General features: G+C 35.3%; 4 protein-coding genes and 1 long non-coding RNA gene across 5 annotated transcripts; 1 reads left to right on the top strand and 4 right to left on the bottom strand.

The window, feature by feature from the left end:
- Nucleotides 1–15,015: 15,015 nt before the first annotated feature.
- LOC103491734 (transcription factor ICE1) lies at nucleotides 15,016–18,679 on the top strand. The gene is made up of 4 exons (XM_008451796.3): nucleotides 15,016–16,414; nucleotides 16,677–16,901; nucleotides 17,790–17,960; nucleotides 18,305–18,679. The coding sequence occupies exons 1-4, from the start codon at nucleotides 15,308–15,310 to the stop codon at nucleotides 18,386–18,388; spliced, it is 1,587 nt and encodes a 528-aa protein (XP_008450018.1). The 5' UTR covers nucleotides 15,016–15,307; the 3' UTR covers nucleotides 18,389–18,679.
- Nucleotides 18,680–19,314: 635 nt separating this feature from the next.
- On the bottom strand, nucleotides 19,315–21,328 carry LOC127143777 (light-regulated protein, chloroplastic-like). The gene is made up of 3 exons (XM_051086724.1): nucleotides 21,035–21,328; nucleotides 19,717–19,887; nucleotides 19,315–19,556 (listed from the first exon to the last, which is right to left on the bottom strand). Exons 1-3 carry the CDS (start codon nucleotides 21,217–21,219, stop codon nucleotides 19,481–19,483), a joined length of 432 nt encoding a protein of 143 aa, XP_050942681.1. The 5' UTR covers nucleotides 21,220–21,328; the 3' UTR covers nucleotides 19,315–19,480.
- Nucleotides 21,329–28,424: 7,096 nt separating this feature from the next.
- On the bottom strand, nucleotides 28,425–30,397 carry LOC103491736 (pentatricopeptide repeat-containing protein At3g26630, chloroplastic). The gene is made up of 3 exons (XM_051086723.1): nucleotides 30,285–30,397; nucleotides 30,068–30,161; nucleotides 28,425–29,992 (listed from the first exon to the last, which is right to left on the bottom strand). Exon 3 carries the CDS (start codon nucleotides 29,954–29,956, stop codon nucleotides 28,679–28,681), a length of 1,278 nt encoding a protein of 425 aa, XP_050942680.1. The 5' UTR covers nucleotides 29,957–29,992; nucleotides 30,068–30,161; nucleotides 30,285–30,397; the 3' UTR covers nucleotides 28,425–28,678.
- A 24,782-nt stretch (nucleotides 30,398–55,179) lies between these two features.
- LOC103491737 (uncharacterized) lies at nucleotides 55,180–57,091 on the bottom strand. The gene is made up of 3 exons (XR_538113.3): nucleotides 56,924–57,091; nucleotides 56,677–56,763; nucleotides 55,180–55,491 (listed from the first exon to the last, which is right to left on the bottom strand). It is a non-coding gene; the product is annotated as an uncharacterized LOC103491737 (long non-coding RNA).
- Nucleotides 57,092–67,785: 10,694 nt separating this feature from the next.
- Nucleotides 67,786–71,851, bottom strand: LOC103491738 (sialyltransferase-like protein 1). Its single transcript, XM_008451801.3, has 11 exons — nucleotides 71,562–71,851; nucleotides 71,382–71,464; nucleotides 70,824–70,910; nucleotides 70,659–70,736; nucleotides 70,488–70,579; nucleotides 70,177–70,378; nucleotides 69,611–69,701; nucleotides 69,470–69,528; nucleotides 69,091–69,239; nucleotides 68,747–68,828; nucleotides 67,786–68,679 (listed from the first exon to the last, which is right to left on the bottom strand). Exons 1-11 carry the CDS (start codon nucleotides 71,686–71,688, stop codon nucleotides 68,287–68,289), a joined length of 1,443 nt encoding a protein of 480 aa, XP_008450023.1. The 5' UTR covers nucleotides 71,689–71,851; the 3' UTR covers nucleotides 67,786–68,286.
- Nucleotides 71,852–72,089: the final 238 nt, after the last annotated feature.

Raw genomic sequence — 72,089 nt, 5'->3', positions numbered from 1 at the left:
ATTACAAAATGAAATTAACCTATCAAAAGGTTATTTAAGAGAGTTACGTTTAAATTGGCAGAAAACATCATATTTATACAAAAAAAATAAATAAATAAATAAATAAAACAAATGAAACGGTTATCTTAGTTGTCTTTTAATCATTTTGTTGATTACGTGAAGAAAAAGAATGGATACAGCGGTTACAAATACATCTTTACAACAAGGAATTAAAGTAGTTGTAGATATCATTTTGAATTCTTCTTCTTCTTCTTCTTAATGATTGTATAACATACAACTTATAAATTTGAATTAGTAATTTTGGCCAATATGAAAATTGGCTTCATCCATAATTATTTTAAATTCAAATCTCCATAATAATACTTAATAAACAGAACGAAAGAAAAAATAAAATGAAAGAATTTGGCTTCCTTTTTTTTTTAAATTATTTTTCCTCTAATCAAATTTTAAAAGTTTATTTGTTTTTTTATTTTTCCATTTTCACTTCCTTCCACTAGACTACTTTGATTGATTAATACCAAAGCTTAACATTTTATTTCGAGTGTAAATATCGAACCAGTTGATTTGGACCAATTAACTACTTTTTAGTTGAAACTTATTGGAATGGATACAATTTGGTTCGATTTGACTTGGTCTGCCCAAACTACATAATTTTACTTGATTTGCTATGAACCACATGATTTGTGCATGGATAGACACTGATAGAAATTTATCGATGGTTATCAATATCCATTGTTGCTAGAATCTGACTGTCAACAATTGAAAATAACAACTAGACAATTAACAGTAGATCTCTACAAACCAAAGACTCGTTAATGCCTAAGTCACGGAGCTCGCTTTCTTTAAGACGCTTCGCGACTCTGCACTTGGTTGTGCAAGCAGCTCTGAAGGTACCACAACATCCCTAAGATAAATAGCTACAAAAAATACGACCAGTTTGCACGAAAACTGGTCAACAAAACCAAAACCTTCTCGAAAATAAAAATTTGATGAAAACCATAAAAAGATAAAGAAGAAGGTGAAGATGAGATGGTTGTGAAAAGTAGGAGGAGAGCTATGGCTTTTATAGCCTCTGTGAAGCCAATGAAAGAAAATGTAAAGCACGTTCCACAGCACGTGCGTTTATTTTCATATGACACGTGAAGGAGGATCATTCCATATAAGACATATGGATGATCACCATTGAATGTGAAGACTAAGTGTGAAGACTGGTTTTGTAAAAAAAAGGTAAATAAATAAAAAAATTATTTTACCCACTATACTCGCATTTGTCTAATTCCTCGCCCTTTCCAAAACATGGGTATCCACATTTTCTTTGCTAATGTTGTGCATAAGCAAAGACATCTTATTGAGCCTTTACATAGTGTAGATGATTTAGGATATACTAGAGTAACTGATGGTTTTGAACTCTACCTCTAACAACATCTCACACCATAACATTTATAAGGTATAGTTCGAAAATCCGTGCTTTAAAGCCTAGCATTTATATCCCAGTTTAGTGAATGCTCTAGAGAATTTGCCTAAAAATTCATAGGAGGCAGCTTTGACCCCCACATTCACATAGGTGAGTCTATCATGAATACTCCCGTACCTAGGTATTCTACTTGACATCAAGTATAGATCTCATTAAGAACGCAATTCAACCTTTTCATATACTTCAGTATATCATGATGTGACCCTAGGTCATATAAATAAACTCCTGTATCATTTTTGCACGATTCATTTCATATCGCTTGTGATCAGTTATTTCTCTTCGAACTGGTTTCTTAAGTTGGGTTTTCCTTATAGATGATTTATTTTTCTATGAGCATGAGTCTTATCCTTTCTAGGTTTTAAAAACATTTTGTCTAGTCAGTCCTTTCGTCAAATTATCTGTCAGGTTCTCATCAGTCTATATATAATCCACTCTAACAGCATTAGTTTTGGGGAACTTTCTAATAATATTATGCTTACGACAAATTTGTCGTCTCTTTTCGTTATAATAACAGATCTAAACTTTTGCGATTATTGTAGTACTATTGCTTGCTTATATGTGTTCAATGAGTTTTGAGCTATCGTGAATGTGGAATTTTTGTTCTAAGTATGTGACTAGACCATATGACTGAGCTAGGGTTATGCGATAAAAGGAACTGACACCTACTTATCCGTTGCTCATGTCTAATGATACAAAAGTTTTTCTATCTTTTGCTCAAGTATAAATGAAAGGAGAGGTTTCCTAGATAAGCCAAGGTCGAACATAGTGAATCATTGTTATTTAAGGTTATAACATGTGATTTTAACTTCAAGTGGTGTCTGTACAATATAAATATATTCACAATATCATCTATTCTAAGTATGACTATACTACATGCAAGGAGAAACAAGGAGAAACAAGATGGAAGTGAGTTTAGTGGTTAAGCATGATACGAACTTAGTTTTGTTTGGGCGATCTAAATGAAGGAATATCTATGTGAATCGGGTGCATTACAAGGTTAATTAGTGATTCTGGTGATACGAATCATTTGTTAACTTCAAATTTAGGATGAGCCTTCTCTCGGTGCCTTCATCATACTTACTCGCCTTTTCGGATGCAAATACTCGAAATTACCATATGAATTTATCTAATCTATATTGATCGTATTATCTATAACTTATCCTTTATTGAGACGAGTAATCTCTCGGTGTCTCATTGCCACACACTCACATTTCTGATATGTATGTTAAGGAAGAATTCAGTGATAAAATTGTACTTTTACAATTGTATCACCGTCTAATTAGTTAAGTTCAAGTTGTTACTCTTTCAAGTGACAACATCTAATACTTCATTCTTTCTCTCGAATAGAATTTTGTATTGATTAAAGCATCTAACTAAACAAGATAAATAATACCAACATCCAGATTCTTTAGTAACTAATTATGTCTTGCATTGTATCATGTTTACAAAGAAGTAATGCTATGGAGGGATAAAGAAATGGGAGAGTGAAAGTAGTAGTAAATTTCATTTATAAATAAAAATGTAGGCCTTTTGACCATAGAGTTTAGATTACAAATACAAAATCAAAAGAAATTACAAGTGAAAGCCTAAGGAAAGGAGTCGAGCCTCTGACCATAATTTCTTGTGCTCATTGGCTCCATTTTTGCCTAATACAATGGAGGGAAAAATTGGATATGGATTTCTTTCAACTCTCTTCTAAGCTCTCACCTTAAATAGAGAAGAAAGGTAGTGGATGAAGTTACACTTGATCTCTAGTTTTTTCCACACGTTTTCTTAAGGAAAGAGTTCTGTATTTATAGGTGAAAGTTGATGGGACTTAACATCGTTTGGACGTCATTAATTCTCTGATAAATTTGCACAGCACCGCAAACATTCCTTTCGTCCTTTTCTAAAATTCACGCCAACCATTCTTGTCTTCTAGCGATATAGATCACCTAGCCTCACTCTTTTGCCTTCTCACCTAGTTGATGCGCGCCTTCTCAACTGACTTTTGTCACTCTTCTATTCCTATTTCTTTTGCCTAAAAATCATGAATTTAGACATGAAAACCGGGATAACCAAATGTTTTACTTGTTAGAATAAATACTTTAAATCTATATAATAGATTAACCCAAGATCATTCATGCCAAAATGTCCAGAATAAGTTACATACCAGATTCTATTGTCAAGTATAAATTACATACCAGAATCATTCTCTTTGAATTGATGATGGCTATAAAATGGTTATTGTCTTCCTCAACCAAAACCCCAAATGTCCTTAGTGGGATCTTTCTCTTGATGGGATAAAAGAATGATTGAGTGCTTATTGTTTTGGTATATTGGGGACCACAGCCTTAGGGTTCTTTATATACTAGTTTAATTAGGATCCCCATTAAATCTTAATCAATCTAGGAATAGACTTCTATCCATTTAGTCCATACTCAATTAGGAATTCTGGGCCTTATAATTAAATAGATCACATGATAAGCCTAATAAAAATAAAATAACCCAATGTGATAAATTATTCATTTACATACATAGCTCACACTTTATACGTATTATTTAAATACATCTAACAATCTCCCACTTGGGCTATGTTTGTATTCCTGATATAATTAAATCACATAAACCTTAAGCGCGCATAAACAGGTTATTTTAATAATAGAATTCCTCTTTAGCTCAATCTGGTCCATCTCTTGTATTAGCATGGAACCGAGGCAGCTTTTGTCACTACTCCTTATAACTAAACCTTTCTTGATCACCAATTCCAATATATTCAATGACATAGTTCAAGTATGAATGGATAACATGGAAACTACATGCAAAGTGATCTAGATCATGCCTGTTTCCAACTGATCCAAATTCTTTAGTGAGATCATTCTTAAAAAAACTTTATGATAAATCGCATTTGCAAACTACATGCATGATAAACAAGTTTAGATGATAAAACATAAACCATCAACTTTATTCTATATAGAAAATAAATAAATTATGGTCAAAGAACATCCTTAATAACAAACTCCCACTAAACTATGGAATTAGAAATTGACTAACACCAATATGAGCAACGTACTCAAGGAAAACTTTAGTGGTGTACTTTTAGTCAATGGATCTGTCTGTATCGAGTTTGTTCTTTATGTGTTCTATCAAAAATTTGACCATTATGAACTTTTTCTTTCACAACTAGAAGCTTTACCTCTACATGCTTTGACTTTGTATTGTTTCAGTTGTTATTGGAATACATTGCTCTTGAGTTATTGTCACAAAATAATTTTGTTGGTTTTTGTCAACTACTATTTATAGCCTAGTGACAAAATTTTGCAACCATATTTCATGACTAGATGCCTTATAACATGCTATAAACTTCACATCTCTGGTAGAAGAAGCCATAAGTTTTCGTTTAACATTTTTCCAAAATATAACTCTTTCAACCAACATGAAGTAATAGCTTGAAGTGGATCACAAATTGTATTGACATCCAACATAATCGGAATCAAAATACCAAATGATCTCCAAAATTTCTGATCTCCAATAAGTGAGCATATAACCTTTTATTCTTTGTAAATACCTTATAACTCGATTGGCTGCTCTCTAATGATCCATTCTCAGATTGCTCAAATATCTGCTTAATACTCTAACTATGAACACATTAGACTTCCAATAGCTGATGCATAGGAACCTTATGCATCTTCTTAATCTCAAGTGTGGTCTCGGGGCATTGACCTAAATGAAATTTATCACTTTTAGCAATGAGGGTATCTCTTGGTGCACAATCTTTCATGTTAAATCCACTCAAAAAATTTAATGTAGTTCTTTTGTGATAATCTCAAAATACCAGAGCAATCTCACAGTATTTCTATTCCTAATACAAAAGAAACATCACCAAGATCTTTAATCTCAAAATTCTTTTTGAGAAACCTCTTAGTGTCATGCAATAAACCTACATCATTACTTGCTATGAGTATGTCATCAACAAATAACACCAAGAAAATAGATTTACTCTCGCTGAACTTGTGATATACACAATCTTCTACTATATTCACCTCATAACTAAAATAGGTAATTACTTCATGAAATTTGTGATACCGTTGACGAGAGGCTTGTTTGAGACTATAGATGGATTCCTTCAAATTTGCACACTATAGACTTTGAATTATTAATTACAAAGTTTTCTGGTTGTACTATATAAATTGTCTCAACAATGTTTCCATTGAGAAACACAGTTTTCACATCCATCTAATGTAGCTTCAAATCTAAGTGAGCTACTAATGCCATGATTACCTTGAAAATAGTCTTTTGATGAAACCAGAGAGAAAGTCTCTTTGTAACCAATGCCTTCCTTTTGAGTAAAACCCTTTTGGTTTTAAACGTTGATTTACAACCTATGATTTCACTCCTGATGAAAATTCGAAAAGTTCCCAAACGTCATTGTCTTTCATGGATTTTATTTTCTCTTCCATAGTATTTATCCACTTTTGAGAGTTAGAACTTTGTAGAGCTTGTTGGAAGTTGGTTGAATTATCTTCCATTATGCCAATGTCATTCTAATGTTCTTGAAGAAACACAATATAATCATCTGAAATTGCACTTCTCTTTTCTAGTGGATCTTCTTAATGGCACTTCTTGAGATTATTAAGTTTGCACTTCAGGGACTTCATTGTTGTCTTGTTCTATAAATGGTTCCATAGTGAAGTCAAGAATTGGAGTTTGAACATCATCTATGGCCACATTAGGAAAATAAACTAATTCCTCTTCAAAGACAACTTTCTTTATGTTATCTTCCCCTTCAAACTCAACATCCTCATGGAATTTGGCATTTTTAGTCTCAAAAAATGATTTCGAGGTAGGATCACAAAATTTGAAACCCCAAGAATGCTCATAATACCCAACAAAAATAGCAGCTAATAGTTCTTGGGTCAAATTTTCTTTCGTTAGGCATGTAAGGCCTAGCCTCAGTTGGACAACCCCATACGTGAAGATGCCTAATACTAGGCTTCTTTCCTATCCACGACTCATAAGGGGTTTTAACTATTGCTTTAGTAGGTACCTTATTGAAGATATATGTTGCAATCTTTAGTGTCTCACCCCAGAGGGATTCTGGTAAAAAAGAATGACTAATCATACTTCTTACCATATCCTTAAGTGTTCTATTTCGCCTTTCCGCTACACCGTTCATGCTGAGTTTTCTTGACATGGTGTATTGCAAGACAATTCCACATTCCTCTAGGTATTTGGCAAAGGGTTCTGGACGTTGTTTACTTGATCCATCATATCTACCGTAGTATTCACCACCACGATCAGACTTGACAGACTTAATTTTCTTTCCAAGTTAAAGTTTAACTTCAGCTTTAAAAGACTTGAAAACGTCCAAATATTGAGACTTCTCATGAATTAAATATAGGTACTCATATCTTGAATAATCGTCTATGAACGTAATAAAGTATTATTGTCCATTCCAAGGAGTCGTAGGGAATGGATCACAAATGTCTGTATGTATTAGTTTTAAAACGTCTGAACATCTGTTGGCACCTAATTTCTTATGTTTGTCTGTTTTTCCTTAATACATTTCACACAAACTTCAAATTTGCTTAAATCAAGGGAATCAAGAATTCCATCTGACACAAGTCTCTGAATTCTCTGTTTAAAGATGTAACCTAAACGCTTGTGCCACAACATGACATAATTCTCATTTAATTTACGCTTAGTACCACATGATTTAGACAACAGGACCTTGTTATATGAAGCATAAGAATCAAGCATATATAGGTTATCAATTAAAGAACCGATACTAATAAGCTGGGAGTTTTGAAAAAGACTAACTTTATTATTTCCAAAAGAATAAGAAAAACTAAACTTATCCAAACTGGAAATAGAAAATAAGTTCCATCTAAATGACAGTATAATAAAAGTTTCATTCAAATCCAAAAAACAATCAGTTTTTAAAAGTAATCTAAAATTTTCAATAGCTTCAACTTCAACTGGTTTGCCATTGCCCAATCTTTCAGCATCATTTGACGGTCAGCTCTATAGGCAACCGTGTATGAATATACTTGTGTGAGTAGTAGCACCAAAATCTACCCACCAAGTATCTGTAGGTACAACAGTTAAATTAACTTCATAACAAACCAAAGTAAGAAGTTTACCCTTCTTTATATGCCATTTGACGTACTTGAAACAATCTTTCTTGAGATGACCTTTCTTTTTTGCAGAAGAAACAAGGATTCTCCATAGCTTGTTTCTTATTCTGCTAAGATGTCCTTTCTACAGCATCCGTAGTTTTCCTTTTTTTCTTACCATGAAAGTTAGTTGCCAAGTGAGCACTTTCTGTCTTTTCTCTTTTAATCCTATCTTCTTCTTGCACACATTGTAAGATAAGTTCATTAATACTCCATTTATCCTTCTGAGTATTATAGCTTATTTTAAATTGAGTGAATTGTGTAGGAATAGAGATAAGTACCAAATGCATGAGTAATTTTTTATTTATCTTGATAGTGCCTTTAGTTTACCAGCGAGATTGAACATTTCCATAATGTACTCCCTGATGTTTCCATTGCTCTTATACCTCATGGAAGTTAAAGTAGTCAAAATACTACTTGCTTTTTCATTTTTAGCAAAATATTTTTCAATATTAGCAAGGAACTTTTTGGCATTTTTACTTTTAGTGATAGAACCCGGAAAAGACTCTGGAATGGAGTGCCTAATAATCTCCAGACACATGCGATTTGATCATTCCCACTTCTCAATATTAGCCGTATTTAGCTGTTCCTTTTAGTAGAAGCAGGTTTATCAGTCCTTAATGCAAGATCCAAATCCATACACCCGAGAAGTATCTCTAGACTTTCCTTCCAAATCTTAAAATTCAATCCATTCAGCATAAGGATTGAACTCATATTACCAGATATTTGAGCAAGACCAATTGAACAAAGAACAAGCAAATAAATTATATACTCGCAATTAATAGGTGTCATAAAATAAAATATGACAAAATAATTTAACATATATGGTAGGCCTCTTTTACAAGATACCTAACACAACATTGATGTTCAACCTTTGGGTAAAGACATCAACTATAAACGGTACTCTCAACGTAGTAATCAAAGTACTGACGGTAAACTCTGTAAAAAAATTAGCCTTTCTTTGGACTGACTATTTTTCGCACATGAGGAATCCTTATAACTATCACCTACTCATTACCACACACATGCTCATAATTTGGCCAAATAATTATCTTCCTTTGGGCCAATAATTATTCGCATAAATCAATGAATATGCACATCCTATATTTTCGAAGCTACTTTGACAACATGTTATTTTGACCAATTCAATCTAAAATATAAGACACAATAATAATAATTTTATTATTGCAAAAAATAACGAGGAAGAACCCTAAATAATCTTTACCAAATTTCACCCAATAATTGGGTACAATTAATGCAACATAAACATGTGAATATATATATATATATATATATATATATATATATATATATATATATATATATATATATATATATATATAAATCATCATTCAAGTTTAATCTACGGGATGATCAATTAATCTTGATTTAACAATATGATCAATTAAACTTGTTTTTACAACATGGTTAATTAATCAAATCTTGAATCTACAACATGATCAATTAAACTTAAATTCACAACATGATTAATTAATCAAATCTTTCAATCTAGAATAATAAACTTAAAAAACTCAATATGATTAATTAAATCTTGAATCTAGAATGATTAAACTTAAAACCACGATATGATTAATCAAATCTTTAAAACTGCAATATCTTAATCAAATCTTAAATCTAGAATAATTAAACTTAAAACCACAATATGATTAATCAAATCTTGAAACTACAATCAGATCAGAACATGATTAATCAAATCTTGAATCAAGATCAATTAAACTTAAAACCACAACATGTTTAATCAAATTTTGAATCAAGAACCCAATAGAAAACAAACAAATTTCAACAATTTAACATGAAATTCACGCTCTGATACCACTTGTTAGAATAAATACTTTAAATCTATATAATAGATTAACCCAAGATCATTCATGCCAAAATGTCAAGAATAAGTTACATACCAGATTCTATTGTCAAGAATAAATTACATACCAAAATCCTTCTTCCCTTGAATCGGTGATGGCTATAAAATGGCTATTGTCTTCCTCAACCAAAACCCTGAATGCCCTAAGTGGATCTTTCTCTTGATGGGATAAAAGAAAGACTGAGTGCTTATTGTTTTGGTATGTTGGGGACCATAGCCTTAGGGTTCTTTATATACTAGTTTAATTAGGATCCCCATTAAATCTTAATCAATCTAGGAATAGACTTCTATCCATTTTGTTCATACTCAATTAGGAATCTTGGGCTTTATAATTAAATAGATCACATAATAGGCCTAATAAAAATAAAATAACCCAATGTGATAAATTATTCATTTACATACATAGCCCACACTTTATACGTATTATTTAAATACATCTAACATTAGTGTCTTGATACTTGTAACGCGTAATCATTTTATTTTGTCTATTTTTCTATACATTTTATTTCTTTTTCTCGTGTTAAGGCTTCATTATTCTATCTAAAAGGCCATGATAACTTGTATTTCTACAAGTTATGAATTATCGCAATGGATCAAGATGGTTGGTACTGATTTTTACCATAAGGAAATCTTTAATAGCAAACTTCTAAGCCAACCTGCTTCTTCACACATAGTTGCTAGTGCTATCATCTCTAACTCCATCGTTAATTTAGCCAAAATAGTTTGTTTCTTGGATTCTAGGAAATAACTCGTCTTACTATTTTAAAGATATAACCACTAGTAGCCTTTGAGTCATCCAAGAGGGAGTTCCAATTAGTATCGTTATAGCCTTTGACAACAGCGAGAAACCTTTGATAGTGTAATTCTAGGTTTTGGATTTTCTTTAAGTACCTCATAATCCTTTTTATAACATTCCAATGCTCTATACCATGTCTGCTTATATACCTACAAAGTAATCCTACAACATAAGTTATATCAAGCCTAGTGCAATCAGCAACATATTTGAGACTACTTATGATGCTCACATAATTGGATTGTTTAATACTATCATCAGTGTTCTTGAACAACTTTACGCTAGGGTCATAAGGAATATGTGCTGGTTTCTATTCAAAGTAATTATATTTCTTTAGAATATTTTCTATGTAATGAGATTGATCCAAAGAAATTCCTTTCTTAGACCTAGTTACTTTTATTCCTAAAATTACACTCACTTCTTCTAAGTTTTCCATTTTTATCACTTCTTCCAACGTTTTAGTGTGTCGGGAGTCCCTTCGCTTCTTATAGTGTATTGAGCTTCGTTTTTTAAAAAATTATAAGCTGAGCTTTTTTAAAAAAAGAGATATATAAATAAAACAAAGTTGAGAAGATATTCATTCAAGTCGTTTAATTACGAGAAATCGTAGTGAGTGACAATTTGAGTTTAGGAACTTATAAGGTTGTCATACACTTTTTTCAATTTTGCACGTATGATAAAGGAAACACAAGTCCAATATTTGGTATAGTCGATACATCTTATACACATATTTATAAACATAAATATTGAAAACGATAAACTATTAAAGGATTTTAAGTTAATTGCAATTAAGTAATATGTCTAATAACATATGGGTAAATAAAAAAAAATGTGACCTTTTTGTAAATAAGTTGATATTTATCAACTTTAGGACCAGTAAAGAAATTTTTGGTATATCACTTGGGTATCAAGTGTATATCAAGCGTATATCAAGCGTATATAATAGTGTATTAACTTTGTTGACTGCATCAAGTGTATCAAGTATATCAAGTATGTAACAATTGGTATATCAAGTGTATATATAAGGTGTATCAAATGTATTAGGTATATGAGCTTTTTTTTCTTCTGCATTCAGTAAAAGTAAATAAGTCTGTGTCATGAGCTTAAAATTTTTAAACTTATTTTATAAGACATGCAAGAAGTTCTCTTTAGTTTTCACATGACATTATTAAAGATATAATTTTTTCGAGTTCAAATATAGAGTATTGACCAGATTATATATCTTAATCGATAATGATAATAATTTTAAACTTATAATTATTACATACATTAAAATTTTAAACTCATTCCCTCTTTTGCTTTGAAATGAAAGTATCGACCGATACGATCGCGAAAGAGATAGTCTGAATCAATTTTTTTAAGCAATTCAGAATCAGAAAGAAATGAAGTTTTTTGAAAAAATAGGAAAGATCCATTTTTTTCATTTATATGAATAAATTAGTCTAATTCTAATTAGTAAGAGCTTAATGGGACCTACCCCTTTTTTTCAAAGAATTTGAGAAGTTCATCGAGTAAGGAATTATCCTTTATTATTTTTAGAAGGAGCCCTTCAAATTATAAATAACTCAGGTCAAGAAAATAGGGTGTGAAGCAGCTCGACTAAGAAGGAAAGACGGAAAGAATTTGAATTATCACATATATAAAAATTTTCATTAAAAAAACTCTAAAGAAATTAATTTATACTTAAAATTAAACCATCTAATTAATAAATTAAAATATAAGAACTTTTATAGCTATGAAAAGTATGGGTTTAGCTCAACATTAATATAACTTTTTATCCTTGAAGATTCAAACCTAATTCCAATAATTGTACTAAAAAAAGTCACCAAACTTTTGATATGCAATAAACTGTTAATCAAAATGAAGGAGAAATAACAACTCTCCACTTCCAACAGATGTTGATAAAAGTAAAAGGAAATGTCGGGTTCAATATAACCTAACGTATTGACCAAAATAGAATTATTCGACACAGACTCGTATTTAATGGCTAAGTAAAAACTTAACTAGAAGTTATTGTAAATGACAAAGAAGTTCAATTAAATTTTAGATTATATTAATATTGAATACAAATAAACAGAATTCTACCGATGTCTATTAGTGTCAATTAGGAATAAAATTTGAAAGTTATGATTCTTATAAATATTTTTTATTATTTTATTATGTTTAAAAATATATTAATTAAATAAGAGAAGAACCCATAAAAAGTAAATATATAAAGAAGTAAAAGTTTGAATAGGATATCCCATCAAAATAGTTAAATAAACAAGTATTTCTCGAAGAAAAGAGACCGAGAATACATACAAATTGCACCTCACAACTTCACACTTATCTTTAATTGTTTTTTATGCTACTTTTGTTTTATAAAATAAAATAAACATAAATCATTTTTTTATAAAATGCACCGTCTACCTCTTCAAATACCATAATTTATTTTAAATAACAAACTTTCTCATCAAAATATTCCTAAGTGGTTTTTTAAAAAATATAATAAATTGGAAAAATATTTACACCGCAAATACAATAATTTCGAAAACGGAAAAAGTCCATAGGCTCACAGTAGAAAATACAAAAAATGTCTCATCAACTATGCTGTTAACAACGCGCGCGTAATATATTCGGTACACAATCGTTTAGATTTGGTTATTCTTTGGTATACGGTTATTTAGATTTGGTCGTTTAGATTTTTTGTTATAATTTATTTTTTCAATCCTATCGTTTAATTTTGATACACGATTGTTTAATTTTGTTAGTTTAAATTTGGTTATACGATAGTGTAGATTTGATCGTTTAGATTTGGACGCAAATATAAACGATTTTTTTTCAAAGTTTGGTACATTTAGATTTAGCTAAACTTTTTTTTGTAATTCTTTTGGTACACGATCATTTATTTTTTTTACACAGTTGTTTAGATTTGTTTACACGATCGCACAATCGCTTACTTTTTCAAGATTCTTTAGTACACGATTGTTTAGATTTACCTAAATGGTTTTTTTTAATTCTTTTGGTACACAATCGTTTAGATTTGTCTGCACGATGATTTATTTTTTTACACGATCGTTTATTTTTTTTTACATGACCATTTATATTTGACTACTCCAATTTAAATGATTTTTTCAAGATTCTTTATACACGATTTTTTAGATTTTGCTGTTTTTTTTGTACACGGTCGTTTAAAGTTGGTTACCCAAATTTAAAAAAAAATTAAAAAAAGAAGAGGAAAAGAAGAAATACGCTGGAAAGAAATAGTAGCAAAAAAAAAAGAGAAAAAGAAAAAAGACGATGGAAAGATTAAACGACATTAAAAAAGAATAGGAAAAGAAGAAAGATGATGAAAAAAACTGCAGCGAAAAAAACAGAAGAGGAAAAAAAGAAAGACGATAAAAGAAATCGCAGTGAGAAGGAAGACGATGAAAGAAATCACAACAAGGAAGAGAAAAAAGATGAAAGGGCAAACCTAGAATATTTAAAAAATGGCTAATTTCATGGTTTTGTTACATAAGCCGTAAATAGTTTGGTGTTTTGTTACATTTATGAAAATTAACCTATTTATAAATATAACAAAACACTATTATTTATTTTTAATGGACGACAATAGACCAAACACAGATAATAATATATCTTGATTTATTAATGTGTATAGTAGATAAACTATAATAATTTACTAAGTTATGTAAATATTTTGGCTCATTTGATTATATTTGAAAATAGTCCTTATATTTGGTAGGTTTTTTTTCAAATTTCTAGTATATAGTTAGGTGTGTTAAATACCAAGTAGACTAACTTGAAAAATAAAATCAGATACATGTTAAAATTTAAGTGTCAAATTTGTAATTTAATATAGTAAAAAGATTAGAAACTAATGATAGATATCTTGAGTTATTAAAAAAAACGGATAAATAACGATATATATAATAGTTTATGTGAGAATAGCTAAAATTGTTATAGCTCCTAGTTTAAAGATTTGGTCAAGTAGCTAAGCAACTTGGTGAGAAAGATATTTATGTGTATTTTCATGACAACACACTTCACGATGTTTAAGTTAGTGTGCGTGAATGAAGAAGTGTCGAGTTGAAGTACGACAATATTAGATTCCTCCGTAGTGTGATTGAGATCGATTCCCATCAATTTTGAGTTTAAGGATTTGGTTAAGTAGTCAAGTAGCATGTAAGGAAGATATTTGTATGTAATGTTATATGATGTTATGGTAACACACTCCAATGATGCTTAAATTAATCCATAAAATAGAGAAGTATCAAGTTGAACTAGGTAGTATCACATACCTCTCTAGTTTGATTGAGATGAACCCCTTTTTTTTTATTCTTTTACTTATCTTAGGATCAATGTCGTACTTAGCAGAATCATATGAAATAAGGAGAAGAGAAACAAGTGTCTTAACTTGATTGATGTTAAACTTGGGTACGTTGTAGTATCATTATTGATTGTTTTTAGTACAATTGAGAATGAGAATTCAAAACATCGTGACCATTCCAATTGAATTATATTATATTTGGTTGTGCTCGTTGTTGTCATTACCCTGATTTAATTTGATTCTGGAAAGCTTCATTAAAAAGTTAGTCATATAATTATTTGAAATCAAGAGTGGGACGTAGACTCCATAGTTCACCCATAAGTGTACTTTCATATACAGACATATATGTGTGTACGTAGGTATATTTTGGTAATAAAATTGGTTTGTGGCATAAAATTTTTTTGTTGGGAAGAGGAGAATTGAGGGAGAGAAAAAGAAAAAGAAAAAGAAAAAGAAAGGAATGGAGAGGGAGGGAGAGAAAGGGAGAAAGAGAATATTAGAGATTGGCGGTCTTCTCTTTCTGTTTTTGCTCTGAATTTCTGATACGTAACGTTCAAACTTTGGAATATATTTCTCTTTCATTTCTTCTCTCTCTCTCTTTTAAAAAGCCTTTTCCCTTTTTTCTCTCTCTTTAACGACCTTTCCTCCTCCTTCTTCCCCCCTCCTCTCCTCTGCAGTTCTCTCCCTCCACCAAATGCTTCCCAAATCCACCGGAATCCTCTGGCTCGACGGCGACCATGAAGACGCTACTTCTTGGACAACAACAACCAACCACGACAACCACCACTCCCTCCCCATTCCTCCCGCCCCCTCCATTTCCTCCTTCAAATCCATTCTCCCATCCGACTGCTACATCAACTCTTCTACTCCTCTCAATCCTTCCCACCAAGATTTCCCTTCCCTTTCTTCTCATCCCCACCTTCCTGACCTTCCTTTCTCCTCCAATCCTTCTGATGACTTCCTCTTACACCCTTTAGATTCCTCCTCTTCCTGCTCTCCTTCTCACGCTTTTCCTCTCCATCCTTCCCATTCCAACTCCATCTTACCTTCTCACAAATCTTCCTGCTTTTCTTCTCTTCTTAACGTTGTTTGCGGTTCCAGTTTTGATAATGCCTTTGATTTAGGCGGTGAAAATGGTCTGCTTGGATCTTACCAGGGTAACCAAGCTTTGATGGGTTTCACTGGCATTTCGTCTCTTCCTCAAATAGCTAATCAGGAGCTCACCTTAAACAACTCCGACTTTCCCGTTCCCGATAACTCTCCGGCATTTGGTCCTGGATTTAATTCGGCGGCTGCTTTTGAGAACTTCGATGCCTGTGGGAATGCTCTGTTTCAGAACAGGTCTAAGGTTTTGAGACCTCTCGAAGTGTTCCCGGAGGTCGGTGTGCAGCCGACCCTGTTTCAGAAGCGGGCGGCGCATCGAGTTGGCTCTGGTGGACCTGATAAACTAGAGAATTTGGAGGTTTCGGGGTTTAAATTAGGAGAAGGCTCAATGTGGACGCCGAATTTAGAGAGGCTGAGGAAGATGAACGGCGACGAGGACATTGAGGATGGCAGCGTGGATGTTTCTCGCTTGAATTATGATTCCGACGAACCCATTGAGTATAATAAGCAAGAGGATAATGTTAATGCTAAAAAATGTGGAAGCCATTCCAATGCCAACAGTACTATCACTGGCGGAGACCAGAAGGGGAAGAAGAAGGGGCTGCCGGCGAAAAATCTGATGGCGGAGCGGCGGCGTAGAAAGAAACTGAATGATAGACTTTACATGCTTAGGTCCGTCGTACCCAAGATAAGCAAGGTACGGATTCAGGATTTTGCTCGTCTCGATCTCATGGTGGATAGATCTTGAACCACTGGTGGCATAGAATAAATGTTCTCAAGTTCATAGTAAAAACGACTGTGAATTATTAGGATTTGTGGCATAATTGTATCTAATTTGTAATCGTTAAGCTCATGTGTTTTCTTGGGAATTTGGGCAAATAATTCCTGTTGTTTCAATGTTTAATTTTTCTCTGATCCTCTGTTAAAACACCAAATCTCTACTCTCCTTGTGTACACAGATGGATAGAGCTTCAATACTTGGAGATGCCATTGACTACTTGAAGGAGCTTCTTCAAAGGATAAATGATCTCCATAATGAACTTGAGTCGACCCCTCCTGGTTCTGTGTTGCAACCTTCTGCGAGCTTTCACCCGTTGACGCCGACGCTGCCGACTCTTCCTTGTCGTGTCAAAGAGGAGCTGTGTCCAAGCAACTTGTCCAGCCCCTATGCACAGCCTGCCAGGGTAACTATCCAACTTCTTCTTTTTTGCTTCTTTTAGGATTTAGTGGTATTTTTGTGTTTCGTCACTTTTGTATATCTATGCAGCTAGACGTTCTTCCTTTTTGTTTGTTCTTAATTTTCCTCAACAAGTGCTTGCAGCAAGAGCTAATATTTGATTCTGAAAGAGCTAAGAATATTTCAATGCCTTATGATATTAATGATGCAAATGATTGCTTAGTAATTTTTTGAGCTTGCTTGTTTGTATGTAGAAACTACCAATGCATGAACAATTTTTGCCTTGTTCGAATGAGTTACTTCTAAAATTTCAACTAGATCTATAGTCAAATGTATCAGTTTGAAGTCCCCCTCCAAATAGTGAGGTCCAATGAACTGTCTGATGATACTTGTATGGGATGTGGGCATGGAGCAGTAACATGTGCTCTATGCTACTTTGAAGAATCATACCAAACACATTTTTAATGGTGTATGGTCTACAGTTTCTTAAACTAGCAGTTATCATGTGAGTTACAGTCTCTTCGTCTTATTGTTATAGGCTGTAGAAAATATAATCAAGTTTAGCAGATGAATCCCTATGTCTTAATTAACTGAGAGATGCTCAAGAATATGTCGTGGGTAAATTTCTTGGACAGTATGATTTTTTGTTAGTTATAATGATATTGGTAGAACACTTGCATCTCTTTTTTGTTTTTTTTTCATCCGAGGAATTCAGTTCAACTGGATACTGAACATGAAAATCATGTTTTCGATTCATTTTCTGAGCGTATCTTTATGAAGTTAGTTTCATTCTCGAACATTTATGAGATTTGTATGCATTTTCCAATGTGCATGTGTGCTCATGTGCATATATTTATGCTTCAAATCATGATTGGTATCCTGCATAAATAAACAGGTTGAAGTCCGGGTCAGAGAAGGCAGAGCTGTCAATATTCACATGTTTTGTTCTCGCAAGCCAGGTCTCTTGCTATCCACCATGAGGGCTTTGGATAACCTTGGGTTGGACATCCAGCAAGCTGTAATCAGCTGTTTCAATGGATTTGCTTTAGACGTGTTTCGCGCCGAGGTTCGCTCTCCTTTCGTTTTCATTGGCCCTTTGTTGACTTCGATCTTTCAAATTAGTTGTAGTGGATGTTTGGAAATGATTTTGAGATTGTTAAAATCACTTTTGTCAGGCTTAAATAAACCTTTTTACTTTAATTTCTCAAGACTAATTTAATATTTAATCTTACGGCTTTGGATACAATTTTCATATATGAATCATTAAAAGAAGTTTGATTGTCCGCAATAGCACATTCATGTATGCATATGTGGGTTTGGAACTCCCCATTTCTCTTCTCTTCAATGGGCTGTTTTGTACTATTAATCTTATATCCTGCAAAGATTCAATATCTTTTCATTTCTTTTCAGCAATCCAAGGAAGGTCAGGAGATCTTGCCTGAGCAAATAAAAGCAGTGCTGTTGGATTCAGCTGGTTTACATGGTGTTGTATAACTGAAGCTATTAACAAAACTGAAGCAGCTCTTCCCATTGATGGATGGAATAATTGATGTGTTTTTATGCATCAACAAATTCTGTAAATCCAACAAACATTCAGCTTAGCCCCGTCTTATTCTCGAAGGCAACAACCACAAGTAGGTGTGGGTAACATTTTGTGGGTTTAGTATTTTACCTCTCTTGCTTTCGGAACATAATTGCAAGATCAACCTCATGTGTCACACTTCATTTGGTTGAGTTTTTTGGAATAAGATTTTTCTTCTTAAATGTAGTTTACTTCTGTTATAACCTTTTTAAATTGCCTTCATCTCTCTGATTTTGCCCCTAGGTTTTAATCTTTTTTTTTTTTTTTTCCATTTGGTTCATAAATTGATACTTTTATCTCTATAATTTTGATTTGGTTTTCAATTTTCAATATATTAATTCAAATATTTTATACTTTTACTTTTGAGTTTTTACTAACGTCCACTTGAATGCCTTAATATTAACTTTTAAATAACTAACTATATTAGTTGGGGGAGAATTATTTCTAAATTTTGAAACAAACTTAAGTATGAACTCGAACTTTTATAAGTTTAAAAGAATTTAGATTGAAAATGGTTGTATGACACTAATTGAATTTATAAATGATTGAACTAGTTAGAACATCTTCTAAGATTATATTTGAAAATGATCAAGGCACCAATTCTTAGAAGTATGGAGGAGACTTGTTCAAATGTGATTTAACATTGTGGAAACATTTTTAAAAAATTGCTATGATAAAATGATGGAGTATCCCTGGATAGAAAAAGTTAGAGAGGGTTGTGTAGAGTAATTGAGACGGTTGAATGTATGAGTTTTGTAACAAAAATGTTAATGAAGTGATGTACAGGTATTAGAATGTTATCATCAAATGAAACCTTGATTGGAAAAAGGAAAGAAAATAGCTAAAACATTTAAGCATTATTATTTATAGAGAATAGTGAAAAGGATGTTACAGACTTTAAGTTACAATTAGAGAAGCTATGATATGGGCATATGGGGGCTAATCAAACAACAACTAAGAAGCCTCTAGTATTTTATTTTTGTGCTTGTTATGAAATAAAAAGACTAGAAAACCCCATTTAGGAACTCAGCTTCACAGAATTCTCCACCAAGATCATCGCAAGCCTCTCCTCGGAAAACACTGCATTTTGAAATACATGATAAAGATATTGTTGTGATGTGAGTTAGATTTTGAATATTGAAATAATAAAAGGATTGTTGTTCATATAGATGATTATATTATAATATGGTTCGAAGTTTGGAGGATAATGAAAAAGAAAAGGAAAAAATAAGTGAGTTACGTCTTTGAATCGGCGGCATAATCAAGATACTCTCTATCAATCTCCTCCAAATTTGCAACGGCGGGGTTTTGATTATTGTTAAGTGAAGGCTGAAGCCTTACTTCTGGAAACATATTTGCCCAACAACATGCCTCTCCACCTATTGTCTCACATGCTTCTGCTGGAAACACCCTGTTCTCATACCATATACAACCTTCATCAAAATATTCTTAAAATATCCACCTTCATACCATAAAGAAATTAAAAAAAAAAAAAATACATCATTTCATTCCTCATCTTCTCATCAAATTTGTTAAAACAGAAAAATATATATATATATATATCAAGATGCCGGTGAAAATTTAAAACTATGAATTCAACCAACTTAAATTTATTAAATCTTCATCATATTTTTATGTTTTTGATAAGTTTGACATCACCATAAGACATAATCAAATATTTTCATTATAACATACCAATGATGGAATTATACAACCAAAAATATAAAATTTTCTTTTAAACCTAATTATGTTAACGATAAAACATTGGAAAAAAGATCCATTTTAACTCCAAATTTGTCAGATTGTATCCATTTTAGATTATAGAGATTTTTAAGTAATAAATTCTCACTTCTAATTAAATATCAATAGAAAAAAGTTGTTTCATACATATAAAATAATAAAATCATACAATATGTATATGAAGTCGATAATTTCCTTAGAGAAAGACAACGTGAGAGATTCTTTTAATTTTTGAAATTTATGAATTCTGACATTGGTCAAACTTTTTCTTTTATAAATTATTTCATTGCAACTATGAGTAAAAATAATTTACGATTAATGAATGAATCAGTTAAAATTGAATTATGAGTTAGGAGGATAAAACTTTGAGTAAGTTTAGAGTGAAAATGGATGTTTTCTCCGATATTTAAACTTATTTTAAAACGGTAATGTTTATTCACACTTTATATTTTTTAATATTATCTTTTAATATTTCCACATAATTGAAACTTTGATATTTTCGTCAACAACAACGTTTAAAACCTCGTAGATTACAAGAATACACTTTTATTCACATTTTATGGCACCATCAAAACCATAAGTTTTCATATTTGTCTAATAATTAAGTTAATGATTTTCAATTTTGTATTTAATAATTTCTTGCAGTTAAAAGATGTCAAATGAGTCCGAGTAGTTTCACTTATGTATTAAATGATGTATAATTTAAAGGTCAAGATCCAATATGGAAAGATATAACTTAATCGAGGAGTTTGGTGTAGTGCTTCAAATTTAATTTCAATACAAAACAGAAGCTAAGGTTGCAAGAGAAAATAACTTACGAGATAGCAGAGCTATAATCAACTACAGATGTGTCATAGACGACCGAGGCGGTTGCTTTGATGGCCGAGGGACGTGATGAGTTAGAACCAAATGTGATGAAAGGGAAATGAGAATGGCTACTATTGGAAAGTGTTGAGCTGGGAAGAAGGGAAGGAACAGCAATGCTAAGAACAGCGGCCTGCATTTTGGATTTTGATGATATGTTGTAAATAAGGTTTTGAGATTTGAATGAGCATAAGTAAGTTATAATTAACTCTTTATATAGAATACACTGGAGGGTGTCTCTCTAGATAAGATTGCTTTGCTTCTTCTTCCTATGATGTTTATTCATTTATAGGAAGCTTTCAAACTTTCCCATCATCTTGGAGATATTTTTTAATCTCTCCAAGATATTTTTGCCCAAGGCCCATTATCTATAATGTCTTAACTCAATAAAGTTACACATACAGCTAAATTGCCAGTCCCCACTGAAAATAACATATAATGGAATGGATTAATTTGGATTAGATGGAAGGCCAGTTCTACAGCCAAATTCTCATTCTCCCATTAAAGGACAATAGACCTCTCCCATATATTTGGATGGGTATCTTATTCATGCCTTCTTCCTTCTCTAGTCTAGATACCTTGTTAGTATTAAACTACCAATTCACCTAAAAATTTAAACTAGTGGGCTTGAAATATTTGAAAGACTCAACAAATGAAAATCAAAAGCTTAAGCTAATGGTTAAAGACAAATTTAATTATATATCACTAACAATTAGAATAGTTACGCCAGTGTAGTATCAAGTCGATCAAGTGCACTTCGATGCCCAAATTAGTACACAAAGTGCTCGGTTCAGCTAAAGAGAATTGCTTGCGTTGCCATTTAATTATATGACATGTTGACTATCTCTTGCTTGGGAACATCTATACTGATTGTGTGAGAGTAGGCGCAGCCCTCCAGGTTACAGAGTGTCAATAGCAAACTCTTCAAACTAGCCTCAATTGTTTTTCTTTTTGGTGAAATAGGGTGAGCTTAGCTTGTTGACTAAAGACATAACTTTCTTTTTTGGTAGATAACCTAAGATAACCCTCAACCATATGATATTATTTTATGGAGATAGTTATCTATTTTTTTATATACTATAAAGATCCGATTTACTTGGATTAATTTGTAATACAGTCTGAGATTTCTTTTTCTTTGTTTCTGTTCATTAGCCAAAACAGTGAACGAACATTTTAGCTCAGTCTTTTACAAGAAGTCCTAAGAATGATTACGGATTCACTATCTTTCCGAGGCTAAAATACAAGGACCTATTCGTACAAAATATAATCCAGACCTAAGGTTTGATGAAGCAACCCAATTTAGATATTCGAAAGAAGGTTGAAAGAATAATTTGGGCCAAATGTTTCGGGCTAGGCCCACAATCCATGGTTCCTTCTATTCTTTCTTAGAAGGTTAGTAGTACAAGCCTAGTTAATCTGCCCATTATGACTCCAACTTCTAACCTAGATTTCAAACAAAAACAGTCACATATTTGCTCTATCCAATCAATCAACCTTGTCCAAGGAGTTTGTTTTTTCTTTTTTAATTAAATTTATTTCTTAAAAGTGAGAGGTTGACAATCAAACTTGTTAATAGTAATCAATATCTTATTAACTAAGCTATGTTTGAGTTAATCTCATCATAGAAATGTATATACCATAGCTATTATTCATCCCTTGCATATATACAATGATCAACCTCTGACAACATACATACTTGTAATAGTTGAGTTTTATATTCTATCTTTTCGACTATCTATTATCTTTTTGGTAGATAATGAACTAACCGAAATTAATTCTGTGGTTTATTGATAAAATGGAATTTGATTACAATGTAAATTGAATTTGCAACTCAATTAAATGTCTAGGGCCTTCTTGTTTTCTTCCTCTCAAGAAGAACAAGCCAACTAACTCTTCCAACTAAACATGAGATCCTTTTTCCGCCCAAATCTCTCTATTTATACTAACTCACACTAACCTACTTAAAGAATAACAGACTACTAACAAACTTACTACAATCTGTCTTTTATTACAATTCTGCCACTCATACTAAACCTTCTTCTTATTCCTTTTACTGTACTGAAATACTATTGGAGGTCTATCATTACTCCTCCCTTCCAAATTCACCTTGTCCTCAAGGTGAAGACTTGAATATTTATGTTGCACTTCCTCGTACATTTCTCAAGTTGCCTCATGATTCGGCAATCCTTCCCAGCTCACCATAAGTTCCCAGCCTCTTGCTTTATTTTTGCGATAGTCAATAGCTTCAACAAGATTAGTCTCCCACACAAAGTTCTCTTCCAGCTGCTGTATTGTTGGTTGCGCATCAGTATGCTCTTCCACCACTTTCTTTAGTTGAGACACATGAAAAATAGGATGGATTACGGAACCTGTCGATAATTCCAGCCTATAGGCCACTGGACCAATCCTTTCAAGGATTTTATAAGGTCCGAAATACTAGGAAGAGAGCTCATTTCTTTTTTCTCTCAAGGAAAATTGACGATATGGTCTTATCTTAAAAAACACAAAGTCCCTAACTTCATACTCCACATGTCGTCTTTTCTGATCAGCATATTTTTTCATCTGATCCTGTGCCAGCCGTAAATGGTCTCTTAAGGACATTAATAACATATTTCTTTCTTTCAACTGTTCATCCAATGTAGCATTGGATGTTACCTGATCGCCAACATCAGAGAAGGAGGTTTGTGCCCATAGACCACTTGAAAAGGTGTCATGCCTAAAACCCTCCGAAAGGTGGCATTATACCAATACTCGGCCCACAGTAACCAGTTAATCCATTCTTTAGGCTTTTCGCTGCAAAAACATTGCAAATATACCTCAACTCCTCTATTCACCACTTCAGTTTTCGCAAATATACCTCAACTTCTCTATTCACCACTTCAGTTTGTCCATCGGAGTGAGGATGATATGCAGAACTTCTATTCAATTTTATTCCAGCTAATCGAAACATCTCCTTCAAAAAATTACTAAGGAACACCTTATCTCTATCCGACACAATGGATTTGGTAAATCCGTGAAGTCTCACTACCTCCTTGACAAACAATTCAGCTATTGATTTTGCAGAATATGGATGCTTCAGTGGCAAAAAATGGCCATATTTACTCAGTCGGTCTACCACTACAAATATTACTTCAAAACCTACTACCTCAGAAAAACCATCCACAAAGTCCATAGATATATCACTCCAAACCTATGTAGGAATCTTAAATGGCTTATAACCCTGTTGGAGACAAGAATAAAGTTTTATTCCGTTATAATTTTATACAGCTGCTCCTATCCCCCACATAACTCAGTTATAATTTTATACAGATTCTCATCCTCTTCGACTTCTTCTTTAATCGTCTTTAAATCAAGAAAGATCGGGGCTATCATACTACACAATTGTGCAGTAGAGGGGATCCTTGAGAGAGCATCCGCTACTTTATTCTCAACTCCGGGTTTATACACTAACTCAAACGCATATCCCAAGAGTTTAGCAATCCACCTTTGATATTGTGGTTGTATCACACGCTGCTCCAACAGAAACTTCAATGACCTTTGATCAGTCCTCACAATAAACCTCGTTCCCAACAGATATGGTCTCCATCTTTGCACAGCCAAAACCACGGCCATCAGCTCTCTTTCACATACCGGTCATCCCCTGTCCCTTATTGCCAATGTGTGGCTATAAAAAGCTATAGGACATTTATCTTGGATTAATACTACTCCCACTCCAAAACAAGATGCATATGTCTTAATCTTAAAGGGTCGGTCAAACTTTGGTAACGGTAAAATAGGTAGAGACATCATTGCCTCCTTCAGCTTGTCAAAAGCCTCGTCAGCTTCTTTATTTCATTTGAACCCTCCTTTCTTTAGTAGCTGAGTAAGGGGAGCAGCAATGGCTCATACTGATGCACAAACCTTCAATAATACCCAGTTAATTCGAGGAATCCACGTGTTTCCCGCACATTCGTTGGTTTAGGCCAATCTGCTATAGATTAGATTTTTTCTGGGTCTACTTCCACCCCATCTTCAGATATTATATGCCCTAAATACTCTACCCTTGCTTTGCCAAAACTGCATTTTTTTCTATTAGCATACAACTCATGCTTTCTTAGCACAATCAACACTACTTCTATATGCTTTAAATGATCATCAATATTCTTACTATAAACCAATATATCATCGAAGAAAACTAAGACAAACCTCCTCAAATAAGGCTTGAATATGGTATTCATTAATGATTGGAAGGTAGTCGGAGCATTAGTTAGCCCAAAGGGCATTACTAAAAACTCATAATGGCCTTTGTGCATCCGAAAATCAGTCTTTTCCACATCTTCATCTGCCATTCTAATATGATGATAATCTGCTTTCAGATCAATCTTAGTTAATAAGGAAGCTACACTCAATTCGAAACAATTCTTCAACCACCAGAATTGGGAACTTATCCGAGACAGTGACATTGTTCAGGGCTCAGTAGTCCACACAAAATCGCCAACTACCGTCTTTCTTTTTAACCAATAATACTGGGCTTGAATATGGACCTACACTCGGTCATATATCCTCCGAGGCTAACATCTCGCCAACTAGCTTTTCCATTTCTTCCTTTTGATGGTATGCATAGCGGTATGGTCTTACATTTACAGGGTTAGTATCCATTTTTAAATGTATATGATGTTCAACGCTCCTTCTAGGTGGAAGCTTCTCCGACCATTCAAAAACATCATTGTACTGATTTAACACAGAAGCGATTAACCCCTTTGTTTCGTCACTTTCCTCTGTTTCCTTAGAAATTGTACTATTCAATTCGATCAGCCCAAGAGATCTACATTCAATAAAATATCCATGATCTTGATCCTCCTAAGTCTTCGATAAATTTTTCAAACTCACTCTTGACTTCGTAAGACTCGGATCACCTTTGATACATATTTGCTTCTCATTATCATGAAATGTTAATGTTAAGTTCTTCCGGTCTACAATTGTCACCCTTAGTGAATAAAGCCATTGCATTCCAAGAATAATGTCTACCCCTCCTAGTTCTAATGGTAGAAAATCCTCCCTTACACTCCATTCATTCATTTTCACATCTAAAGACTCACATACTCCTTTTCCTTGAACAGCCGCCTAAACCAAGTATAACGCCATAATGACCAGTCTCCTTAATTGGTAATTGTAGAGATTTTATCAATTTTTCAGACACAAAATTATGTGTGGTGCCACAATCAATCAAAATTACCACCTCCTTGTCTTGCAACATACCTCTAACTTTCATTGTTCCCAGAGCAGTCAAGTCAACCCAACAACAGAATTAATTGATAACTCCACACAGGCTGCAGTGTTATCTTTTACCTCCACCATTCTCAGTTCTTTACTTTCGGCTTCAACTTCTTCAATAATTTCAAGTTCTTCATTGTTACTGTTGACCAGAAACATTCTAAGGTCTCGCTGCTCTTTCATTTTGCACTTGTGACAAGCCGAATACTTCTCATTACATTTAAAACAAAGTCCCTATTCTCTTCTCAATTGGAACTCTAGGTCAGGTAGCCTTTTAGAAGTTCCCTCCTTGCACACTTCACCGGCATTTGGGCTCCTCGGCGTAATCGTCCTTATAGGAAACAACGTATTTCCTTTATTTTCACTTGTAAACTGATTTGCTGTAGGTTTTGCATTCACTGAGGATTGCGATGGGTATTTTTCGCTAGAAAACCCGTTCAAATTCGCTTCACCTCTAATAATCTCTCTATTTTCAACCAATTGAGCTATCAACACCATCTCGGCTAAGCCTTTCGGTCTACAGAATGCTACTTCTGCCCGTATCCATGGAAATAATCCATTCATAAAAGTTTCTTCCACAACTATTTCTTGTAGGTCGGACAAAGGAGTTACCAACTTATGAAACAAGTTTCTATATTCTTTTACCGTAGTTTCCTATCGAATTCTAAGGATCGGCCACAAATAGATCCTTCTCTAGTAGATCTAAACCGTACTAATAGCCTTTCTTTCATATTGGACCAACTCACAAATTTCTCCCTCTCCTCTTGCGAACAGTACCAATTTAATGCTGGACCATCAAAGCTAATAGTAGAAACTAACATTTTCTCAGATTCAGATAGCTTATGTATTTGAAAATACCTTTCAGCACGGAAGAGCCAGAAATCGGGATCCTCACCGATGAAAACCGCCATTTCCACTTTCTTAAATTTGCTTCGATCTGCCGAGTTATCGTCTGAATCACTTTTCTTTTCGGCTCTGTTTTCTTCGATATTTTGACTGGAAGATGCCTCATTCTCTTTCGATTTCATCGTCGACGACTCCTATAGAACCGACTCAGTCATCCATTCACTGATCATTGATCACTCCTTCGCATTTGTTTCCATGTACGATAGAATGGCCTGCTGATGTTTCTCAGACTGCAGACACATTAGTTCTATATTCTTCGTTTAATCAGTGTTGCTTCAATTATCGACATCTTACTCAACTCCTTCTTTATTCCGACGATCTCTTGTTTGCACCATCGTCAACTTCTCTTTTTCGGATCGACGAGCTCTAATACCAAAATGGTACCAAACTAATCGAAAGTAATACTGTAGTTTATTGATGAAATGGAATTCGATTACAATGTAAATTGAATTGAGTGAAACTCAATTCAATGTCTAGGGCCTTCTTGTCTTCTTCCTCTTAAAAAGAACAAGCCAACTTACTCCTCAAATTACACATGAGACCCTTTTCTCGCCCAAACTTCTCTATTTATACTAACTCACAGCGACCTACTTAAAGAATAATAGACTACTAACAAACTTACTACAATCTGTCTTTTACTACAATTCTGCCACTTATACTAAACCTTCTTCTTATTCCTTCTATTATACTGAAATACTGTTAGAGGTCTATCACTTCACTACTTTTTTTTTAAGTCCTCAAAATTTTATGAGTTTAAGTTTTTCAAAAGAAGTTGCAACTTGAAATCTATTTTGAGGATTAAAGCAAAGATAGAAATATGAACAAAATGTTAAACTGTTTCCATCAACCCTTTTCTTGAACTTAAATTCATTTTAATTTTATGTAGGTTGTGTGAGCTACATGTGGTTATGGTCATGTCTCTAAGCATGAATGATAGAGTTGAGCATTGTGTTTTTTATATATGTATATTACACCATCATGATATATTAACAACTATAAGGAGGGGTTGCTTCCACCAATGGAGCTTTGTTCAAGAACTAGAAAAATTAACCAACTTCTACTTCATAAGTTTATTATGTTTTACTTATAACTTCAAATGGAAGAGAAGTTTGTCCATGTGGGAATTGCAATTTGCACAAGCATAAGAATAATGAATGCACGTTTAACCCTTGTATATTACACCTATTTTGCTATCAACAATTTCAAATTCATTGAAATCAACAGGGTATATCTATTGCAATGAAAATCAATAACAATTAATGTTTGTCGTATACCATGCAAGAGCATGAAAAGCAAGTAGTAAGCTCACATAATCAACAGAAAATACCGCACCTGCTTGGCTCTGGCATCAAAGCAAAGAGAAGGGCTTTGGCCAAACTTCCCACTTCCTGCATTTGGATATTTCTTTACTCATTATTCAACAGAAAAGCCAAGGAATCCTAATCGGGTTCTACCGATATCGCTTTTGTTGATTTGAAGGCTTTATCCAAGTTATTAGAACGAGCATATAGCTCAGTCATGCACTCGTAATGCTCAGGAATTGGTGCAATACCATAATGTTGTGTCATTCGTTTGAAGTAAGCACACCCTTCCTTGACATTCTTCATATGTACACAAGCGCATAAAACGCCTACGAAAGTGATTGCATCTGGCTCCACATTTACCCTTTCCATTTCACTGAAAATATTGAGAGCTTGCTGCCCCAACCCATGTACTCCTAAGCTGGTGATCATCGAGTTCCAAGTCGGCAAACTTCTTCTAGGCATCGTCTCAAAAACTTCTATTGCATCCTTTATACTACCACATTTGCTGTACATGTCAATCAGGGCCGTGCCGAGATAAACACCAATTTCAAAACAGTTCTTGATTGTATAGTCGTGAATCCCTCGACCAAGACTTAAGATTCCCATTTCTGTACATGCTTTGATCAAGCTTACCATTGTATACTCGTTTGGGAAAATATTCTCAGCCTGCATTCTCTTAAACAGTTCAAGAGCTTCTTCAGGTTGTTGATTTCTAATATACCCATTTATCATTGCTGTCCATGAAACAACATTTTTAGATGGCATCTCATCAAATATCCTTCTTGCTTCCAGTAAATCACCGCAAGAGATGAGCCCAGATATCACGGTTGTCCATGAAACCACATTGCAAACACGCATTTTCTCAAACACCTTCAAAGCACAATGTTTATGTCCACACTTAAAGTAAAAATCTATCAGATTGTTCTGCACGAATGCATCCCCTGAAAAACCGTATTTGATTGAAGACCCATGAACTACTTTTCCTAGGTCAATGGATAAGAAATTTGTACAAGCTTTGATGACAAATGGAAATGTAAACTTATCGGCTGCAATTCCTTGACATACCATGTTCTTATACAACATGAGAGCTTGTTCAGAGAGACCATTGATAGTGTTGGCCCTGATTATCAGATTCCAAGTAAACGTACAAGGGTTTTGGATTTGATAAAATAGAAAAATCGCATATGCTATTCTTCCATGAGTAGAGTAGAGATGAATGAGTTTCCTAGTAAGTAATTGATCGTTAGAAAGGCCACTACGAATGATTTTGGCATGGATTTGCCTGAGGTGTTTGAAATTCTTGCAGTTTTGAAGTAAGAAGAGAGCCTTCTTCGCTCGTATGTTCCCTCTTGGGGTCAGGGAAAAATTCTTGCTCGGAAAAACGTCATGGGTATATGAGAGACATGGAACCATTATACAACTAATTCAAGAATCTTCAGATTACACAGTCTGCAAGGAGCAAGCAATCAAGAAATTGCGAGATATGGAGAGAAGAAATAAAATATTAATTCCCAAACCTCATACTTCAGAGACAGCAGAAGCAGCTCTGCAATTGCTGCATTTGGACATTTCTGAACCGGACTTTTATTGAAAAATGAGAATCCAAGGGGAATTTAATCTGAGATTGTGAATGAAGAGAGAAGGATTTAGTTCACCATTATTAGGGAATTGAGAACGATGAGAGTTCCAGTTTCGATTGAAGTGCGAAACAGCGTTCTGGGTTTGGAGTTGAAGATCATACCGATATACACCCATTTGTGTGGGCTAAATTTTTCTTAGCTTTTCCCCTTCGCAATGAATCGCTCCCAATGCATGAACGTTGTTAGTTTGTTAAAATTATAAAAGGATAACTAAATTTTCTTCCATAATATTATCGGAGACCATGATTGGTTAGGTAGGTATCTCAAAATGCTTCTCTAATCTCTCCACTACAAAATTAACATTTCACTGTAATGTTAAAAAAAATTATGAAACATAACAAAAACGGTCTTTTCAAAAATATAAAAAAACTGCAAAGTATTTACACTATATAGAAGAATTCCAAAAATGGAAAAAGTTGAGAGTCGCACCCTGTAAAATACCAAAAATGCGCGCGTAATATATTTGATACACGATCATTTAGATTTGACTGACTATTGTTTGGTACAGAATCATTTAATTTAGTTACGTTTAAATTTGGTTACATAATCGTGACCCAAATCTAAACTATTTTTCTTTTCAAAATTTGGTTACACGTTTAAGTTTGGGTAAATGATTTTTTTTTAATTCTTTTTTACACATATTGTTTAGTTTTGGCTAAATGATTTTTTAATTTTTTGGTACACGATCGTTTAGATTTGTCTACAGATGAATTTTTTTTACATGATCATTTACATTTGGCTACTCCAACCTAAATGATTTTTTTTTCAAGATTCTTTATACACGATTTTTTAGATTTTGCTATTTTTTGTACACGATCGTTTATATTTGGTTATCAAAATTTAAACGACGTAAAAAAAGAATCAGAAAAGAAGAAAGATGATGGAAACAAATTGCAGCGAAAAACAAAAAGAAGAGGAAAAGAAGAAAAATAATAGAAAGGTTAAACGATGTAAAAAAGAAATCACAAAAGAAGAAAGACAAAATCGTGGCAGAAAAAAAGAAGAAGAAAAAAAGAAAGACAATGAATCCTAGTAAGAAGGAAGATGATGAAAGAATCACAGCGAGGAAAATAAGAAAGGCGGAATGACAGACTTGGAATATTTAAAAATGGCTAATTTGCATATGCTTTGTTATACGGGACAGTAAATAGTTTGGTGTTTTGTTATACTTATGAAAGTTTCCCTAACAAAAAATAATAAACCTCATCAAAATGTTGTAATACAAATAACAAAAACAAATTTTCATAAATATAACAAACCGATAAAATATTTATGGCCCGTATAAGGTTATTCATTTTTTAAATATTCCAAGTCGGCCTTTTTTTTATTGTCTTTCTTCTCCTCTTCATTTGCGATTTGATTTTTTTTTTCTTTCCATCATCTTTCTTTTTTCTTTTTTTTTTTCCAAATTATTATTTGGTTCAAGATCTCATTTTTTAAAAAAAATTTATCTGGTTGTTCAAGATTGTGTAGACTTAAAAAAAATGTCGTTTAGATTTGGCTTCAAATCTAAAAAATCATGTAAAAAAAAAAGCCAAATCTAAACAATCGTCTACAAAAATCTTTAAAAAAATTGTTTAGATTGGGGTAGCTAAATCTAAACGATTGTGTGTAAAAAAAACGATAAATCTAAATGATCCATCTACAAAGCAATCTTTAAAAAATTGTTTAGCCAAATCTAAACGATCGTGTACCAAAGAATGTAAACGATCGTGTACCAAAACAATTTTGAAAAAATTCATTTAGCCAAATCTAAACGATCGTGTACCAAATTTTGAAAAAACATTGTTCAGATTTGGAGCAAAATCTAAACGCTCAAATCTAAAAAACCGTGTAACCAAATCTAAATGATCATGTAACCAATAATCGATATTGTACAGAGAATTGAAAAAAATAAATCTTTTAGTTTTGGCTATCCAAATCTAAACGACTAAATCTAAAAGACTGTGTACCAAGCAATAACCAAATCTAAACGATCGTGTACCAAATATATTATGCGCGTTATTGACGGCGTGGTTGACGAGACATTTTTGGTATTTTTCATTGTGGGCCTATAGGTCTTTTCTGTTTTTGGAATTTTTCTATATAGTGTAAATATTTTACCGTTTTATTATATATTTGAAAAGACCTTAATAATAAACTTCTAAACTTTTTTTGAAAAAAAATAAAGGTTAATTTATAAAAAGTGTCGAATTTTGTAGTTTGAATAAAAAATATTCCTAAAATTTTAAAAGTTTTAAAAATGTCCTTAGCCTTTGAATCGTTGTTTCAAAGATAACCTTCAACCATACAAAAGTTTAATAAATATCTTTGAACTTAAAAAAAAAAAAAAAGTTAAAAAATAATCTCATTTATCCCAAATTTACACAAATTTTCTCCACCATCAAAACAGAAACCAAAATTTGAAGTTAAAACATAGAAATCCAAACAATCTAACAAAAATCTTGAAAAAAGGTTTCTCCAACATACTAAAAGAATAACTAGTCAAATAAAAATTAAAATGTATTTGACTATTAAGACACGCTAAATTTTTAAAAATACCTTTAAATTTTCAAAAGTTTCAAAAATACTCGTAAACTTAAAAAAATAAAATAAAAATACTTTTATTGCTATATAGCACAAGCCGTTCATACTAGAAATTTTAAACCAATTAAAAATTGTCATGTCATTTACTAAATTAGCGACAAAATTGCATTTGGAAGTAATTGTAAATTTACATGTCTTGAATTGAAATTGAAGACATAATTTAGTAAATTTAACAAAAGTTCAATTGAACCCACAAACAGGCTTAATTTAGCCCAAATACTAAATAAGGCACAATCCATATGATTGTGAGAGGTTGACGTAAGTCCACTTTTTGATAATTGGTGGATGAATCCTTTTTTCTTTTTCTTTTTTCTTTTTTTGCTTTCTTCCCTAGCCAGGGAGTATGAAATCAAGATTTAAAGAAGAAAGTTATCACAACAATCTCCCTCTTTAGTCTTTATTAAGATGGTGGTGCTTTACACACTCTTGGGAAGTTTTGAGGCTTTCTCTAAAATAAGATATACCGCTACGTGGGAAGAAGACATTCAAGCATTTGGTCTCAGAAACTTGACAAAATAGCACCGTAACTCAGGCTCCTCATAAAGGGGGTCGCAGTGACCGACTCTTTACCATTTTTCACTTGTTAGACTATGTATGAGGGCAAGGCCTGCCCAGTGCCTAAGAGGAGAATTAGAAAGATTAGAAACCTCCTTGATTTCTATATGTCCATGTCTTGAGAAGAAAACATGTGAAGACAAGGGTGGGACCCCATGTTAGTCAAAGACTCGCCTAAACCATTTTCAGATGATTGGTTTAGCTATCTTGCTAAGGGTGGTCAGTAGGGTGTCGCGAGTAGTTTACGAGGAATCGGTTGCGAGAGGATAAAAGGAACTAACGAAGATGAGTTTAGGAATGAGAGGTGGAGTAAGGCGTGAAGTGAAATAACTATGAAGGAGAGCCCTTAAGATTAGAAATAACTCGATTTAGATAAATCTTACCTTAAATTCATATAAATCTTACCTTCGGACGAGTAAGAAATTCATATAAATCTGTAAGGATCAAAGGATTATCGAAGAATTAGAAAGAAAAGTCCTTATACCTTATTAGGAGCGCAACGAAGTGAAAAAAGGGTGAAGAGTATTGAAGAACAAAGTCTCTCATTCACGGTAAAACCAAATTTCACTCAATTTTCATCAGTGATCAAAAAATAAATTGAGAAATGTCAAGGTAAAATCTTTGACTTTATTCGTGGGGAATCAAGCTCAGTCTATTGATCTGATTCTGAGAAATAGAAACCTACGACAAGTAAGTGAATATGGAGGAAGACTACAGAGTGGGCAACAGCCACAACAAAGACTTTTGTTGGGACAATAACTTCTAAAAGAGGAACTGCTCCTATCCATACTTTCTTTTTCCTCTTTCGGGGTCTTACCGAGCTTCCTAACCTTCTGTGTTCTCAGAAAACCAATCCTCTAGCATAAGTCTCCGATCACTTATTCTTCTTTTTCTCTTGAGAACGAAACCTTGTTCTTCAGTCCCATTCAAATGGAGGAGAGAAATGGAGAATGATTTCATGACAATCAAAGACGTGAATTCATTCCATTTTCCTCGTATTTCAAGCTGTTTATGACATATGTTTACTATGGGTCAAAGACGCTGCTCAACGAGTTAGGAAGGATCTATTTTTCGATTCCCCCTCGCTCTTTTTCTAGTTTTCCTGTGAAGGAGGAGGAAAAGGGGGTTGAACATGGAAGTGAAATAAGTAAATATTGCATCGACTAAGACGAGTGAGAAATGGGATAAAGAAAGTTGTAGGACTGCTTTATAAGGAGGGATTCGATCGATCGAAGATGAAGACCCTATTATATCATATACTCTCTTTCCCCTTGTTCATCGATCAGTTCGAAGGAAAAATTTCATGGTCCTTGTTCGGAAATTCTTTATGCCTTTGTTTTTGCTTCGGATCAAAGAGTTCTAGAGGACGGGTTCACAACTCCTACGAAGCCTTGTTCTTCAATATTCTTTTTACTCTTTATTCACAACTCGTCCAGTTCGTAAATTCTTTACTCCTCGCCTTTCAATGAGCCTCTTTGAGAAGCGCATTTATCTAAGAAGAGAAAACGAGTCCTTCACAAATTCTTTGCCCCTTGCCTAGGTTAATATGGATTTCTTTTGTTGCACTCCTTTGAAGAATAATGACTTTTGCTTTCAAATTCTTCGATAATTCTTTGATCCTTTTATTTTGAGTCGAGTTATTTCTAATTTTAAGTCACTTCACTTCGTCCCTTCGGACTCCAGACCAGTCACAAATTCTTTGTGCCTTTATCAATGAGAATGTTTATATGTGTGTAGGGGGTGCCAGTCACAAACGTCCCTTGTTTAAACTAAATCTACTTATCTACACTAGAGAAACTATAAAACGGGATGAGAATGGTGGTAAGTGGACATGTGAAACTAACTTGTATTAGCAAAATAATGTAGGAAGATCTCTGCATTACTAGGCGTTTAAACCATACGGTAGCCTTGATGCGATGTATCTCAGGTAACTAGCTTATTCTTAAGGTGAGCAGCTTTTGGTGTCTTAATGCCACACTTGCTCGCCTCTCAGGACGCAAGTGACTAAACTTGGTTAAGCGAGATATATCTAGAAGATTTCACTTACAAGGCTTATAGAGCTTCTCTTTTAAGAGTGACAACCTCTCAGTGCTAAATACCCAAACTTGTTCTCCTTTCGGAATATAAATGATGGAAGTTATCTCGCCATAAGTGGAGTTTGTCTCCAAACTCCTCCTTGTGTGCGTTAGTTGCTTGCTGACGTGTGGATTCTATTTTTACAGGCATTATATTCATAGATTTTACATGATGGGCTCTAATTGAGCGACTTTAGGCGGTTAAATAAGGCTATACTAAGTTAAACTATTATTTATACCTAATCATTTTATAAGTATTCTAAGTTATTCCTCCTTAATCAAGGAAGAAAATCTCTCGGTGCTTTTGCCACACACATTGACATTTCTGCAATTCACGGGAGGACAAACTTGGTGATAAGATTGTATTGCTACAACCTCCTTGTCAATCGCGTAGCTAAATGTATGTTCTCATTTGTCATATAATTACAATCAAATCCATTGTTCTTCTCTTGAATATACAACGTTCTTGACAACCACTCTTAACTCAGCAAAATTTAAAACGCACATACTATGATTCTCTAGGCATTAAAACACATTTTACTACTAGCAAGCTAATCAGACATATCAAAGAAAGCAAGAAACAGAAATACGGGAGAATGAAATAAAAAGTGTAGTGCATTGAATAAAATAACTTTAGGCCTCTCAGCCATGAGATACATATTACAATGCAATACAATATACATATAAAATGGAAGATAAAATAAGGTGTTATGCCTTAGAGTATGATTTCTCATACATTTTTACTCTAATTTTTGCCTATTGATGAAAGGGAAGACGAAGGGAAAGAATTCTCTCTCTTTTGTTCTGGGCTCTCACCTAAAACTCAAGATTAAGAAGAGTATGGACGATGTAGGAACTTACTCTTTGGTCTAATTTTGGCACCCTTGTTCTGAAGTGGGGGGGATTCTTTTATAGGCCTAGTTGATGTTGATTGGAGGTCATGCATTATTAATGCTCTTGAAAAGTTGCAACGTACCGTGCAGACTGTTCTATCATCATTTTCATGCCAACTAATTTTGTCTGCTAGTGCCTTAACACCTAGCTTGCTTCTTCTTTCTCGTGTTGGTTGAACATGTCTTCTCGCGTAGACGTTATTTCACCGAGCATCACTTCTTTTGCCTAAAAATCCTGCGTTAAGAGCACTAAAAATGCAATAAAACAGGGATAAGACTCTTTGATGTCATGTTATTCGTAAGTTCATCAAATCACCTACTTTTTTCCTTAGTTTCTTCTGCTCTCATGCATTTAGACTTTATTTTACATAAAAGGCTATAATAACGTATATTTCTACAAGTTATCACACCCCCAAATTTAAAATTGTGCTTATCCTCAAGCATCATCTCAGTATCCTAAGCATGGTTTCCTTTATGCATATCACTAAACCTTCCAGAATGCATTTCTAATCTATCATGAATTCTTGCATTTTTTTTTTTTTTTTTTTGCCTATTCTAAACTGAAAACATTTCTAGATTCTAAATACGACAAGCTTAAGTCTCAAAATATCCTTGTTCAATTCCAGAAAATCTCATATCCCTTTTTTGCGAAATGGTCATTATTTCAAAAATCCTTAGTTCCTTTCTTTTTCTTGCAACATTTGTATTAGCTAGGTTTCTTTATCTATGTTAGTCGTTGAGTGGAAAATCATAGGTACTCTATGAGTTTGTTCCTCTCCTCAACTATAACTCTTATTGCCACTTATTTACTTACTCTCATATTTTTTATGAAGCTTTGCTCTCATATTTGGTGAGAGGCGACAACATAAGATTTCTTATTTCAATTGAATTTAGAATAAAAGAATAAGCTAGTTTTTTTTTAAATTAAAGCTCGAAAAGGAGGGGTTCCTTGATTTTTCGAACGCTTTAGCTCAGACCTCACATACCCTCAAATTTAAGAGTTTGCAATGAATGATAAAATGAACTTAGAAAAATTTACAAAAAAGGTTTGAGGTAAAGCTTGCTTGCCTAAATATTTAGACTACAAGAAATATTTACTAAGTTCATTTCGCTAGGAAAAGTGTCATTGATAGGTAAAAGTTAGATTAACTGAGCATAAATTTCATCATGAAAGTTATCCTTGTGAAGAACAAAAGAAAGCATGAAACGAATCCATAAATGAAACAAGCGACAAAAAAAGTGAATTGCAAAAACTAGAAGACATAAGAACTTAAGGCAAGAAATATGATTAATTGAATTAAATATGCATAATACAAAAGAGCTGAAATTGAAAAGGCAAAATAATATTGTTAGAATTAGTACTTTTGGAAAGAATAAAATATACTTTTGGAAAAAATAAAATATAAGATTTTATTTCCTAAATATTTCCTAAATCTTTTCCTTTCTTATTCCTATTGTACTCTATTTATACTCCCTTTGTACCTATTGTTTTTGTTCATAAGAAAAATAATAAAAACTAAAGTATCGTGGTTTTTCTCCCGGTTCTCGGGTTTCCACGTAAGTCTCGGGTTGTTGTTAATTGCTTTCAATATGGTATCAGAGCAAAGCAATAACGAAACCCTAGAAAATAACCTAGGAGAAACCCAGATCGAAACTGAACCCGTCACCGCCGCCGCCGCCGCCGCCGCCGGAATCGCCGCCGCCGTGGACGCCGCCGTCGCCGCCGCCATGGAGAAACTGCTCCAGAACCTACAGAAACCGCCGATCTACCCAACGGGAGTGGTTCCGCAGCCGTACGCGCCGCCGTCTGACCGGAAGTTGATTCACGCGCCGCTCGTGTCCGGCGCGTGGGCCCACGCGCCGCCGCCGTTTCACGTCACCGCCCATCCCGTTCCCTTCTACGCGCCGTCGGATGTCCAGCCGTCAAACCCTTCCGGCCATCCGCATCCTCATGCGCCGTCTACGAGCTCCGGACAGCATCCCTCAACCGTAAATTTGTCAAATCAGTACAGTAAGCAGCAGCTGTACGTTGACCCTTTACAGCAACCGCTGTTTTCTGGTAACGGAATTGATCAACCCCAAAACAGATCGGACATTGAAGCGGGCGAATCTTCAACGCATTCCAAACCAACCGAGTTGCCGATGTATTCCAAGAACCCGGTAACTTCGTTCCCTAATTCACAGTCAAATTATATAACTGGCTCTTTGGGTTCGTCTACAGGGAATTTTTCAGGCGAAAAATTAAATGGTCAAAATTATTTTTCTTGGTCCCAATCAATAAAGATGTTCCTCGAAGGTCGATACCAGTTCGGATTCTTAACTGGAGAGACTGTACGTCCTCCACCAGGAGACGCCTTGGAACGACTCTGGAAAGGAGAGGACTCACTTATTCGGTCCATGCTGATTAATAGTATGGAACCACAGATCGGCAAGCCTTTACTATATGCAGCCACAGCAAAAGATTTGTGGGATACAACTCAGACCCTTTACTCGAAACGACAGAATGCCTCTCGGTTATATACACTGCGAAAACAGGTCCATAATTGCAAACAAGGGACCCTGGACGTAACTACCTATTTTAACAAGCTCTCTCTCCTCTGGCAAGAGATGGATTTGTGCAGAGAGACAGTTTGGGACACACCAAATGACAGTACACAATATGCTAAACTTGAAGAGGCTGACCGTGTTTATGACTTCCTTGCAGGACTTAATCCCAAATTTGATAATGTTTGTGGTCGTATACTCGGACAAAGACCTCTTCCCTCGCTAATGGAAGTTTGTTTTGAAGTCCGCCTGGAAGAGGATCGCACTAATGCCATGGGTGTATTGACTACCCCTACCATTGACTCCGCAGCCTTTAGCGCTCGGTCCTCAAATCATGACAGTGACAAGAATAATGGGAAGTCAATTCCTGTGTGTGAGCACTGCAAGAAACAATGGCACACCAAGGATCAGTGTTGGAAACTCCACGGTCGTCCCCCAGGAGGTAAGAAACGGTCCTCCAACGAGAAACAGAACTCAGGACGTGCCTACATTAGTGAGACTACACCTGCTAGCACTTCTCAATCAACTGATCCTACTGTGAGCCAGACCAAGACTCCGACTCTGGGTGCCATTGCTCAGTCAGGTATGCCTCAGTCCCTTGGGCTTATTAGCGTTGATGGGAAGAATCCCTGGATCTTAGACTCGGGGGCTACAGATCACTTGACAGGTTCTTCAGAACACTTTATCTCATATGCCCCGTGTGCCGGTAATGAAAAAATCCGAATAGCCGATGGCTCTCTAGCTCCGATCGCTGGCAAAGGACAAATAGTTCCCTTTGACGGTTTTGCTCTCCAGAATGTTTTGCATGTCCCTAAACTGTCTTACAATTTGTTATCTATAAGCAAGATCACTCGTGAGTTGCATTGTAAAGCTATCTTCTTACCTGAATCGGTTTATTTTCAGGACATGAGCTCGGGGAGGACGATTGGCACTGCCCGGCATAGCAGGGGACTTTACATCCTTGATGATGATACCTCATGTAGTAGTTTGTCTAGGGTTAGTTTACTGTCATCCTACTTTAGCACTTCTGAACAAGACTGTATGTTGTGGCATTTTCGACTGGGCCACCCAAACTTTACATATATGCAACATTTATTTCCCCACCTTTTTTCTAAAGTTGATGTCTCTTCTCTATCTTGTGATGTGTGTATCCGGGCAAAACAACATCGAGTCTCTTTTCCCTCACAACCATATAAACCTACACAACCGTTTAACCTCATCCATAGTGACGTTTGGGGTCCTTCCAAGGTCACCACCTCCTCGGGAAAGCGGTGGTTTGTAACTTTCATTGATGACCATACCCGTCTCACCTGGGTCTACCTTATCTCAGATAAATCCGAGGTTCCATCCATTTTCCAAAACTTCTATCATACTATCAAAACACAATTTCATACAAAAATTGCAATTCTTCGAAGTGATAATGGTCGGGAATTCCAAAACCATAACCTTAGTGAATTTCTAGCCTCCAAGGGGATTGTTCACCAAACCTCATGTGCCTACACTCCTCAACAAAATGGAGTGGCCGAACGAAAAAACCGACACCTTGTGGAAGTAGCCCGCTCACTTATGCTTTCCACTTCCCTTCCATCATACCTGTGGGGAGATGCTATTCTTACAGCTGCTCACTTAATCAATAGAATGCCTTCTCGTATCCTCCACCTTCAGACTCCCTTAGATTGTCTTAAGGAGTCTTACCCCTCTACTCGTCTTGTTTCTGAAGTTCCTCTTCGTGTGTTTGGGTGCACCGCCTATGTCCATAATTTCGGCCCTAATCAGACCAAATTTACCCCTCGGGCTCAGGCCTGTGTGTTTGTTGGGTATCCCCTTCACCAACACGGTTATAAATGTTTTCACCCGCCGTCTAGGAAATATTTTGTCACTATGGACGTTACTTTCTGTGAAAACCGACCCTACTTTCCTGTTAGCCATCTTCAGGGGGAGAATGTGAGTGAAGAGTCTAACAACACCTTTGAATTTGTTGAACCTACTCTTATTACCGTGTCTGACATTGATCCTCATCCCATAATCTTACCCACAAACCAAGTTCCCTGGAAAACATATTACAGGAGGAATCTCAGAAAGGAAGTTGGGTCCCCTACTAGTCAACCGCCGGCTCCAGTCCAAAATTTCGAACCTCCTCGAGACCAAGGTATGGAAAACCCTACAAAACCTTGTACTAATAATACAATGAGTGAGAATGACAAGTCTGATGTTGCTGTTCTTGAAAATATGGAAGAAAAGAACCGTGATGATGAGACTGAGGTTAGAATAGAAACCAGTAACGATGAAGCTGAACAGGGTCATACAAGAAAACTTGATGAGTATGATCCCTCTCTTGACATTCCAATTGCATTGAGAAAAGGTACCAGATCATGCACTAAACATCCCATTTGCAACTATGTTTCCTATGATAATCTCTCTCCACAGTTTAGAGCGTTTACAGCAAACCTTGACTCTACCATAATACCGAAAAATATCTACACTGCTCTAGAGTGTCCTGAATGGAAGAATGCTGTTATGGAAGAGATGAAGGCTCTCGAAAAGAATAGAACTTGGGAGATCTGTGCTCTACCCAAGGGACATAAAACTGTAGGATGCAAATGGGTATTCTCTCTCAAATACAAAGCAGATGGTACGCTTGATAGACACAAGGCAAGGTTAGTTGCAAAGGGGTTCACTCAAACCTATGGTATTGACTATTCGGAAACTTTTTCTCCAGTTGCTAAATTGAATACTGTTAGAGTCCTGCTATCTGTTGCTGTGAACAAAGATTGGCCTCTATACCAGCTGGATGTTAAGAATGCTTTTTTGAATGGAGACCTTGTGGAGGAAGTCTACATGAGCCCCCCACCAGGATTTGAAGCCCAATTTGGTCAGGAGGTGTGTAAACTCCAAAAATCTCTATATGGTCTGAAACAGTCTCCGAGAGCATGGTTTGACAGATTCACTACCTTTGTCAAGTCCCAAGGGTACAGTCAAGGGCACTCTGACCATACTTTATTTACAAAGGCTTCCAAAACAGGAAAGATAGCTATTCTAATTGTTTATGTGGATGACATTGTTTTGACTGGAGATGATCAAACAGAAATCAGTCAACTAAAGCAAAGAATGGGTGATGAATTTGAAATCAAAGACTTGGGAAATCTGAAATATTTCCTTGGAATGGAGGTGGCTAGATCAAAAGAAGGTATTTCCGTGTCTCAGAGAAAATACACCCTTGATTTGCTAACCGAGACAGGTATGTTGGGATGTCGTCCTGCTGATACTCCTATTGAATTCAACTGTAAACTAGGAAACTCTGATGATCAAGTTCCAGTTGATAAAGAACAATATCAGCGCCTTGTAGGTAAATTAATTTACTTATCCCATACTCGTCCGGATATTTCCTTTGCTGTGAGTGTTGTCAGCCAGTTTATGCAGGCTCCCTATGAGAAACATATGGAAGCTGTTAACAGAATCCTGAGATACTTGAAAAATACACCTGGTAAAGGGTTGATGTTCAGAAAAACAAATAGAAAGACCATTGAGGCATATACTGACTCAGATTGGGCAGGATCTGTTATTGATAGAAAGTCTACATCCGGTTATTGTACCTTTGTTTGGGGCAATCTTGTAACTTGGAGGAGTAAGAAGCAAAGTGTTGTGGCCAGGAGCAGTGCTGAGGCTGAATACAGAGCTATGAGTCTGGGAATATGTGAGGAAATTTGGCTCCAGAAAGTCTTGTCAGATCTTCATCAGGAATGTGAGACACCATTGAAGCTTTTTTGTGATAATAAAGCCGCTATTAGTATTGCTAACAACCCAGTGCAACATGATAGAACTAAACATGTTGAGATTGATCGGCATTTCATCAAAGAAAGACTTGACAGTGGAAGCATATGCATTCCGTACATTCCTTCAAGCCAACAGATTGCTGATGTTCTTACCAAGGGGCTTCTCCGACCACACTTCGACCTTTGCGTTAGCAAGTTGGGACTCATTGATATTTACCTCCCAACTTGAGGGGGAGTGTTAGAATTAGTACTTTTGGAAAGAATAAAATATACTTTTGGAAAAAATAAAATATAAGATTTTATTTCCTAAATATTTCCTAAATCTTTTCCTTTCTTATTCCTATTGTACTCTATTTATACTCCCTTTGTACCTATTGTTTTTGTTCATAAGAAAAATAATAAAAACTAAAGTATCGTGGTTTTTCTCCCGGTTCTCGGGTTTCCACGTAAGTCTCGGGTTGTTGTTAATTGCTTTCAATAAATATAAATTCAAAACATCACCCCAAGATTTAGTTCTTCGGGCGAGGATCAAGTCCACCAAGAGTGGAATATGTTGGTTGAATGAGGGGGAATGGTGTCATCAGTTATGGTGCGATGATAGGCTGAAAGGCACATTGTACAAATATTGCGTGTGTATACTCCATTTGTGCCGCGAATTGCCTGTCATACTGCTCCACGATTTGACATGATTGGTTAGAGTAGGAAATCATTAAACTGGTTAAGTTTTGCAGAGCAGCAAGGATTGCGAGACTGTGGAGTTAAGTTGGGAGATTGTGGCTTCTCACCCTTCTACTTTGGCATTAAGCCTCGTCACAGTTGTGTTGAGGCTAGCAATTTGTTCTTTCATCACCACATTCTATCGGAGCACTTCTTAAAAACCTTCATTCATAGGCTTCGCGATTACATTATGGAGTAAGTCACGAGCTCGCCTTCATTCTTCTCTCGAGCTTCAAGATTAGGTTGTGCTTACCTTGCTAAACTCATCTTGCATTTATCTTCTTTGACAGGTATGTCTCAGAAGAGTGGGTCATAAATACGCAACTGGGTTCCAAGGTCTCGCAGCATTTCCTCAATTGAAGTAGGGTTAAGAAATTACGCTGCATTGTCTGTCGCATTTCCAAGCTCTGTGTCCGCTTCTGAAAGATTAACTACTAGGACATTCAAGTCAAGACGCTCAGGGTTAAGGTTAATGATTGGCAGGTTGGATGGTGCATGGTTTGGCGATACAACTTTTCATCACGAGGGAGAGCATTAAGGAGTTTAGGTTTTGGGAGGAGGTGGATTTTCATGAGAGAGGGATGGCAAGATAGGTATGGTGTGTATTGGATTGGGGTTGATCTTGGTAGAGAAAGTCAGGCGAGGACTGCGCTGACTTAAAGAGATTAAAGATTTTGGTGGAGGTAATTTGGTTGATGGAGAAGACGATTTGGTTGTGGAGGAAGAGTAATCGTTTCTTTGTGAAAAGGAGATGGAGGCGGAATTTCATCTTAGAGGTTGGAGTGAGCTAGAGAGTTCTCTTTTAAGATCCTTTTATTCTTGAGCTTTATTCACTTTCTTAGTGAAGGGTCAATATCAGGTTGGGTGTCTTTAGTCGCGTCAACCTCTACCCTTGATATTTTATTTTTAGCTATGGTGGAGGTGGAGACTCATCAACTTCATTATCATTCTTAAATTCATGTCTCCTTTGTTTCTGTGTCTTCTGACGACGCTCTTCCTCTTTATTTTAATGGAAGGTTCTTATACGATTGAGCCCTACCAAGTTACACCTCCCACCCATGTTTATTTGTGGGTATCTCGCGAGGATGGGAAGGTACTTTAGACACAATTTCTCCATTATGGTTGGGAAGAGCGTGGTGCCTTTAGGGTGTCTCATCTAGCCAAGAAGTGCCTCATTCATGATAAAACCAAAGTTAAACGTTTGCTTTTTCATGATGTAGTAGAGGAGCAGCGTGTACCCGAGTGGCACCATACCATCATGTCGCATAGTAACTATATTCTTCTTTACAAAGAATAACCAAACGTTGCATTCAATTGTCAATTGACGTGATTATAGCTACAATTTCTCAGTTGTTGTTTCTTTCCAATTCGTATCTGCCCAGGTGATTGCCTTTAGTACTCTCTTCACATCGCCTTCAGTAGGCTAGGTGATAATCCTCTAGCTAGGGTACTCATCCGGGTTATTGGAGAGACCATATAATTCGTTCATCTCTTATACGATGAAGGGAATCTTCTTGCCTTCCACCGTTGCGTAGGATTCCACCTGATAGTACTTCACCGTGTAAAACATATTTACGACATCCAACCTAACCTTTGCATCTCCTCTAAAGAACTTCTCCCATTTGAACGCTTTGATGGGCTCATAAAGAAAGTCAAGTAGATGACCACTAAACAGGAAGAGCCCTTTTTCTATCTTTAGCAATTTATCTAGCTTTTGGTCGTTCAGAGGCTCACTTGTTTGGACATCCTCAGACCTAGATGTCCTCACCTTGTTCTTGTCTTTCTTTGGTCGTGTGGTGTCGACGAGCCCTTGTTCTTCAGGCCTTAGCCTTGACTCCAAATGACTCATCCTTTCAATTTCCTTGTTGAATTATTTCGCCATAACCTCTAGGTGGTCAACCTCTTTCTTCTCGGTAGCTTTATTTCTTGCTACCATATTTTCCACTTGCCCGCTCAGATCTACGAGAATCTCTTTTTTCTTTTACGTTGTGGATTAGATTTCCATCAATTTAGTTCTTGCCTCCGTCAAAGACTCTACATTCTTTTTCTTTTCCTTAAATATTTAGTGGAGACGATCGTCCTCCTCGCGACCTCTTTCTTTGTTCTTTCTCACTTCCTCCTCTCTTCTCCTTCTTTCTTCCATCATTCATGTTTTGTTCACACGTTCTCTTCTTCTCCTCTCCTCATCTTTTTTAATTCTCTCTTCACATCTGGCCCTTTCTTCTTGCAAGGCCCTTTCCTCCTTCTTTCTTTCTTCTTCTTTTCTCCTTTCCTCAGTTTTCTTCTTTTCCCCTCCTAACATTACCTTGCCTGCGCCATGTTTCACGTGCTTATAACTCAGTTGCTCATCACCAAGCCACATTGCATGCATCCCAAGCTTCAAATCAGTCAACCCATGATAAATGTTTTTTTTTGTTTCATCCATTCATTTGCTTCAAGAATGGTGTCTGCAGTGCTAACTCTGGGTTTTTTAGCTTGCTACGAATCAGGTCTAATGGAGTATAAGTCAGATGAAGATTTTGTTCTTGATTTCTAGGTTTCGCATTCATGGCATTCAAACGACTCTAATCTTCCAATCGGCGAGCATTTGGAAGAACTATCCTTTCTTAAGGCTTTGTCGGAACGAAGTGGAATGTTGGATTGTCTTTGATGTTGGTCGGCCATGGAAGCTTAAAGGGTAAACGATGAAGATCTCGATGAGCTAATGGGTTTTCAAATGAAGAACTTAGGGTTGAGAGAAAAATCAGACGAAAGTTTAAGGGTTTCGTAAAGGTTTTAGAGGCATTTAGCTTTGATATTTATAGGTAAAGAAGCCATCATTACACGTGTCAGATCATTTAATGCACCTGACACTAGGTCGAGGCATCATTTTGAAGACTAAAGTAATTGTTGCAATGATGACAACGTTTCGTAAACCTCACACAACACACATTTCTCTAGGCATTTCAAATTTTGGATGGGAAAATTCACTACCTTGCCGCCCAATCATATGTCTTGTCACTAAAAGAAATTTAGATTTTAACGATGCAAAATTTACATCACAAAGACTTTCGATGACACAATTTTTGCGTCATTGAATCCCCTATCAAGAAAGGCTATTTAAGACACTTTAGAAAAACTGTCGTTAAATATGCTTACATGACACCAAAATTGTGTCATTAATATCTTTACCTTGATGTAATAAATATGTCACCATTATCTATAACTTGACACCAATATATTGTCATCAATACCCTTACAGTGACACATTCACCATTATCTATACCTTGACACCAATATATTATCATTAATACCCTTACATTGACGCCTTAAATGAGTTACCGTTATCTATCATTCGACACGAATATATTGTCGTTAATACATTTATATTGATGCTTTAAATGAGTTACCTTTCTCTATAACTCGACACCAATATATTGTTATCTTTAAACGTTTCATTACACATAATTCCTGTCAAGAAATGTAATTTGACAATACAATTTTTGTTTAATAAAGCTTATAAGTTGATACTTGTTTAGTGTCGTTATTTTTCAATTCGCAACACATATTTTTTTGTCATATATTTCTCCTGTAAAAAAAATTAAATACATGATGCAACATTACCGACATATGTTTAAAAAGATTTTTATATTGATAATAAAAATTTTATATTACATTATCAGTAAAGATTTTACAATAATCCAAAAAATAAATTAATTGTAATACATGTATGTGTGACCTAATCTAATCAAACTAACGCATAAATAAACTTGATCAATCCCATCCATGGGTATATGCATAAGCCTAAGCATAAACATTAAGTACATGCCAAACAGATTTAACCTTCTTAATAAGCACACACTCTTCAAAAGAAGCCAAGGTAAAAATAAAATATTTCACCTTCCTATAAGTGTTACAAATTTAAGTATCAATTCAATCTTTAATTATGAACCCATATGAACAAAAAGAACCAACTTAGCTATACAAAACCTGCTTCAGATAATTCTCATATCCAGGGAACAAAGAGAACCAACTTAACTTAGTTATACAAAAAACTACCCAAATTTTCCAACAATGTTCTAGTTTCGATCGAGTTGAATTCCTCCAATACCTACTTTGGAAATCACAGATTATTAATCTTAATCAAAAAAATCCCCCCCCCCCCCCCCCACATACCCATAAACACACTTTAATCTTAAACTTAATTTAGAAACTATATTTTATAAATAACTCAACATCATATAAGAGCCACGTGGATTGAAAAGTGATATAAGAAAACATACCTTGAGGTTTTTCAAGCTCTGATAAATAAAAACAAAAGAAAAGAAACAATTTGTCAAATGTCACTTGCATTAATAAAAACTTTGCGATACAAAATCAACATAATTCACAACATAACCCCATAGATAGGCTCCAAATCAAAATAAACTTAAAATTAAGAAAACTGAGTAAACTTTACACCAAATTTATAAATTGAAAAACTATTACCTGTCCAAAAAAACAAAAGAACTAAATAAATACTAGTATGAATACCTAGAAAACACAAAAAAAAAAAAAAAAAGAGAAAATAAAGCTAATAAAAATCAATTTTGCAGATAAACAAACAACAATAACTATAGTTTGTAATCAACTTCCAAGACTACACTCCTACTCATACCATACATGAACATATCACTCTTCTCACAGTATGCAACAAAAGATTGTTGAATAAGAAATTTTGGAACCAATCACAAATTGCCACATCATTTACTAAAATAATTATATTTGGAATTAACTAAAAATTGGCATTTGTCCCAAATTAAATTTAAAGATAAATTGGACAATTCTAATGATGTCACGTGTTTTTATTATGACAATTGGGTTAAATTAATTATTTTGGTTCAATTAAATATTATTTAGTTAGGATAAAATTCAATTGAGCCCAAAAATAAGCTTAATTTAGGCTAAAATAAAATATGACATAAATCCATGTGATTGAGCCCATGGGTATGGTCCATGGACCAAAACAGGCTTTAGTCCATAAGAGCCCACCAGAGAACTCTATAAATAGAGGAGTTCTTTTCATTTGTGGGGGTTGGAAATTTTTAACTCCAAAAGGTCTAGAGAGAATTCTCCCAAGAGATAGAAGCCTCCTTAACTCCTGAAGTCGACCATCCTCGAATATTGAAGCTCCTTTGAAGATCCAAGCTTTCTTCCAAGTCTCCAACTTCAAGAACACCTTCGAAGATTGAAGCTCCTTTGAAGATACAAGTTTTCTTCCAAGTCTCCAACTTCAAGAACACCTTCGAAGATTGAAGCTCCTTTGAAGATACAAGCTTTCTTCCAAGTCTCCAACTTCAAGAACACCTTCGAAGATTGAAGCTCCTTTGAATATCCAAGCTTTCTTCCAAGTCTTCAACTTCAAGAACACCCTCGAAGATTGAAGCTTCTTCGAAGATACAAGCTTTCTTCCAAGTCTTCAACTTCAAGAACACCCTCAAAGATTGAAGCTTCTTCGAAGATACAAGCTTTCTTCCAAGACTCCAACTTCAAGAACATCACGTGCTTCGCTTCCTCAAATCAAGCGTAAACATCCAGCCGAGAGAGAATCAGAGGATCAAATTTTAGAGATCGAACCAATCGCATCAAATCAACATAAATACAACATCAATACAAGTTCAACTCCACGAATCAAATTTCTCCGAAAATCTTGTGTGAACAAATTGGCACGTCCAGTTGGACCTCTCTACCTCTCATCTCTCTCTCGTCATCCAACTATAAGAAAATCAATGGCAACAAATAAGGCTGCATCCAAATCTTCTGTTGCAAGTGACTCTTACATTGGACTTGTCACCCAAAGTCACTTAAAGAAAAGCATGCAAGAACAAGAACAAGGTTTCGTCCTCAACAAGAAAAGTTTGGAACAACTGATAGAATCTCTTAAAGGCGGGATCTTCATCAGAGATAATCCTTTGTTCAACAACTCTACGCCTGCTTCTAATCTATCAGACAAAGAATCACACCTTGAAGTAGTGTCTGTCATGATGGTTGATGTAACAGCTGAGGCAACCGTGGCAGAGATGGAGAGAAAAATAAAATTTCCTAATGAAAGTTGTTGATGAGCGAGATCATGAAATCGCCGCCTTGAAAGATCAAATGATGGCTTGTGAAACTGCTGAGTCAAGTCAAACTCTTGTTGTCAAAGCTACTGATAAAGGGAAGAATGTGGTGCAGGAAAACCAACCACAACATCAATCAGTCTCTGTTGCCTCTCTCTCAATTCAGCAGTTACAGCATATGATCGCGAATTCCATTAGAGCTCAGTATGAAGGATCGTCGCAAACTTCTTTTATGTACTCTAAGTCGTACACCAAGAGAATCGACAACTTGAGAATGCCACTTAGGTACCAACCTCCAAAATTCCAGCAATTCGATGGAAAGGGCAACCCAAAGCAGCATATTGCCCACTTTGTCGAAACATGAGAAAATGCAGGATCAAGAGGAGACCAACTAGTCAGGCAGTTTGTTCGAAGCTTAAAAGGAAATGCTTCAGAGTGGTATACTGATCTACAGCCAGAAGTAATTGATAGTTGGGAGCAGCTGGAAATAGAGTTTCTCAACCGCTTTTATAGCACTAGGCGTGTCGTCAGCATGATGGAGTTAACAAATACAAAACAGCAGAAGGGAGAGTCAGTCATTGACTATATAAACCGATGGAGAGCTCTAAGCCTGGATTGCAAAGACAAGCTCACAGAACTGTCTGCAGTAGAGATGTGCACCCAAGGTATGCACTGGGAACTTCTCTATATTTTACAGGGAATAAAACCTCGCACATTTGAAGAATTGGCAACTCGTGCCCATGATATGGAGTTGAGTATAGCCAACAGAGGAGCAAAAGATTTCTTGGTTCAAAGAACAAGGAGCGACAAGAATGAAATCAATGACACTAAAAAGATTGCAAATAATGTCCTAAACGAGTCTATGCTTGTTCAAGAGACTCCATTGAAATCTTTCTCTAAAATAAAAAAAAACAAAACATGAAAGAAATCATGATGGCGAAAAAAAGCGATGCCCAACTCTTAGAGAAAGACAGAAAAAAATTTATCCCTTTCCTGACTCTGATGTTACAGACATGTTGGAGAAATTAATAGAGAAGCAACTTATTCAGTTGCCAGAATGTAAATGATTGGAGCAAGCAGGAAAAGTAGATGATCCTAACTACTGCAAGTATCATCGGGTCATTAGTCACCCTATTGAAAAGTGCTTCATGTTGAAGTAGCTAATTCTAAAGTTGGCTCGTGAAAATAAGATTGAGCTGGATATTGATGAAGTAGCTCAAACAAATCATGTTGCAGTTAATATGACTTCAAGTTTTTCGCCATCAATACTGCTTTATGATCAAAGGGAAAGTTTGATTCAATTTAGGACTTTCGAACCTATACTTGTTCGATTCCAACAAAAGATCATGACGTCGAATTCTCAAAACAAAGAAGAGCCAATTGAGGATGAGGGTGAAGAATGGATAGTCGTGACTCATAAAAAAGAGAGACAAACAAGTTCTGTTCAAACGAAGTCACACTTCCATCAAAAGCATTCAAAAGGAAACATCTCCCGAAGAAGGAAAGAAGGAACAAGAAGATGTGGAAGCCTAAGCCTATCAAAAGAAAAGACGAGGACTTCCTCTAACCTCGACGGTCGATAACTTTGGCAGAATTCCTTCCAAGAAGTTTCCTTGAGGATCATCTAGAAGAAATACTAGAAGTCACTGCATGTCATACTACCAGCATAGTAGAAGTTAACAACAATTATGATTCTTATAAAGAAGTAGACAATTCAAATGAAATTAAGTAAAGGACTTCTGTCTTTGATCGTATCAAGTCTTTAACTACTCGATCTTCAATCTTTCAAAGATTGAGTATGGCCACGAAAGAAAAAGAAAATCAATGACCAACGTCTACTTACACTCGAACTTCAGCTTTCAAAAGGCTAAGTATCTCCACATCGAAGAAAGATCGACTTTCAACATCTTCTTTTGATCGTCTAAAGATGACAAACGATCAACAACAAATAGAGATGAAATCTTTGAAGGCAAAACCATTTCCTGAAGAAAATGGCGACGATAAGATTCACAGTCGTGTTCCATCACGCATGAAGAGGAAATTGTCTGTTGACATAAATACAGAAGGTTCCTTGACCGTGAAACCAAGATTTATTATCTTCATCAATCCCATAAACAAAGGAGATGGAAAAATTCTTGATGAAAATAAAAGTTGCTAAATTTGCAAATTTCCTTATTGCAAGAGCCTAAACTGCATGGTGCTCCTAGCCCACAAGAGCTTAAAAGGTGAATGGTAAAAAAAAAACAATTGAACTACGTTATGACTTGATTCCTATATTATAAAGGATACGTAGGCAGCTTAAAGAAAACTTTAAGTTCAATCCAGTAAAAAAAAAACAATTGAACTACGTTATGACTTGATCCCCTATATTATAAAGGGTACGTAGGCAGCTTAAAAGAAACTTTAAGTTCAGTCCAGTAAAAAAAAAACTATTGAACTACGTTATGACTTAATCCCTATATTATAAAGGGTACGTAGGTAGCTTAAAGGAAACTTCAAGTTCAGTCCAGTAAAAAAAAAAACTATTGAACTACGTTATGACTTGATCCCTATATTATAAAGGGTACGTAGGCAGCTTAAAGGAAACTTCAAGTTCAGTCCAGTAAAAAAAAAATTGAACTACGTTATGACTTGATCCCTATATTATAAAGGGTACGTAAGCAGCTTAAGGGAAACTTGAAGTTCAGTCTAGTTAAAAAAAAAAAAAAAAGAACTCAGTTGAGAAGAATGGAAAGCAAAAGTAGTGTCATGATCACATAAAACATGGCATTAGCAATTGATAGTTTCTGTTCTCATGAAAGAATATCAACTTAAAGTTGAAGATGCCTTACTGGGGGCAATATAACAAAATTTAAAAAAAAAAAAAGGTGTGGCACTAGGAGCAAGACGTTGATACGTATAAGGTGGCATCATTCTTTTGAAGTTCAGCACTCCATCGCCAAGTTTAGAAGTTCCTCAAAATCAAATTCGGGAGATTTGTTAATATTTCTTAAAATTTAAGTTCACAGAAGATTAGAAGTTCCACAAAATCAAATTTTGAGGCTTTGTAGATGTTTCTTCAAATTCGAGTTCAAAAAATTTCATAAAGAATCATTCAAATGCAAGACTGAAGACTTCACCAGTGCTCCACCGACTTTAAGGATTGCACTGTTATTTTTTTTTCCATGTACAAGATCGAAGGTTTCATCGATGTATCCTCATATTCAAGCTCAAAGGATTCTTCTTCAATTTAAATTTAAAAGCATTGTCTTCTTCAAGCAAAAAAACTAATAATAATAAATAAATAAATAAAATAAAATAAAATAAAAATACCTCATCATTGCCTTTTCAAGCAAGTTTGAAGACCTTAGACTTCATTGGTGTAGAGGTGGCTTTGCCTCCTCTAAAAGAAATGTCAACACAAAAAAAATATAAATAATAAATAAAATTTTAAAAAAAAACTTTACCTCATTTCTAATATGTTGTAGCCTTGAGAGGACAACAACGGTGTAGCTCTACCTTTGCTTCTCCAAGAAGACGTCGATGGTACAAATTTGTCTCTACCTCTCTAAACGACGATGGTGCCCGATCGCTCCTAACAGGGCGGTGGATCTGACGGCAAAATCTCGATCGTCCCCCGATAGAAGTTAGATCACTGACAGTAGTATCATCTCTCCAAATGACGATGGTGCCCGATCGCTCCTACCAAGACGGTGGATCTGGCGGCAAAAGCCCGATCGTCCCCAATAGAAGTTGGATCGCTGACGGCAGTATCACCTCTCTAAATGACGAAGGTGCCCGACCGCTCCAACAATGGGGTGGATTTGACGGCAAAAACCCGATCCTCCCCCGATAGAAGTTGGATCGCTGACGACAATATCACCTCTCCAAACGACGAAGGTGCCCGATCACTCCTACCAGGGGGTGGATCTGACGGCAAAAGCCCGATCGTCCCCCGATAGAAGTTGGATCGCTGACGGCAGTATCACCTCTCCAAATGACGATGGTGTCCGATCGCTTCTACCAGGGGATGGATCTGACGGCAAAAGCCCGATCGTCCCGATAAAAGTTGGATCGCTGACGGCAGTATCACCTCTCCAAATGACGATGATGCTCGATCGCTCCTACCAGGAGGTGGATTTGACGATAAAAATCTGATCGTCCCCCGATAGAAGTTGGATCGCTGACGGCAATAACACCCATTCAAAGGACGAAAGTGTCTGATCGCTCCGACTAGGGGGTGGATCTGACGGCAAAAGCCCGATCATCCCCCGATAGAAGTTGGATCATTGACGGCAGTATCACCTCTCCAAACGACGAAGGTGCTCGATCGCTCCTACCAGGGAGTGGATCTGACGGCAAAAGCCCGGTCATCCCCCAGTAGAAGTTGGATCGCTGACGGCGGAGTTACTTCTAAAAATGATTTAAAACAAAAACAACAATAAAAAAAATAAATAAATCTTTACCTTTTGACAATAACTATAGTTCCTAAAAAAAGATGGAGAGTTAAAAAAATTATTATTATTAAAAAAACAAAAAAGAAAACAAAAAGGATTTAGAAAGGTTTTAATTTCCTTTTTAATAATAAATAAAATTAAAATTCAATTATCTTATAATATTTTTATTTTGGAATAAAATCTCGGATTCCACTATTAAAATATTCAAACATATTTTAATATTTTAATTTTTAAAATGAAATTAAAATTCAATTATCTTATGTTAAAATTAGTCATTTCAAATTATTAAAATCAAATCAAACCATCATCAAACTTAAATTTTTATCCTCAAATTAAAGTAAATTCTGGATAAAACCTTGAATTTTTCTAAATTAAGGATCGGTCATATCCCAACTATTATTTCAAATTTAAAACAAATTCATGTACTAAATTCATAGTTTGATTAATTGGATATGTCAAATTGAGTAAAAAAATGCTCATATTTGGCATTTATCTCAAATTAAATTTAAACACAAATTGGACAATTCTAATGATGTGACGTGTTTTTATTATGACAATTGGGTCAAATTAATTTCTTTGGTTCAATTAAATATTATTTAATTAGGATAAAATGCAATTGAGCCCAAAAATAAGCTTAATTTAACCTAAAATAAAATATGACGCAAATCCATGTGATTGAGCCCATGGATATGGTCCATGGACCAGAACAGGCTCAAGTCCATAAAAGCCTACCAGGGAACTCTATAAATAGAGGAGTTCTTTCATTTGTGCGAGTTAGAAATTTTTGACTCCAGAACGTCTAGAAAGAATTCTCCCAAGAGATAGAAGCCTCCTTAGCTCCTGAAGTCAACCATCCTCGAAGAACTCCTTTGAAGATACAAGCTTTCTTCCAAGTCTCCAACTTCAATAACACCTTCGAAGATTGAAGCTCCTTTAAAGATACAAGTTTTCTTCCAAGACTCCAACTTCAAGAACACTTTCGAAGATTGAAGCTTTTTGAAGATACAAACTTTCTTCAAGTCTCCAACTTCAAGAACACCTTCGAAGATTTAAACTCCTTTGAAGATACAAGCTTTTTTCCAAGTCTCCAACTTCAAGAACACCTTCGAAGATTGAAGCTCTTTTGAAGATCCAAGCTTTTTTCCAAGTCTTCAACTTCAAGAACACCCTCGAAGATTAAAGCTTCTTCGAAGATACAAACTTTCTTTCAAGACTCCAACTTCAAGAACATCACGTGCTTCGCTTACTCAAATCAAGCGTAAGCATCCAATCGAGAGAGAATCAGAGGATCAAATTCTAGAAATCGAACCACATCGCATCAAATCAACATAAATACAATATCAACACAAGTTCAACTCCACGAATCAAATTTCTCCGAAAATCTCGTGTGAAAAAAGATTTCTAGTCTCAAGGGTCTCCAAACAATCTTACTCTATCCATTGTTGAAATTAATCACTTTATTGATACATATTGATATGCAACAAATTGAGTCCTATTCTTTGGCTTTTGCACTTATTGATGAGTTCAAATTTAAGTTAGCATATAGAACTACTTGAAATTCATGTCGTGTCACATAACATACCACCATAAAATTCACTTGCCCCATTGAACTTCTGCATTACCATATTGAAACGTAGCCTCCGCACCTTGTCCTATAAAAAGAACCACATTGTTCACATAAGTTATGAATAACAGAAATCTTGAGATAATACATGTGAATTATTTTTTTAATGCTTTTCTCTTGCAAGAGTGAAATATTGTTCCTTAGGCTTCTTTCTACCCTTCCTAAATTTATAAATGAATTATAAAGCAATTTTGAACAACAAAATATCTAGCACTTCAAGACTAGAAAAATGTTGATATATGGACATAAGCCTTAACAGGCTTTTTTTTTTTTTAAATTAAGAAAGAAAGCAATAATTGTTAGGAACCATCTTTTGTATACAAAACCTTAAGAAAAAAAAAAAAAAAGAAACTTCAAAGTTAATTGTATTGTAAGTCTCACAATGTTTGAGATCATGAACTTCGAGATAAAGAAAAATTGAGATCATGAAAAAAATTTAAGAAGAAAATTTAAAGAATGTATATCTTAGCTTCTGAAGTTATTTTGTATGTTTTACACAGATGAAGCTCACTATAATACTGCATAATATAGGAAAAAGAAAATCCTTAAAAAGAAGTACCATATGTATAAAGAATCATAGTGTAATTCAATAATCCAAGAAGCTAATGCTGCCAACAAATATAAAGGAAACCATCCAATTGAAAAAAACAATCTGAAAGAAGAAAAACGGCATTCATAGCTCACATCAAAGCACCTCACATAAAGAAGAAATTAGCTATCAACAATATAGATCCTATTTCAAATCAACAGTAGGAAATGAAATTCACCTCAAATACATCAAAACCCGAATGTCAGTCTCACATCAACAAACCAATGCAAGGTTCAGAGTAAAATACAAATGGGTAAGATACCCACATGAAAACCCACTTGACATTCAACATAAGAAATTGAAAACTCAATCCACAACACGATGTAAATAGCAACAAAAGTACAGTAGTGGAAGAAGTTAAAAATATAATGGGGTTGGTCAAAAACCAACATCAAATCTAAGGCAAAAAGAACAAGAAAGAATAAGAAAAGATAAAAAGGAGAAAAGGGTAGTATGTGCCAGGGAGATTCAAGAAGAGCAACCATAAATGGTGGGAAGAAAAAGAAGAAGAATGGAAATTCAAGAAGCACAGCTAAGAATAAATTTTTTCCCACATAACTACAACTACACACAAAAAGTGAGAGGTGTCATTCTAGATACCCTGATTTTTCCCACCACTCATACCTTGAAATTCCAGATACCCCGATTTTTTCCACCATTCACACAAAAAATCTCAACCCTAGGCTTCTCCATTCTGTCGTACTAATCCATCTGAACAGCAAAACAAGAATTTGATTTCAACATAAATCAGTACATTCCAGAATAAAGAAAATAGATAAAAGGAAAGAGAGAAGGAAACAAATCTAAGAAAAAAAAGAGAGAGAAGGATAATGTAAGATCCATTTGAAGGAGTTATCATCGCGAGAAGAACCAGATGGAGGAGGGAATAAGGAGAAGCATCGGACGACGGAAGACTTGGAGATGATGGCAGTGCAAGATGATGCGAGGGTTTTTCGAGAGCCTAGGAGATGACTGATGCGAGTGTAAACGAATGGTTTTTCGAGGGATGAACGCATGTACGAAGAAGAAGGAAATTTTTTTAAATTTGGGAATTAAGGTTTTTTTATTACAAACAAATTTTAATGACACAAAAATTATGACATTAATTAACGACATGAAAATTATGTAAAGAAAAACTCTGCATCTTTTTATTTTCAACGACACATTTTACTCCACCTCACCCTTTTTTTATTTTTAACCAAACAATGTCTTGATTAGTAGTATCATTAAAACCCATTTTTCCAGTAGTGTGTACTTTTATTCTACCCTCGTCTCATGTAATGCTCTTCTCGCATATTCCTATAGGCACAATATGTTATAAACTAATCTAAACTAAAAAAGCGGTAAAAAAAGCAATAAAGGAAAGCAATAAAATGCAAGAAAAAATAAATAAAATGAAAAAGGTGAAAAGAAAGAATAAAGAAAACAAAGCGAAAAAAGATGCTCAAAAGTGATGCGTTTTGCATACAAATTAGTCATGTGATACGATACAAACGCATCAATGCGTTTTATGGTACTGTTTATGAAGATGTTTTACATTAAACCCATAGAAGATTTAATGTGTTCTTCATCTTCAAGATACGCCTTGAGTCTTTGTCCATTTACCTTAAGCACATTGATCCCGTCCAACGAGGTGATCTCCACAACACCATGTGGGAAGATTTGTTTAACCAAAAATGGTCTTGACCATCGTGAACGAAGTTTTCTAAAAAACAGACATAAACACAAATTTAAAAGTAATACCTTTTGTTCGACATACAATCCGCGTCTACGAATGTGGCTATTCTGCCACGTTTTCGTCTTTTATTTGTAAATCTTGGCGTTCTTATAAGCTTGATAACACCATTCTTGAGGCTCGTTTAACTGCAGTAACTTTACCTCTCCTGCGGCCTGATGATTGAACTTTACTTTTTGCACATCAATAATGCCTTGTGTTCTAACTTCAAAGGTAAGTGGTAGGCTTTCCCAAAGACTAGCACGTAAGGAGACAAAGGCATCTTGTACACGGTGCGATAAGCACATAGTGCATAATCCAAGTGATCCGTCCAGTCCTTATGGGATGAATTGACCACTTTTTCCAATATCTTCTTGATTTCTCAATTAGATACTTCCACTTGACCATTTATCAGGGGTTGGTAGGCGGTTCCAACTTCATGGTTTATATTGTACTTCAATAACAATTTGGCTATGATGCGATTGATGAAATGAGATCCTTCGTCTATAAAGGCATTGGGTGTCCCAAATCGCGTGAAAATGTTTCTCTTCAAAAATTTGCTGACTGTAACCACATCGTTCTTTGAACATGATTGGTTTCAACCCACTTTAAAACATAGTCCATGGCCAGCAAGATGTAGATATGGCCACTAGATTGAGGAAGTGGTCCAATAAAATATATTCCCCACCCATCAAAGAGTTCAATCTCTAAAATGGGTTGCTGATGCATTTCATTGTGATGAGAGATATTTCTTGTCCTTTGGCACCGGTTACACTTGACCATAAAATTCCTTATATCTTGAAATAGAGTAGGCCAAAAATACCCACTCTGCAAAACTTTCATAGTCGTCTTTTGTTCGTCAAAGTGCCCTCCATATGGTGTTTTATGACATTTGGCTAGTATCTCAGCTGTTTCATATTCAGAGACGCATCGCCTCAATATTTGGTCTGGCCCCAATTTGTAGAGAAAGAGCACATCCCATCTATGAAAATGACATTCATGAAACAACTTCTTCCTCTGTTGGTTGTTGAAGCCTTGCGGCCACGTCTTACATACCAAATAATAAATTTCATACCAAAGTTCTTTTACTTCAATGCGAAAGAGTTGCTCATCTGGAAATCCATCTTCAATTTCTCTCTTCTCGCGTTGAAACTTTTCGTTGCTGAGATGTGATAAGTGATATGCCATCTGGTTCTTCGTACCTTTGCGGCTTATAATCTCCAAATCAAACTCTTGGAGCAATAACACTCATCTAATTAACCACGGTTTGCATCCTTCTTTGCCATTAAATATCTTATCACAGAATGATCAGAGTGTACAGTTACTTTGGAGCCCACAATGTAGCTCCTGAACTTTTCGATTTCAAAAACTACTGCTAGCAACTCCTTTTCAATAGTGGTGTAATTCTCTTAAGCTTTCTTATGAGTCTTACTCGCGTAGTAAAGAGGGTGGATCACTTTGTCTTTCTTCTTACCTAGCATAGCCCCTACTGTCACATCACTCGCGTCACACATGAGTTTAAAGGGTTATGACCAATCCGGCATGACGAGGATAGACATTGAGGTTAATGCGTCTTTCAAGGTCTGAAACGCCAGGTTGAATTTTTCATCAGAGATATAAAGTTGATCATCATATAACAGGTTACTGAGAGGCTTGGTGATTTGGGAGAATCCTCTAATAAATTTTTTATAGAATCCTACATGTCCCAAAACACACCTCAACGGCTAAACATCTGAAGGCGCTGGAAATTGACTCACCACATCAATCTTCGCGGGGTCACTTCTAATCCCTCGTTGGAGATCTTGTGTCCAAGCACAATTTTCTCTCTAACCAAGAAGTGACACTTCTCCTAGTTCAAAATGAGTCGTGTCTCTTCACATTTCTCTAGAACCTTTTCTAAATTGCTCAAACATTCTTTGAAGGAGTTCCCGAATGCTGAAAAGTCATCCATAAAATGTTCTACTAATCTCTCTAAGAAGTCTGAGAAAATGCCATCATGCACTGCTCAAATGTTCCTGATGCATTACACAAGCCAAAAGGTATTCGATAAAATGAAAATATGCCATAAGGAAATGTGAACATTCTTTTGTGTTGATCTTCAGGTGCAGTTGTGATTTGGTTATAACTAGAATAATCATCTAAAGCATAATAAATTTCTTTTCCTGCAAGCCTATCCAACATCTAGTCAATGAAAGATAGGGGGAAGTAGTCTTTCTTAGTTACTGCATTCAGCTTGCGATAATCCATATAAACCCTCTACCCCGTGACCAATACAAGAAAATGGAGTTCTTCCGATGCACAAAAGTGTTGGGTGATATATGAAAAGCGTCAGAAAATGCTTTTCCGACACAGAAATTTGCATCGGGAACGGTGTCAAGGGAAATGAGTCCGGAGAGGCTCTTCCGACGCTATATTTGTGCGTCAGGAGATCCTCTATTTTTTTTTTTTTTTTTGCACAATCGAGAATGAAACCTAAACAAACAAATGGAAAATTTAGCAATCAACATTATTGATACATAGTTTAAACATAAAGAACAATAAAGAACATAAAGAACAATAAAAACAATAACAAAATCAACAACAATAACAAAAAATTTACACCAGAAGGGAGGATTGAGAACATAAAGAACAATAGCAAAAAATCAACACAATAAAAACAAAATTTACACAATCCACAACAAAATAAACATAGTTTAAACATTATTGATACAAATCCACAAAACAATCACAAGTTTAATTATATTTCTAATACCTAAACCATAATAAAGAAGAAGAAAAAAGAGAAGAGATTGACTTACCGACGGCCAAGGGCGACGGGCGAATGTGAAGATCGGACGATGGAGATTGAAAGTGAAGATCGGATGGTGGATGGCACTTCTTCCTCTTTTAAAAGTTTGAAATCTCTCTCTCTCTCTCTCTCTCTCTCTCTCTCTCTCTCATTTTTCGGCTTCCTTTCAAATCTGTCAAACAGATTTAAAAAATGGGTTTTAAAGGAGAACTCCCGACGCCATTATGCATGGCGTCAGGAGAAGTTAAATATATAAAAAAAATTATAAACCTCTCCCGATGTTGTTATGTATGGCGTCGAGAGAAATTAAATATATTTAAAAAATTATAAACTTCTTCCGATGTTGTTATGTACGACATCGAGAGAAGTCAAATATATTTAAAAATTATAAACTTCTCCCAATGCCATTATGTACGGCGTCGGGGGAAGTCAAATATATTTAAAAAATTATAAACTTTTTCGACCGATAATTTCCAATGCGTGCATGGGGCGTCGGGATAAGTTATTATTCTCGACGCTATTCACCCAGACGTCGGAAATGTTGTCATCTTTCTCGACGACTATCACGGCATCGGGAAAAGTTCCTTTACCTGACATGCAAAAAGTGTCGTCGGGATAAGGCGTACTTTTCGACGTCATTTCTTCCTACGCGTTTTTGTGAGTCAGAAAAATCTCGATTTCTTGTGGTGGACTATTCGCATTGGGATTAGTTCGTTATTCTCATTCTTCACAACAGTCATCCCATTCACTGATTGCAATTGAATATATCACCCCTACGTCTAGCCATTTAATGATTTCTTTCTTTACAACTTCTTTCATCGTGGGGTTTAATCGCCTTTAGAACTGAATGGTACCCTTTTGACCCTCTTCCAACCTAATCTTATGCATACGATAGAATGGATTTATGCCTTGAATGTCTGCCACGCTCCATCCTATTGCCTTTTGTGGCCTTTTAGAATATTTAACAACGCCTCTTCTTCTGCAACATTCAAGTAGGCAGAGATGATAACGGGTAGCGTGTTTTTCTCCCTCAAATATGTATACTTTTGGTGGTTGGGTAAAGGCTTGAGTTCTAATTCTGGTGGTTCTTCCACTGATCGCTTCGTTCTCTTCTCACCTTTGGTTTACAAATCCAAAGACTTAAACTTCCTTGCGCCAGACACGGCGCTAACTTCTTCCAGTACATACTCAGGGTCCTCTTCTTCAAAAACATTCTTCAGGGTTGAACAGTTCATGATAGACTTCTTCATCGCAATAGTCCCACCCTAGGAACTCTATTGCGTTGCAACTTTCATCATCAGCAAGAAACTTCATCGCGTCGACAACATTGAATTTGATTTTATCTTCATTAAAATGCATTGTCAACCCTCCTTGGTGGACATCTATGAGGGCACGACCAATTGACAGGATAATGGCCACCCGAAGATGATTTGAACCTCCCAATTAACTCTGTAATCAAGAATAACGAAGCCTGCAGAAAATAGAAATTTATCCACCTTTACCAAAACGTCTTCAATTTTGCCCTCAGGCTTGGCAATGGATCTATTAGCAAATTGGACCCTCATGTGAGTTGGTTGTACCTCCCCTATCTCCAACTTCTTAAATATACATAGAGGCATCAAATAAGTGCTTACCCCAATGTCGCATAAAGCACGACCTAAATCCATCCCGCCTATCAAGCAATGCACCATGAAGCTTCTAGGATCTTTCATTTTCTTGGCTACCCCATTTTTAAAGACATTGCTTGTTGTTTGCGTTAGAGCCACTGTTTCGCAATCATTCATCCTTCTTTTCTTTGCCAAGATATCTTTCAAGAACTTTACATAGGAAGACATTTGCTCTTACGCATCAACAAACGAGATGTTGATGTGAAGCTTCTTCAAAACGTCCACAAACTTGTAAAACATTTGGTCGTCACTTTTCTTCTTCCGTAGCATTCAATAAGTCCTTATTATGCGTTTAGAATGGTTACTGTGTTTGTTCCGCTTACTAGGCATTCAACTTGTTATCTCGCGAGTAGACATGCTTTAATCCTCAAATTTCATGTAAATTAGAGATCAGCTTTCGCTAGCATGTCTATTGATCCTTCAGTTTGGTGTTGCCTCTGCATACATTGCAACCCACCACATCGTGCTTGCTATCTTACTCCCCCTCCTACGTCTATTGTCTTTACAACCTTATACTATTTTCTTTAGAGCATCAAAAGATGAAATTTTTTTTGGCCTAACCCCTTCTCTCTTGTTCTAAAAAAGAAACCAATGATCTCTTGATTTTATTTATTTTATTAACCCACTTTAAAGTCCCATCAAGCCTTAGGAAATGATCTATAGAGCCATGTTAACCCTGTATAATTATTTTAGAGTCAAATCGTTTATATATCGTTGAGCAAGGTCTCAAATAAAATTGAAATTGAGTAATTTGGGTTGATTTGAAAAGGCATTCAATCATGAAAATTTCAATTGGTTTCGAGAGATGCCCATCTCAAGCCGTTTTTCTTTAACTTTGCAACCGAAGGCGCTTTACCCACCTCAAGCCATAAAATTTGACCAATGTTACAACCCTTCATTCTAGATCTGGAAGGAAGAGATAGACGTCATCAGTTTTGGAAATAAAACATCAATGGCACACAATTATTAAAAATAAACGAAAATAAGAAAAAGATTTAAGTTGATGATGATTACATGGTTCATCGGAGGAAGATGAAGACGCCATCATGGTGTAGTTCAACAAAAAAGGGGTAACGACTAGGTAGACGATGAGATAGAAAGAGAGAAGATGACACAATCACCAAACAAAAAAAAAAATTTAAGGAAAAATACACTTTTGATTTTTGAAGTTTGGGGTTAGTGTCTATTTGATCGCTGAAGTTTCAAAAGTAACATTGTTATGCCCTGCTCCAACTTTGCCACTTCCTACGACCAAGTGGAGGTGTGCCGCCTAGACATTCAACGTGTATTATACGTTTGTTGAACGCCTAGTGCGCCTACTTCTCAACTAGTCTCCTCGCAAAGGTTCTATCTTGGTCTTAGGAGACTTCCTTAATACAACGCAGCTGATAAATAACTTAAAGAACCAACTTAGCCCTCTTGGACTTAGCTTAACTTAATTCTTTTTACTATTTAGCAGTAAAAACAAAACAATGCAATGGAAAAAAAATACATAAACGCAACATCTTTTATTTCTTAGGCCAAAGCTTTAGAATTACATTTTTTTCTCTCGCATAGTACAAAAGTAAATCCTAAACATTGGACACTTTGCCCAACTCTTATGCAGCTTTGAGTCGTAGTTCCTCCATGTATAAGGTGTTTAGATAGTCACTCCTTGACTCTCCTTCACTCGTCTAGAAACCCATCTTAAGACGAAGGCTTAACTTTCACACAAAATTGAGATGCAACCCTCTTTAGATATAGTAACTTTAAAATATCCGAAAACGGATAACTTGATTAGCTTTTTCGCGTAACCACATATATTACCCAACTTTACTTGACTTCCACGCCAGAACACTTGGAGAAGGAGAAACTCAATATGTAAGTCAAATACTTAGTGAGCGAAGTTTTTAAAGAACCTTTTCGGGAATACAATACATCACATAAATTCATTTTCCTTTTGTAAACACAGACTCACCATGCCTCTTTATCAAATCACATAAATTCACACATTAGGTTCTTATTCCTTTCCACTGAGATATAAATCATTCCTTGGGCTAAAACTACTAGGATTCACTCTCGTCAGTATCCTACGTTTAGATCACTGTGATGTTCACTCCATCCACAGCTTTCGAGTATTTTCCTAATTCTTCTTTTCTCACAAGTCGTTCACACGAAACCTTTGTTTATTATGCGCACACTACATAACAATTACTCACTTGATTGGAATAAGACTAATGGTTTACTTGCATACGAGCATTATAATCGTTACATAGAAATCAGCTATTTTCTCTTTTTAAATATTAACTTCAATACCAACACAACAATACATATATAACAAGACTCGTTATGCAAAACTAAAGACTCGAAGAGAATACGTTTAATACATCATTTACAAGAATACTTCTTTTACTGATAAAAGTCACTCATGAAATACTTATTTTGCTTATAAAGGTCACTCATGAAAACACTTAATTTCCTTCTTTGCAAAACGTTTAACTTCACTCTTCTTTCACGTAGTTTTCTTGGCAGCAACTTGGCACTCTTAGCAACACCTCCGAATAACAATAATTCTCTTGATCCTTTTTCTCGTATTTATACTAATCCTTTTGACCGATCCCAGCCTTTACCCGCCAGTTATGAATTATAACTTTACACGTGTCAACTTACTACTTATCGGGTCATGCACCTAACCAAAACTTGACACGTCGTCGATGGTTAACTTTGATTTAAACGCTTTTCTTGGAACTCTAAACTTATCTTCTTGGAATGCTCAACTCAGGATTAGTTGTTTCCTTTGGAACTATCTTTTTGAAATGCTCAACTTAGGATTAGTCGTTTCTTTTGGAACTATCTTCTTGGAATGCTCAACTCAGGATTAGACGTTTCCCTTGGAACACTAAACTTATCTTCTTGGAATGTTCAACTCTTCCTCGACTGCCTTCTCCTTGCGACAGACAATCAAACGCCCACTCCTTCTCACCAAGCTTCATCTCACATTACTACACAAAGTGCCTAACCTTGTCGAAAAATGCCTACTTCGTCGTAACAACTCTTTATATGCAAATAGTTATCCTCACATCGTCTTTCCTGAAATCGCAACTTTCTTCACCATTATTTATCTTTAGAATAATCATATCTCTCCATTTAGAATGATCATTCCTTTCTTCAGAGCTTCTTTTCAACATGCCTCTCTTTTTCGGATCTGGACCTCACATACCCTTTACTCCCTCAAGTTTGTAAAGTACTTCTAAATGGACTTTCCATCCATTTTGATATTAGTTGACTAAAGGAAAATTGACATGGCATATTGTATGGACAAATGTTAATTCAAGTTGCAATTATATATTACTTATTTTATTAGATGGCTTTTTATATTTCTTTTCTTTTTTTTTTCCTTTTATCTTTTTATGTTTCCTTTCGCTCTCCCTTTTTCCCACATTTCTTCTCATCTGCAGCACCCTTTCTCTTTTTTCCTCTTTCTTTCTTTCTTTTTTCTTTTCCATTTCTCTCGTAGTCTCCCCTTCTCCTTCCTCGCAACTTCTCCCCTTCTCCTTCCTCGCAACTTACTTTGAATTTAGAATTTATCATTCTAATTTCTATCATAAGATTTCAACATCTTTAAAGATCGATCTATCATCCATGTCCTTAAATTCTTAGTTTCTTCATTTATTCATTCCATTTCAACTTTATTTAATCAAACCCTCTCCTCGTCAGTTACTGTAATGATGGTCCGTAAATGATGCTTGGTACTTCCAAACAAAGTTTTAACTTGGTTATTGCAATAGTGGTATGCAATTGTGATTATATAGCACAAGAATATGAGATGATTTCAAGTTTATATCATCTCATCTTGTGACACATAAACTATGACAATTTTATAAAAAAGAATCCTAATATTTTTTGTTATGAGGGTAAATTAATAAAAAATTGTGGCCTAAGTGTCAAGGTTATTGTGGAGAGTTTCAAGAAAAGGAAAAAGAAAAGCTTTAAACCAAGACATTTGAGTTGAAGAAATAGTTGGTGCCTGGAGGGTTACCCAACGATAAGATAGTGCCAAATTAAGAAACAAAGGGAGGAGGAAATCGAAGAGAAAGGGTGAAGGGAGGGAGAAAGAGAAAAGGTGTTACAAACAAGGAGAAAGGTAGGAAAAAAGGAGAGCGAAAGGAAACATAAAAAAAATAAATAAATAAAAAGAGAAAAGAAATATAAAAGCCACGTAATAAAACTATTAATATATAATTGCAATTTGAATTAAAATTTGTTCACACAATATGTCATGTCAATTTGAGTAAAATGGACAAAGGAACCATTTAGAAATATTTTACAAACTCGAAGAACTAAAATGTTTATTTTAAAACTTTAAAAATCAAATAAACAATAACCTTAAACTTAAAAGTGTATTTTACTGAAATTTATTATGTTTGAGCCCACGTCAACATTTAACTCATCCTTCAGAGATCAAATTTGAATTTTGCTCTTCATTCTATGCTCTCGATTTCACCGAATTATACTATACACTTTGGGTAAAAGTTTCGTTTTTTTCTTTTTTATATATCTTGGACCAGTTGTTAATTTATCTTTTCAAAAATTATGTAAACAATACCGACCAACTTTTATGAAATAAGGTTCTGCAAAACTTTCATCATTTACAAAATTGACCATGGATTAAATCAATCAAAAATAAAGATCTAAGAAAAATATTAGTTCTAATATTGTTTTTTTGCTTTCCAATTTTATCAATTTGTACCAGCCGTATATTGTATAAATTGTTTTGGATGAATATGTTTTGTAGTATTTTAACAATTCTTTAAACAAAAACCTATTAAACGTTAAAACTACTGCAATAATTTTAAGTTTAAAAATTACAATATTTTATTAGTTTTTTTTTTTTCTTTTTGGCGGTATAAATATAACAACGAGAGAGTGCGAGATTAAAACCATAAATTTTAATATCTCATACCTTCAATTCTGTGAGTCTATCTGTGAGTCTACAACTTAATAGACTTAAATTATGTTATTGAAGACAATCCTTTTTCTCTTGCACGTTAGTAAGGCATTGACATGGTTGGTTGATGTTGGATACAAAAAAACAGAAAGAAATGACCTGTAACATACTACTAAGAGTATTTTAGGCAATACTTAACCATTTAAGTAAGATAAAGTGTTACCCTCCAACTTATTTGACTTCATAAGTTGGTGATAAATAGTTATCACCGTTGAATTTCACACTTATCGGTGAAATTTATCTTTTTCTCTTTTTTCTACACATTTACCAAAAAATTTCATTTTCACAATTTTGCACTTCAACCACAAAATTTCTGACCTCAATGTAACTCAATTCAGTCAACTCAAACACCTTAGACATTTGTATAGGTTCAAGCAAGTTAGATAATGTTTTAACTTGAGTGATTCAAGCAAGTTAGAAAATGTTTCAACTTGAGCTGTTCAAGCAAGTGAAAAAATGTTTCAACTTTAGCCCAACTCAATTTAGTTATCACCAAGGCTCAATATAATTTTCCAACACAGCCATATTATCGAAAATGAAAATAATAAAATGCAATGGGATAATTTGGATAGGATAGTTATGACCAAGGGTTTTTGTCGCATTAGCCAAACAAGAAAATGGACATTTTAACTTAAATAGTTTGTACAAATAATTCCAAGAATAACTAATGATACACTTTTCTTTCAGAGGATAAAATACAAGCTTTACAACCTATTTAGAAACAAACCCAAAGAATAAAGCGACTCCACTTTCCTACTTCCCAAGATCCTAATCCTAACCAAACGTAATTTTGTCAGTTCACAGCGCTCTGAACTCCAGCATGGAAACCCAAGTAGGATAAATCATCTTTTGTCAACGGCACACAATTTCTCAACGACCCTCTCGGAAAGAACTGGGTTTCTATGTTACCTTTGCCTCTATTGCTTGTGGCTAGCCAGAAAAGCATTCTCTTAACTAGCACATATATATTGAGGTGTTACATATAAAATAGCAAAGAGAGCCCAGTTAGACATGCCGAACGGGTAAATCCTAAATCGAATTAAGGTATTGATGCATAGCGCATCATTGAGAAGAATGCTTACGCAACAGAATCCAAAGAATGCCTCACACATACAAGATCATCCAACTTATTGCCATCCATTTTGTAGAGGGAAACCCCTTCCATCTGGTTATAATGGTCTTTTGCTTCTTTTCTCAAACTGTTAAAAGGTGTAAGTTCCCACTTACTATAACTTGAGTGTTTCCTGGTATCACTCATATCAGGGGATCCTGAGATGGGACCTTCGGTCCCAGGCTCCACATTGCCCCACACTTTACAGCTTCCAAACTGTCCCAAATCACCGCCCTGACCTGACTGACTCTTCTTCAAGCTCAAGGCCGCAGCATGAGCCCTCCTAATCATTTCTCGATCTGGAACATCAGACCAATCTTGCTTCCTCTTAGATCTCATGGGAGAGTGTATCCTTATAACCTGAGAAGCCCAAGCCAAATGAGTATATAGACATGGGTTACACCTTTTTTAGATTAAAAGAACTTACACCAAGGCACTCTAATAGTTGGTAGTATGCCCTTCCTTGAAGTGGATTATGGCCTTTCCTGGGTGTGGAGAAGTACCTTGTCCTGGACCAGAGAGAATTTCAACTTGTTAGTGGTAAGAAAGAGAACACAAGAGACAACCTGCAAGCAAGCAATGATGTTATCGAGAGAATATGTCTAGACATAATACAAATGGAAACTGATACAAGGGAGTTCAATCAAATTGCGTGAGGTAATCAGTGAAGCCATAAAAGTTCCAAGAAATAAGTCACCTACTCTATTCACGAGTAAATGAGCTGAAAAATGAAGGCCAATTTACCTGAGTGCAACAGCAAGTTAAACTTACCATTCAGTGTAGCCAGGGTCAACCGTGAAGCCATATATGTCAACAATATCACACATAGAAAGGGCTAATTCAATAGACTTCATTCCAGTTCCCTTGGCACCTCTACGTAGAACAATACCTTGGAAGAGATAAACGGGATTTGGAATAAGCTGCAATATAAAACATGCAAATCTTTTACAAAAGGTAATAAGTTTCCAAAGCATCCAGGAAGAGAAACAGTTGTGAAAACCAAGCCTTTCCCTTCCAATAAAATCATTACAATTCCGAAACTAGCTCATCTCCTAAACCTCATACTACTTTCATCTTTTCTCACCTTCTGTCAGCACATAGTACAGTAATAAGACAATTTGCCACATGAGAATATGAAGTAGCTTTTTACCTTGATCATTGCATTAAAGTCTCTGTGAATCACGCTCTTTATAACTAGTACCTCATCATCTGAAGAAAGAAAGAAAGAAATTGCTTTACCCAACATCTCAAATAGTGTTGAATTAATATGAACAGAAGTAAGACACCTTACCAGACCCATTTAGAATTGCAATCATATTGCGAGCAGCACCCCTTACAACAAGACGAAAATCCCTCTTCAGACCAACATATTTGGCATATTTCTACATGGAATCATATGGGTCAAATATAAGTATCTAATATCTTTCAAAGTACTTGATCACAGAGGAGAATCAATCAATGTCACAAAATGTGAAGTATTAAGTGTACTGTTCAAAGGCAAGAAACTATGGAGAATCAATCAACTAAATCTTTCTAAACAAATACATGGTTTTTTCGATGATGTCTTGATGAGTATGGTCTATAGTGACACATAAACCAGCTGGGGATAACTTGGAAAAACGGAAAGGGAAACAACTGCGGGTAACTAATTTATTTGTAGGAGTGCAAGAATGCCTTAAGTCAAAACAAATGCATAAGGCACCAATGTCCACAGCAAGAGTTCTTCAATTTACCATTTACAGGACAAATTTCTGAGTAAAAGACTAGCTAATCTCAATAAGCCCTTTAATAAATCAATAAACAACATAATACTCTTGAGTAAATAATTGAAAGAATTGGCTAGTGCAATTAGCTTACTTCATTTACAGGTGCCTCATTATCACGTATAACAGCATCATGACTGTCAATTTCGTCTCCAAACTCTGTTTTCAGAAGATCTCCAGAGTTTCCCACAACAGCACAGGTTTTAAACTGCCGGGGGTGGAAAGGAGGTTTTGATGGCAGGATCAAATTTAGGTGCTCCTCACAAAGAGACCTATTGTAACATTTATCTGCTCCCCTACATAAAGATCAATAGATTTCAATGCACCAAAAACATTTGTAGTCCCTAGTTCAAATAAGACCACCAGAAGAAATTGATTGAAGAAATAAGATGAGAGTCACCCTACAATTGAGCTATCCTCTTTGCAGCATAATCAAACCACCCATCAGGCCGCGCATCCAAATACTCTCTTGTTAAGACAGTAGTCATGTTGCGATACTGTATAGTTCAACACACATTAGAATGGACGTGAATACTTATTAAGAGATTGCATAATTTGAAGATGACCACTACCAACCTGTTCCCACAATAATATTGCCTCACACACATCATACGGGTATTCCAAAGGCTCATAAATCTTGAACTGCTCATTATACTGTCAGTACAAAGCATAAAAAATCAGCAACAAAGAAAATGAGTGAAGAGAGATGCAGATTGACACAGATGAGAGAAAGAGAGAGACCCAGGTACTATTTGTGCCTTCTGGGAACTTGAGAATCAACTTGCAGTGGTCAATGATATGTGCAGTGAGTCCAAGCCCCCGGTTTGCCTATACCCAATTTTATGATCAGATGAGGTTCAAAAGATTATTGAAACCGCAGAGAGTAATCCGCATAGATAATGCAAGGGTTTGAAATACTTCACAAACTATAATGCAGTATATGGAAAGACAGTAGACATTGTCAGGATACGTACAAACAGTAGGTCGTGAGATTTTCCATGACAGGGTTCATAGTCAGGGTTATTGGAGGGAGGGGTAAAAAGAAAAAAGAAACACTCAAATCTCTGGCTTCAAGTAACCAAAAGTGGAGATCAGACGGCATAACTAACACAAGGATGCATAGGACATGGAACAGACAGTATCATAATCCATAGCATTGAAATCAATAAATCCACTTGATTCAGAAATCAACTACATTTGAAATTATCACCTGAGCAGAACTCTTTGCATTCGTCCAGCAACAAGAAAATGGGAACAGAAAATGAAAGCAATTAAAGTAAAGGTAAGCATAATACAAACCACGCATTGCTGAACGTTGGACTGAAAATCCGACAAAATCCGAACCTCCTCCCTGTTAAGATCTACAAGAGGCTGGTGATAACCTGAAATTTGAAACAAGAAAAGAGAAACACAGGTAAGAAACGATGATAACTGAGATGAATGGTAAAGGGAAAGATAAGGAATTGAAGGAGGACAAACCTGCAAAGAAAGAGGATTGAATGACGAAAACTAGAAAAGAGAAAAGTGCAGCGGCACAGACAAGATGAAGAAGCGTAAGCCTTCTGCCGACGCCATTGCTGGAGGAGGCGGGCTTGAGAGATCTCATCTGGAACCGGATTTCTTGAATGGGAGAGGTGGAAGAAGAAAGGAAGAGGACTACTGAGAGCGAATCACTCTGCGACTCCGATCTTCCTATGTAATTCAAGAAGCTTGAATCGGGTATATCTATTAGTTTTCAGTTTCGAACCCTCTCCCAACTTGTTTTTTCTTTTTCTTTTGTTAATGCAATTTTTCTACAGATGACCCAAGCTCTTTAATACTTAAGATGCCTTTGGGAGAATAGTTGATTTAGGGAAAGGTTAGTGTTAAAGTTAAACCTAGTTTTATCATAACCCTTGTTTGGAGGAATGATTTAAAAATGTAGTTTTATAATAATATGTGTTTGGGGGAAGGGTTAGGTGGGAAGAGTTAATGGAGATTTTAAGATAAAATGTGTTTGGGGGAAGG

This window comes from Cucumis melo, chromosome 6, assembly GCF_025177605.1.
Source record: "Cucumis melo cultivar AY chromosome 6, USDA_Cmelo_AY_1.0, whole genome shotgun sequence".
Taxonomy (NCBI): Eukaryota; Viridiplantae; Streptophyta; class Magnoliopsida; order Cucurbitales; family Cucurbitaceae; genus Cucumis; species Cucumis melo.
Note: the sequence above shows the minus strand (reverse complement) of the source record. Positions and strands in the feature narration are given on the sequence as shown.

Bases quoted from the DNA above. Each gene is read 5' to 3' on its own strand.
- LOC103491734 (XM_008451796.3), top strand. From the start codon at position 15,308: ATGCTTCCCAAATCCACCGGAATCCTCTGGCTCGACGGCGACCATGAA. The intron at 16,415-16,676 runs GTACGGATTCAG...TTGTGTACACAG, and splicing joins TCGTACCCAAGATAAGCAAG to ATGGATAGAGCTTCAATACT. The intron at 16,902-17,789 runs GTAACTATCCAA...ATAAATAAACAG, and splicing joins CCTATGCACAGCCTGCCAGG to GTTGAAGTCCGGGTCAGAGA.
- LOC127143777 (XM_051086724.1), bottom strand. From the start codon at position 21,219: ATGCAGGCCGCTGTTCTTAGCATTGCTGTTCCTTCCCTTCTTCCCAGC. The intron at 19,888-21,034 runs GTAAGTTATTTT...GTATGAGAACAG, and splicing joins GATTATAGCTCTGCTATCTC to GGTGTTTCCAGCAGAAGCAT. The intron at 19,557-19,716 runs GTAACTCACTTA...TTCAAAATGCAG, and splicing joins TATGCCGCCGATTCAAAGAC to TGTTTTCCGAGGAGAGGCTT.
- LOC103491736 (XM_051086723.1), bottom strand. From the start codon at position 29,956: ATGGTTCCATGTCTCTCATATACCCATGACGTTTTTCCGAGCAAGAAT.
- LOC103491738 (XM_008451801.3), bottom strand. From the start codon at position 71,688: ATGAGATCTCTCAAGCCCGCCTCCTCCAGCAATGGCGTCGGCAGAAGG. The intron at 70,911-71,381 runs GTTTGTATTATG...AATTGGGTATAG, and splicing joins CCAACGTTCAGCAATGCGTG to GCAAACCGGGGGCTTGGACT. The intron at 69,529-69,610 runs GTAAGGTGTCTT...TTCTTTCTTCAG, and splicing joins TGCAATTCTAAATGGGTCTG to ATGATGAGGTACTAGTTATA.